Here is a 72,089-nt window from a genome sequence, read left to right on the forward strand (position 1 = left end):
CCCACTCGTACTATAATTTTCTATGTCCAGTGGACTGTGAAATTGGGGTAAATACTCTTATTTGGAAACATCATCATATCATAGGGAACATGTGTACTAAATTTCAAGTTGATTAGACTTCAACTTCATTAAAAACTACCTTGACCAAAAACTTGAACTTGAAGCAGGACTGGATGGATGGACAAACGAACGGAAGCACAGACCAGAAAACATAATGCCCCTCTACTATCGTAGGTGGGATATAAAAATAAAATGTTTTCAATTTTGAACTGAGGCATTGTATGTTCACATTGAAACCTAATTTAATAAATAAAAAAGGTTACAGAAACATAAACAATTACCAAAAGCCAGTTAAGAACTCAGTGCCAAAATATCAGAAACATCAACTGAGGAAAATAAACTATCAGATATTTTGTTAATGATGTTATATCCAAGGCCTATGAAAGGGGGGAGTATTTAAAAAATGGTAAAAATACAGTCAAACAAAAAGGGTCTAGTTTTGTTTTATGATCTCAAGCAAAAACGTGTAGGTAATTCTGTTTAAATGTGGGAATGAATGCCCTCAATGACGCCTCTTCTAAGTACCTCTATTGAAACTGATATATATTTATTGACATTTCATACAGACAAACATGGACATATATTTCTCTAACTCTTATCCGATTGATCCCTTTCATGACCTTTTGATTATATCTATTTAATCAATGTGTGGTTTGTACAAATCAGTTCTTCATTGGTCATAAATTACATGATGAAGTCAAATTTTCTTATTTCCTTAAATTCCTGCCTGATGACATCATGTTGAAAGAACACATCTTTTTGCAGGTCGTTTGAAAAGAATGATTTGGATGTCTGCATATCTTCTAGAAATCATTAGATAAAAATAGATTCCACCATGAAATCTTGTCCAATACGATATTTATCCACTGGCAACAATAAAGTTTTATTTAAATATATAAAACGCTAGGCAAATTGTGTTTTTTTTTATGGTGTACTAACATTGACAAGAAACAATAATATCACATCATTCTATTCAAAAAAACTTTGTATTGCCTTGCAACATGATCATAACTTAAAAATCCATATTTTATTTCAAAAGACTAAAAATGTCTTTAAGATCTTTTCTCTATCCTTCATGGCTAACATTTGATTAAATATTGTCACAGAAACACAAAACAACACAATACTAATGCATCTTAGAAGCCACCACAACTTTTTTCTGTGGTGTATACAGGGGGCTCCACCATAATGAGGTCAATATAATAAAATGGCTGGCGTGTAGTAATGAACTACTGAAGACTGTTGAGGGATAAGTGTTCCAGCTCAGTTCTATACAACCTAGTAACAAGATTCTGTAATGAAAATAATATTCGATATAATTCTTCATATTAAACAGTTAAAATAATCTTTTTTTTTAAGAATTTGCTAACAGGATTTTATGTTGCTTATTAATGTTAACACAGTTAATTGGTGTCAAAACTTGTCTTTCTTTTAAAATTTGAAGAAGTGTAATTCATGTTTGTTTTTAATTGTAGAGACTGTTATCATGGGCTACATGTATGTTGCATTTTCAAATATGTGAATTGGCACTTCATAAGTATTAACAAAGGTGTGCCATTGCTATTTCATAAATATCTGAAGAGTAAATTTGTAAATTTGGTGTACACTTGAATCTGGCTTGTTCCAATTGTTAGATGTAATATTGTAAGTTCTCTGTTGAAGCTTATCCAGGAGCTTCCAATGGAAACAAAACAGATGGTTGTTTCATTGATTGTTGAGTGTTTAATGTGTCAGCAGACTTCCCAACAGTATGGTGACCAGATCTCATTGGCAGAGGAAGCTGGACAACAAACAGCAAACTGCATATATATCGTTAGAAAAAATAACAATCCTAGGCACTAAAAGTTTGCGTATTTCACCTTGCTAAAGATAAGTGATGACATGTTAGTGATCACTGTAGAGAAACAACTTTGACCAACTGTCCATTGGAGATAATTGGTTCTGGACAAAAGCTTTAATTTACCAAGTCCCACATAGTAAGGTTTTTTCATGACTTGCATACCTTACAACTGATGGTTAAGCTGTACTCCACAAAATATAATGTAAGGTATGGAAGTACCACTAGGTAAGGGTTACCATAGAAAGATGACTCACCTTACAACAGAAGGTAAAGCTGTGCTCCACAAAATATAATGTAAGGTATGGAAGTACCACAAGGTAAGGGTTACCATAGAAAGATGACTCACCTTACAACAGAGGGTAAAGCTGTGCTCCAGAAAATATAATGTAAGATATGGAAGTACCACATGGTAAGGTTACAATAGACAGATGACTTACCTTACAACTGATGGTAAAGCTGTGCTCCACAAAATATAATGTATGGTATGGAAGTACCACATGGTAAGGGTTACCATAGGCAGATGACTTACCTTACAACTGGTGGTAAAGCTGTACTCCACAAAATATAATGTAAGGTATGGAAGTACCACATGGTAAGGGTTACCATAGACAGATGACTCACCTTACAACTGATGGTAAAGCTGTACTCCACAAAATATAATGTAAGGTATGGAAGTACCACAAGGTAAGGGTTACCATAGAAAGATGACTCACCTTACAACTGATGGTAAAGCTGTGCTCCACAAAATATAATGTAAGGTATGGAAGTACCACATGGTAAGGGTTACCATAGACAGATGACTCACCTTACAACTGATGGTAAAGCTGTGCTCCACAAAATATAATTTAAGGTATGGAAGTACCACATGGTAAGGGTTACCATAGACAGATGACTCACCTTACAACTGATGGTAAAGCTGTGCTCCACAAAATATAATGTAAGGTATGGAAGTACCACATGGTAAGGGTTACCATAGACAGATGACTCACCTTACAACTGATGGTAAAGCTGTGCTCCACAAAATATAATGTAAGGTATGGAAGTACCACATGGTAAGGGTTACCATAGACAGATGACTCACCTTACAACTGATGGTAAAGCTGTACTCCACAAAATATAATGTAAGGTATGGAAGTACCACATGGTAAGGGTTACCATAGATGGATGACTCACCTTACAACTGATGGTAAAGCTGTGCTCCACAAAATATAATGTAAGGTATGGAAGTACCACATGGTAAGGGTTACCATAGACAGATGACTTACCTTACAACTGATGGTAAAGCTGTGCTCCACAAAATATAATGTAAGGTATGGAAGTACCACATGGTAAGGGTTACCATAGACAGATGACTCACCTTACAACTGATGGTAAAGCTGTGCTCCACAAAATATAATGTAAGGTATGGAAGTACCACATGGTAAGGGTTACCATAGACAGATGACTCACCTTACAACTGATGGTAAAGCTGTGCTCCACAAAATATAATGTAAGGTATGGAAGTACCACATGGTAAGGGTTACCATAGACAGATGACTCACCTTACAACTGATGGTAAAGCTGTGCTCCACAAAATATAATGTAAGGTATGGAAGTACCACATGGTAAGGGTTACCATAGACAGATGACTCACCTTACAACTGATGGTAAAGCTGTGCTCCACAAAATATAATGTAAGGTATGGAAGTACCACATGGTAAGGGTTACCATAGACAGATGACTCACCTTACAACTGATGGTAAAGCTGTACTCCACAAAATATAATGTAAGGTATGGAAGTACCACATGGTAAGGGTTACCATAGATGGATGACTCACCTTACAACTGATGGTAAAGCTGTGCTCCACAAAATATAATGTAAGGTATGGAAGTACCACATGGTAAGGGTTACCATAGACAGATGACTCACCTTACAACTGATGGTAAAGCTGTGCTCCACAAAATATAATGTAAGGTATGGAAGTACCACATGGTAAGGGTTACCATAGACAGATGACTCACCTTACAACTGATGGTAAAGCTGTACTCCACAAAATATAATGTAAGGTATGGAAGTACCACATGGTAAGGGTTACCATAGACAGATGACTCACCTTACAACTGATGGTAAAGCTGTACTCCACAAAATATAATGTAAGGTATGGAAGTACCACATGGTAAGGGTTACCATAGACAGATGACTCACCTTACAACTGATGGTAAAGCTGTACTCCACAAAATATAATGTAAGGTATGGAAGTACCACATGGTAAGGGTTACCATAGATGGATGACTCACCTTACAACTGATGGTAAAGCTGTGCTCCACAAAATATAATGTAAGGTATGGAAGTACCACATGGTAAGGGTTACCATAGACAGATGACTTACCTTACAACTGATGGTAAAGCTGTGCTCCACAAAATATAATGTAAGGTATGGAAGTACCACATGGTAAGGGTTACCATAGACAGATGACTCACCTTACAACTGATGGTAAAGCTGTGCTCCACAAAATATAATGTAAGGTATGGAAGTACCACATGGTAAGGGTTACCATAGACAGATGACTCACCTTACAACTGATGGTAAAGCTGTACTCCACAAAATATAATGTAAGGTATGGAAGTACCACATGGTAAGGGTTACCATAGACAGATGACTCACCTTACAACTGATGGTAAAGCTGTACTCCACAAAATATAATGTAAGGTATGGAAGTACCACATGGTAAGGGTTACCATAGACAGATGACTCACCTTACAACTGATGGTAAAGCTGTACTCCACAAAATATAATGTAAGGTATGGAAGTACCACATGGTAAGGGTTACCATAGATGGATGACTCACCTTACAACTGATGGTAAAGCTGTACTCCACAAAATATAATGTAAGGTATGGAAGTACCACATGGTAAGGGTTACCATAGACAGATGACTCACCTTACAACTGATGGTAAAGCTGTGCTCCACAAAATATAATGTAAGGTATGGAAGTACCACATGGTAAGGGTTACCATAGACAGATGACTCACCTTACAACTGATGGTAAAGCTGTACTCCACAAAATATAATGTAAGGTATGGAAGTACCACACATAAAACTGATAGTGTAATGATCTACTAAAACACATTCCTATAAAGTTGGCTGTAAATAATGGCAATATAATCTGTGAGGTAGGTTAAGTCAAATATAAAATTTAATTAAGATAAGAAAAACATAAATATTTTTCCTGTTTGCAGGATTTGTGAATTCATGGAATCTAGAATGCTTGGTTAAAATTTGACATTGAGCAAATCAAATAGTAAGATAATTCGATTGATTATTAAGAAATAAACTGCTATGCTGAGTGCAGTTGGATACAACCTCAGAGGTCTAATCTTGAACAGTTGGGCAAAAATAGACATAATATTCAAGCTTGAAGTTGGACCCCCTCTTTTTTTTGGACAATCAATGCATTTGAAGTGGGACATGTAGTTGGAACCCCCCTTTGTCCTGGATTAGGACCCCCTTTTCAAAATGGCTGGATTTGCCCCTAAAGTTGAATAAACAACAATTTATTTGATGCTGTTGAAAAACATGGAACATTTACTGAACCTCAAAGACAAATGAATTCAACTTAAATATGATATTTATGGCTTGTTTTCTATCCAAGCCAATGGAAAACCTATATAAGTATAGTTGTCTTGGACTATTCTAAAATTTTAGAATTTGACAAAATGCAAACCGTACAACTCTATCAATTTACCACCTTCTGTTACAAGCATTTTCAGTAGTGGTACCAAAGTTGACAATGTAGCTTAATCATCTAAAGATACTTTTTGCCAACTATGTATGATGGCTGATCACTTTATCTTGAATTATACATAATGAATAAATATTTGAAACCCCCTTATTTTTTATTTTGATCAAGTAAAAATGGATATGCAGGTGTTTAAAGGAATGGAATTATTGTTCTTTAACCAAAAAAAAGGAAGATATGCAGTTTAAACACACAATAAAAACATTGCGTACGTCGATAAAAAATCTCCAGTAATGAGGCCCAAACTCCAGCTGAAAATTTCCAAATCTCCAGTTATGGCTTGACAACTCTATCACATGTCTGATACAGGATTGGATTTGAATTGTAATTAAATATTTGACACATAGGTTTCTGACACAGAATAAATGTAGTCAAAGAACTTGAAAACTTGTTTGATTTGTTTTACATTCGTGCTTTCAGTGCCTTTTATAGCTGACTGTGCAGTATGGTCTTTCCTCATTGTTGAAGGCTGTACAATAACCATTAACTGTTAATTTCTGTGTCATACCACATCTTTTTTATAAATATATAAGTAAATAGAATTGAGAGCATCAAAATACATATGCACACCTTAATATGATGGCAAGTACTTATGTCAAATTATCTCCCCTCGAAACATCAAATAACACAATAATTACGCTCAAAGTACTCATGCTGAGTTTAATTTAAAAATAAATGTTCATATAACATTGAATATACAAATATAACTTTGTGTTAGTGAATTATCTCCCCTTGTGCACAAAATATAACAAAAGTGATACTATCACTATGTTGATAGAAAGGATATGACTACTGGTAAGTGTGTGTGGTAAAGGTTTCATCCATACTCTAAATCTGACACATTGGTATAACCTGAAACATACAATAAACTTTTAATGAATGACTATTATTTGTTTTGAGTTTATTGAACTATAAAATATATTTTTGACTCTTCACATTGATTAATCTCCAAAGCAGATTACGTAAAATGTGAAGAGTCAAAATTATATTTTTGGTTCAATAAATTCAAAATAAATCATTGCCATTCATTATAAATAAATTTCTATAAAAAATAAGGCTCAAAGAACTTTTTATATTATTTACATTAACAAAAACAACGTACACACATCTTGGTGTATGAATATACAACGCTAGAGTGGGTGTGTCACCATAAAAATTGACAATATTGAAAATGAAAGTATTTTTTTTTTAACCAATCAGAAATCAGTAAATACACCAAATGTATTTATTAAAAAATAAAGTGACTTAGAAGTTAGTAGTCTCAATTCACTCTATTTTTTTGTTATTTATTTTTTTATGTATTTTTTGGTACAAATCATTTTCATATTAAATGAGGATGGTTACAGAGAAAAAAGGTGTCAATGACTAAATTATAATCTGTCCACAAGACTTTTTCAAAGTCATAAATTTAATGTGTAAAGTATTATGTTATAAATTTTAACCATGCTTGAACATCCTGCTGTAAAACAGGAAAAACTGGAAATCCTCTTAAGTCTTTTAGGTTATTAGACTGTTATCATAAAATATCTCAGAAATTGTAGAAGAATTCTTAAATATTTTTGAAACACAAACTATAACAGAGAATGTTTTTGTACTTTTAAAAGTAACACAGAAATAGTGCATCAAATAAAATTGATTTTGAAAATTCATAAATCCCAAGTCTGTTACAATCTAAGGGAGATAATTGGTCTGATTGTTTTCCTACCTTTTCCATTTAAAATGAAAGAATAATAATAAACAGACAGAATGACATGCTAATAATAACAACTGGAATTTCTTGTCTAAAAATAGATCTTCAGGAACGAGTCTCCAGTTCACTGTCCAAATATAAAAAAACTGGCGACCAAGATTGAATGACTGTATGATATATCCCCATGGATTCACAAGGAGGAAAGGAATTGCAAGGATTATCTGAAATACAAAACTATATACCATTAAAAATATACAATGTTACAAAACGTCTAGTGAACAAAATATATTTGTTAATCATATTTTCAAAATCTATCCTGCTATACTGCAAGGTTTTACTATTAATATTTACATAATGGATGATGGATGGATGTTCAACTTTAATACAGGGACAAATTAAATACATATTCAAGATATCTTAATATGATATGAATTTGCTTTGTATTAGACTAACACAACAAGCCATACTTTAAACATGTTAGCTCATTAAGTAACAGTTTTCAGAAAGACATGTGGACAAACTATTATGACTCTGGTCCTTCTATGTTTTGCTCTTACTGCTTAGAGCAAAAGTAGCAAATGCCAAATTTTAAATTCTTTGGTTTGACACAGAAGGGGATTTTCTGCACTCAAACACGTATAACCCCCACCACATTATATATGTATGTGCCTGTCCCAAGTCAGGGGCCTGTAATTCAGTGGTTGTCGTCTGTTTATATGTTACATATTTGATTTTCGTTCATTTTTTTATATAAATAAGGCCGTTAGTTTTCTTGTTTGAATTGTTTTACATTATCGTATTGGGGCCTTTTATAGCTGACTATGCGGTATGGGCTTTTCTCATTGTTGAAGGCCGTATGGTGACCTATAGTTGTCTGTGTCATTTTTGTCTCTTGTGGACAGTTGTCTCATTGGCAATCATACCACATCTTCTATTTTATATATTACAATGACAGTATGAGACCACCAAAGCAGTTAATCTTTTTGTACCAGAACTTATATATGAGACAAGGGGTATATACTACTACTTTTTATACCTTTTTTGCTGCATCTTCAGTGGATTTTTAAAAATTTTTGTTAAGTGTTGCTATTTTGTTGTTGTTGTTTTTCTGCTGATGGGTGAAACATTCAATCAATGCCCTGTGCAACATTATGAGTTGTCCATCTGAAAACAAAGTACCTTACCTGTGGGAGAGCACAAATAGTCAGATATTTAGCTGTTGCCATGGTACCATGTCTGACTAGTAACAACACCAGTAAGGCAGGAGCAAACAACAATACATTCATCTTTACTGAAACACCAAGACTGTAAAAAAAAACAAATATATTTGATAATAATAAAATGAAAAACATAATGAAAGAATGAAAATGCATTTCTAACTAGGTTGAATTTATGCATAAAAAACAGCAACTGTTACAAATATTGAGATTCTAACAAGGCATATTTAACCATCAATACTTTTAAAATCCTAAAAAAAATATATAAACTGATAAACTACACACCATCCCGATAGTCTGACTCGGTAAGGCAATAAAAATGGCACCTGTTTGTATACATTGTTTCTACATGTTATATAAAGGCTCTAGGATTGTTTTGCCATTGGCGATATAAAGTCTGCTCAAATTTGGCGATATAAATGCTGCTCAAAATGAATTGGTTGCATACATGTCTAACATTCACCATTTATAAATGATGCACTTTCATTGGAACTAAGGCTAAAATTTTGTCGAGATGTCTAGATTTTTCAAGTGAGTATATTCATTTTGTAACTTGTTTGTACATATTGGAAATTATTCTTTCAACAAATCAAAATAGGTTTTCCTGAATTTTACAGGTATCTAATATTGTTTTTTCTCTAATATATTGAGATTGGTATCATACAATGAATATTCCTTTTTTGTAGTCAAAGTAGAACTTTTCTGGTCCTAACAATAAAAAGGCATGGTAAGTTTTTAGTAAGTATTTGGTCCAATAAACAATTTAAACAACACAAAATCACATTTTACTAATCTTCTGCTACTGTCTTAAGAACCTTTGAATATAACATAGTTAGAAATGCAAGTTATATCTTAACTCAATTTATGGAAATACAATTACACAACTGACCTGAACATCAAACATCCAGTTGACCATTTATCTTGTAGAAATAAATTTACAGCTATATATAGAAATAACATGGCTATTGGGTCATTGAAGAGTCGTAGGATATAAATAGAATGGATTCTGTAGGAAGCACAGCACATGAAGATGTAGGCATATGGTGGAATCTGCAAAAACAATAAACATGATTAACATAAGCATTAAATCATGTAGATTGTGAGCATTTATATACAATGCACCTGTACTACATTTAACAATTCTATTGAGAGAAAAGACACACATTTTGTTTAGGGGCAAACTGAAGCCCACCTCCAGGTATTGAATTTTCTCACTGTGTTGAAGATCCATTCGTGGCCTTTTGTGAAGTTGTTGTCTCTTTGACATATTCCCCATTTCCATTCTCGATTCCACCATGTTAGCAATTAAAGCTCATTTAATTTGGCATGTTTTGACACTATCACATTACCCAACATGACTGTGACTGAAATACCCAAATTAATAGGTATTTTTAACCTAAACTGACAACTTATCTTGCCAGTACAAAACAAAATAGTCTTTTTAAGATATGATAAGATTTTTCTAGGACAAAGATTATCTTTTATCATTGAATACTTACCGTTTTACACCTTCTGTATATATCAAATATGACAACAAGAGATAGAATATATAATACTGCAAATATATACTGTCCTAGCTTGATGTTGGTACCATGATCAGTAATGTAATACAGAGCTGTATAGATATAGACAAATCCAGCAGGGTACCTGTAAAAAAAGAATTAGATATTCAAACAGTTTTAAGTGGTTGATGAACACATGTCTTAAGAGTGTATGCTTGCCAAATTCATGTTCATGCAATAAACTGTCATTCTTTAAATATGATTACAGTAAATATATGCAAATTTGAAATCTTATCACTTCCCAAAATGTTGTTTACTAAATGAAAAAATATTATGCAAGAAAATTGCTGATTTTTGCTTGCTAAACATTCTTGATCGATGATGAATACATTTTACTTTAATTAAACAATGATAATTATTTAAATAAAGATAAATAAAGAGCTGCTGGACCAACGCCTCTTATGTTTGTCAATGTTAGCGGTAAATGATAATTTTTGGTGCAACTTTTTTAAACATTTTATAAGGAGACCTTTTAAACATGTTCTACTGAAGGTTGCTTCCATTCCTAAAGAAGGAAAAAATATGTGGTTTGATTTGTTTGTATGATATGCATGTCCTCATTTTTATGTTAAAAGTTTGTTATTTAAACAATTTAACATTTAGTCCCATGACATTCACATATACATGGTATACATACACTAAAGGGCCAGTGTCTCCTTTTAGTTTCAGGTAATCATACGTTCCATTAACAACTCCTTCCACTTCCTGCATATAGGCTGTCCAATCAATCTCTGTATCTATAGAAAAATAGAAATGTATATCAATTTAATAGATGATGTGGTGTGAGTGCCAATGAGACAACTCTCCATCCAAATAACAATTTAAAAAAAAGTAAACCTTTATAGGTCAATGTACAGCCTTCAACACGGAGCCTTGGCTCACACTGAACAACAAGCTATAAAGCATGTATATAATCTATAAATTATATAGTAATTCATATACTGTGAAAGTACTTTAAATCGTGGGTATCAATTTTTGTGGTCTGAGCAAATTTTACATGTTCATGGATTTTAATTTTCCAAGAAAAAAAAATTGAGGGAAGAATTAGAGCCATTAGCATGATTAGAAACAAAGATTCTTTATAATAACCATATGTTGTTTTAACACGAGTATCATATCATTACTCACATGTATCTATTATAAAAATATTCATCAGTTGCAGATCCAGGGGAAGGATTCCGGTGGTTGAAACCCTTTTTTTTAAGGGTGATCAATGCATTATGAATGGGGACATATAGTTAGACCCCTCCCTTTTCTCCTTGTTTGGGGTTGTACAATATTGCATGTCTCTGTTTATATTCACTTTGAGGATTTGGTGACATATTTAAATCTGAATGAAAGCATTTCTTTGTTTACATTGAAAATGATGTCATAACTTTAACATGTTTAAAGATGTCACAACAAACATGACAAAATTCCCTAATCATTCTAATAAAGGGACCAAAATCAGAAACATTACGGTATTTCCATTTCTTTTTTTAACAAGTTTTTAAATTAAACATGTTAAAATATATTTGAATCAAAAAAATAATTCAGACTTCGTCCTCTTTCAGTTTCACAGGTATCATCAATGCTTGCAAGTTCGTGACATCTCTGGATTTCCAATTTAATCATGATGTCATGCATTAATATTTATCATTGGCAACGTGATAGCGCTACTTCAAAAAAACTTAGCCGCATATTTTTCATTTTATTTTCACTAGTATCGGCTTCAAAAAGAAAAGTTGAGAATGTTCTTGAGTATTATTTGTTTAAAAGTCTATTTCCACTATGCATTCTATGACTGTTTTGTTCCTCTCCTAAAATTTGGTTGAATTTTTGGTAAAATCCTTGTTATAGACAACAAAACAATGACTCTATTTTTTCGATTGTGTGGTGCTCTTTTTCCTTTTTAAGACCAAGAGTATTATTTTTTTTAAGTCTAGTTGTATTAAGCGCATTTTTTATGATCAGAAAATAATTTGATTTATTTCATTTGTATTTTGATAAAACAAAATCTGCCATGTATTTGCTCATAAAAGTAATTTAATTCTATACCATTAAATGAAAAGGGAATGAAAAATTACTTTGAAGCATTTATGACATTATGACATCGTTGTTGTTGTTTCAAATATAGAAACCAAAAAATAAACGCCATAATATACGCGTGTGCAATCAAAACCGATGAAATATGGATGATATGAAAACATATGACACGGCGATATGTTTGAATAAAAAAAAAATCATACAGATTTTACTAGATAACATTTTTGTTCGCTTTGGAGATTCCGTATATCGTTAGGTTATTGGAATTCCAATGGGGACTAACTGTGCACCACTTGTTGCGGACCTGTTTTTGTATTGCTATGAGTTACAATTTATGACAAAAATCAGCAAAGACCCATCGAAACAACATCTGATAAACAAATTTAATAATACTTTTAGATATTTGGAAGATATTTTGGCTCTCAATAATGACGACTTCAGTATGTATACTAAAGAAATTTATCCTGTTGAACTTACTTTAAATAAAGCTAATAATAACAATGACCACTGCTCTTTCCTCGATCTTGATATCTATATTAATAATGGAAAGCTGAATACTAAAATTTATGATAAAAGAGATGATTTTTCATTTCCTATCGTTAATTATCCATTTTTAGACGGTGACATTCCCTTGTCACCATCTTACGGTGTTTATATGTATCTCAACTTGTACGATTCGTTCGTGTATGTAACAATGTTTTAGATTTTAAGGAGAGAAATTTATGTATTACTGAAAAATTATTACACCAGGGTTTTCAATATCACAAACTAGTGAAAACATTTACTAAATTTTATCATCGGTATAAGGACATCATTCGTAAATACAGCTCAACATGCAGACTTCTTATACGATCCGGTATTTCACATCCAATTTTTTATGGAAAAAAAACCTTTAAATAGACTTATTAAGAAGGGATGTAGTTATGATACTGTTGTCAGGTCATTAAAGATTGCATATTTTGGCGTTAATATTGATTCACTTATAGGGTCTTTGCATCGGAACTAAACACATTTATTCAAAAACCAGTTGTTGGCATGACACGGGTTATGTTCTTCTCATATATGTTATGATGGTATGATACTAAACCCCTAACGTGAAGGATTGTGCCTGATATTCATATGATGAAATCATAATCTTTTCATCAGTTTAATTGAAGTCTGGAGCTGGCATGTCAGTTAACTGCTAGTAGTCTGTTGTTATTTATGTAATATTGTCATTTTGTTTATTTTCTTTGGTTACATCTACTGACATCAGACTCGGACTTCTCTTGAACTGAATTTTAAATGTGCGTATTGTAATGCGTTTACTTTTCTACATTGGCTAGAGGTATAGGGGGAGGGTTGAGATCTCATAAACATGTTTAACCCCGCGGCTTTTTTGCGCCTGTCCGAAGGCAGGAGCCTCTGGCCTTTGTCAGTCAGGGGACTTACTTAAATAAGTGATTTTCTAAATCACTGATTCAAGTAACATTATTTCCATAAAGGTTGGAAGTTAGAGTTGTCTTTCTTTAATAATCACCTATTTAAGTAGTGCAAATTAATCACTAGAAGAAGTGATTTAATTTTATTGTAGCTTTAAATATAGAATACTAATGATCCAGGGAATAATTATGTGTCTAAACTTATCAGAACCAACATCTGTGTTGTCTAGGATGACCAGGTCATTTCAGGTGATGACCTTGTACTAAATCTAGGATAATGACATACAAATCACTTGTTTAAGTATCAGACCTATATTTCCTTCCCAAAAATCACTTCTCTAAGACTAAGTCTAAGTATCATTCTTTTAATAACCCCCACTAATTTCAACAGTGAGATTTTTATCGCGAACAGTAGAATTTTATTACATAATCTGAAAGATGAAACCTTGAACTTCACAGGAAAAATACTCCAACTGCTGGGAAAAATCTTTTAAGAAAGTATCAGTTCATTATGTAAAGCCATTATTATAGCATTTTTTTTACTAAAATAGAATTTTCAGCTAAATGATAGCATCAAAGGCATAAACCTTGCTACTTAAAAGAAGCAAAAAGTTCATTCTTTTTTAATTTTACTAATTAAAAGATATTATTTAAACCTATGTGTTTAAAATTTTGAAAAAACTACAAAATCCAAATTTGTGACAAAACCTCGAATTTGCTACTCAAATAAGTGATTTAAAAATCACTTATTTCAGTAAGTCCCCTGACTGTTTGTTAGTCTTGTATTATTTTAATTTTAGTTTCTTGTGTACAAATTGGAAATTAGTATGGCATTCATTATCACTGAACTTATATTTGTTTAGGGGCCAGCTGAAGGACGCCTCCGGGTGTGGGAATTTCTCGCTACATTGAAGACCTGTTGGTGACCTTCTGCTGTTGTTTTTTCTATGGTCGGGTTGTTGTCTCTTTGACACATTCCCCATTTCCATTCTCAATTTTAGACTTCGTCCCCTTTCACTGGTAATGCTAGTCCAAATAGTTATGACGTCTTGAAAGGCTATTATATTTTTTTACTTACATCCTAAGGCATCAAAGAAAAAAAATATAATATGGGGACAAAGTCCCTAATTATGGTAGAAAAATTAAAAAAAAAAAAATTGGTGAAAATTTCCCGAAATTTTTCATTCTACAAATGAACTCAAAATCGTTAACTATTTTTTTCAGATCTACTTCCTTTTCTGGTCTTGTTTGCATGAAACTTTAGTAAAATATAAGATTGGAACTCAATACAAATTAATTTTTAATAATTGTTTGATAAGAAAAAAACATTACCTGATGAAAGCGTTTCTTTTGTTTTCATTGAATATGAACCTCACAGCTAAATCCCTAACAACAGAACCAAAATCGGGAACGTTACGGTATTTCCGTTTCTTTTATAAATATGTTTGAATGAAAAAAAAATAATGCATACAGACTTCGTTCCCATTCACAGGTTATGCCTTCCTCATATTAGCCTTTCAAGACGTTGTAATAGACGTACATGTATTTACACTTGTATGCAAATTTGTCCGCCATTACAAGGCATCACACAGGTTCCCGTAAACTTTGACTTCATAATTCAAAATATTTGACGTCACAACTAAAAAGTGATTGTTGCTTGACGTCAAAAGGTTATTCGGAGGTGATATAAGGTCATTTAGAGGCAACATACAGCTAAATACCAAAAGTGTAAATACGTTTATTATTCGGACTAATTAGGTAATGCCTGCCTCATGTTAGTCCCAGATATTGTATCTCTATTTTTATTCCCTTTAATTATTTTTTTTATATTGGCATACTTGCCAACTGTCACTATTTGCCACAGGCACTTGTTTCTATCCATACGAAGGTCGACTATCCATATAAATTTATATGGATAGTCGACCTTCGTATGGATAGAAACAAGTGCCATTTATATGGATAGTCGACCTTCGTATGGATAGAAACAAGTGCCTGTGCTATTTGCGGGGGATTTTCCCCATGAAGTGAAATTTTGAAAGCGCAATTTTGTCCACAATTTAAATATTACAATGACTTTAGGTTTATGAAAGTATGAAGAAGCCAAAAAACAACATTAAAATGTAATTGCAGGCCCCCTTGAAGGTTCTTTAGGACTATGACAGCAATCTTGCACGCAAAACCCCATGGGCATTTTGAAAAGTTGGCAGGTATGTATTGGGGACAAATCGACTTTAAACTGGGGCCGGATTGACTCGGAACGGATCGACTTTGGGCCGAATTGACATTAACAGCTGATGAAAGCTGCTGGCTAGTGATACACAAATGATGCATATTCGTACATTTTATTTTCTGGATTACAATCAAGTTGACAAAGATTTCAGCGACGATCAATAAAATCATTGCAGGTAAGCAATATTCGGGATGTAACGCATATTTCATATATAACTTTGGCGATAAACTTTCTTTCAATCTTTTCCATTTCGATTTCGTGGAGGCTGCCATTTTCTTTTCCTACATCCGGTTTTCGGAAACTTCTAGACTTACCTTCAAATAGATCTATGCGTCCAATGTTGCAGCTGCTGGATTCCCAGTGATGAAAAAACATGCATTCTGTTGTTTACATGATACTTTTCTCTTACTTAATGATTGTGACCACACAAGTTGAAGTAGAATATCAGGTGTTTGAACAAAAACCACAACAGCAATGCACATATTTTGGTAAATATTGTATAAAACCAGATTTTGACCATAAATAATAAAATATTGATTTTCAAGTCATCACATTACACCAATACACCTTGTCTCTAATCCCGACTGACCTGGCTGCTTTAACTTAAGACGCAAACAACAATCACTTTTCCATTGTGCCGTCAGATATATATTTTTTTATGACATCAAAAGTTTACGGGAACCTGTACACGTGATATCCAGTAATCATGGTAATGGCGGACAAATAGCGATAAGGTGTATTCTTTTTCTTAATATACAGAAAAACATCATTCGAGTGGCCTTATATGTTGTCCTAATATGAGGCAGGTATTACCTGGCTGTGAAAGTGATGAAGTCTGTATGAATTTTTTTTTTACATGTATTATTCGTTATTTGAGGGTGGTAATGCCCTTTACCGTCAGGCGTCAAACAGTAGTTTTCTGCTACCATTAGCGTCAAATTGGTTAAAATTTTACAGTGGTTCCTCAAAATATCCTTATTGTGATTCGTCAGATGTCTCAAATAATTATCGTTACTGTATTTTTTGGAAAAAAAATAGCGTGATTTGTCAAATTAGCTGGTTTTTGTATTGTGTACATTTTATCGTTATATACTTAAAATTACTGTTAACATCATTTTTACTGTTATATGTCATGAATGTTCCCCGATTACTACCCTCATATTTTAACTTCAAAATCTGTTAAAAAAGAAACAGAAATACATGTACCGTAATGTTTCTGATTTTGGTTCTGTTGTTAGGAATTTTAGTTGTGACGTTATTAAATTATGACGTCATATTTAATGTAAACAAAGAAACCTTCATTCAGGTAACTTTTTTTCATTCAAGTATCAAACAATTATTAAAAATAAATTGGTATTGAATTTCATCCTACATTTTACTAGACTTATAAATATATATTTAATTCAAAGTCTCATGCAAAAAAGGAAGTAGATTTCTGTGCAAATATGGGGAATTTAACATTTTAAAAAGTCTGAAAAAAAAAGTTTCCAGAAATTTTTGATTCTTTTTTAATTTTTTTATTGGGGCCTTGGTCCCCATATAATGCAAGACTGTGTATGTCCATATCGTTTGCATTCAATGTTTTTATCAGATTTTTATGCAGTTAAGCTGCATTATGCGAGCACCCTAGATTTGTGTTCTACCCAATTAATGCTGAAATACTTGCCATTGTTATTTTCTATTTAGTACTTACTATGTTATATATTTAGTACTTACTATGTTTCAATTTTATTAAATTGCAGTCCACTATAACATTAAATCATTTGACTGTACTTTTAAATAGCAGTCTACCAGTCATTATAAAAATCACCATAAAGTATATTAATGATTGTCTTTTATTAAGAACATCTGTATAACTTTTTTTAATATGCAACCTTATTTTTGTTTGTGTTCTTTTTTTTAATTGTTCATGAACATTAACAATGTGTTAACTGTTGATATTTATAGCCTTTTTCTTCTTCGCTGTGAATACCACTGTCACTCTAATATAATTATAATCAATTTAACTATTGTCAGTTTATTGTCTTAATTTTGTGTGCCATAACCATTTAAAGTAAATGTGTTTGTGCGAATAAAATATTGTCTATTGTCTATTGTCTATGTTATATATTTAGTACTTACTATGTTATATATTTAGTACTTACTATGTTATATATTTAGTACTTACTATGTTATATATAACTATAATTGAACACGTTTTAAAAACTTTTTATTCTGGATTACAAAAAATATTACCAGAAAAACCTTATATGATCGTCAAATCAGCCAAAAGTTTTGAAGTTACACATAGGAAGTAGTGCTCAATATGAATCATTGTGAAGTTTAGTATGACCTGTGCTTTTTGCTAAGATGTCAAAGAACAATTGTATGAAATATTTAATTGCCGAAAATCTCTACCGACAAGTTGTTTAGATTTCCCAAATGGCAAAAGTCGTAGGGATATTGTTTGTCATCAATACGTAGTACAGCTACGTCAGTAGTCTATTTATAAGTTCAACTGTTCATGCTGTTGGCTGCAATTTCAAATTAGAAGACGAAATTTTCGTATCTTTTCAATTTGGAGGCAGGGTGCAAATTAGCGGTGGTCCGAGATCCGCGACCTTCCAATTTTGCATGCGGAAATTTGACTTGGTTTCTAGCTACGCCCGACAGAGTCAACTTCCACTTGAAAGAAAATAGAAATAACTTTGCAAACCTTTTCACCAAAGTCTCCAAATAAACGATATAAAAACTTATTTTCATCATAATAATTCATGACAGCGATGTTCATTTTGTTCAACCGCTAGCTTTATCATGTTTATAAGGAAAATCGCAGACAAATAATGTGTAAATTCGAGTGAAATCGTATCTGATTGACAAAAACAACATTGTGAACACATTAACATTGGCTGCCGTGAAGATAAACATGATAAAATTTACAATATCGGATCTGGTTCCGGAAGCGGATAAGGGTAATTCCGGGTTTTGGCGATCAACTACAAAAAAATCCAGGCAGGTGACAAAGTACATCTATGCATTGTTAATGAATATAAACACTAGAATTGAAGACCAAAATATATGTACAATGTAATGCATGTAAGATGCTTTAAAGTGTAAACATATTACTGCAATTTTGAAGGGGTATTTTTTTCTCAATTTTGAAGGGTCAATTAAAGTAGCAGGAAGTTTCTTACTTTATTTTCACAAATAATGCAACTATATTATATATAATACCTGAATGTAAGAAAATCATATGATATATATAGGTGCACATGTCGCCCTTGAGGCTACTCTACCCCCTCCTGTTTGATAACTTGGAAACGGTCGAGATCCCCACCCCTAAACCATATATTCAAATATAGGACAATATAATAAATCAAATGAAATATAGGGGGAGTCCCTGGAGACACCCACCCCCTCCTGTTTGAGAACTTGGAAACGGTTGAGATCCCCACCCCTTAACCATATATATTCATGTTTGTGTACTTTGTGACAATATGAAAAATCAAATGAAATATAGGGATCTCGAGTCGCTGGGGGTCACCCCACCCCTCCTGTTTTAGAATTTGAAAACGGTTGAGATCCCCAGCCCTTAACCATTTACATGTATATTCATGTATAGGACAATATAACAAATCAAATGAAATTTAGGGGAGTCCCTGGGGTCACTGTACACCCTCCTGTTTGTGAACTTGACAATAGTCAAGATACTCACCCCTAAACCATTTATACTCATGTATGGGACACTATAACAAATCAAATAAAATGTAGGGAAAGTCCCTGTGGTCACCCCTACTCAACTGTTTGAGAACTTGGAAACAGTTGAGATCCCCACACCGAAACAATATACCGGTATATATAACCGGCCAATATAACTAATTAAATGAAATATAGTGGAGTTCCTTGGGGTCACTCTACCCCCTCCTGTTTGAGAACGTGGAAACCGATGAGATCCCCAGCCCTGAATCATATAAATTCATGTATGGGACAATATAAAAAATCAAATGAAATGTAGAGGAAGTCCATAGGGTCGCCCTACCCCTTCCTGTTTGAGAACTTGAAAACCATTGAGATCCTCACCTCTAAACCATATATATTCATGTATGGGACAAAATAATAAATCATTTGCATTAACTATGGGAAGGTCAGTCAGAACTCACCTTTGATCCCTGTAGTAGTGAACATTTGTCTGATTCGTGTCTCATAACTTTTGTACTATAGAACACAAACTCAGTTTTCTTTGCTGGGAAACCAGTCAATTCATACTATTACATGTTCGTACTAAAAGAACTTGTTCTACTAGCAGTCAACTGAAACCAATGTTTACTACCAAGTAGAACAACTGCAATCATTGCAAACGTGTACCACTGCAGACTCACAATGAAAAATATACATTGATATATGCATTGCTTTTGAAATCTTGATAACATATAAGTTATTTGCCTTAATAATTATTTCCTTCGATAAACATAAATGTACTATATATGAATGTTTAATGTTGAAGCAACATTGCTACAGTTTTCCTAATTACGTTTGCCTTGGTTTTTGGTTAACTGCCTTCAGCGCTTACAGCGCTTTTGATTTTTTCTATCAATGTGTTGTCTTATGATATGAGGCTAGCATCGATCCCTCTGAAAGGGGACAAAATCCTCACGTGGGTTTGTTACTATTTGTGGGTTTAAAACCCATCTTTTAGGTGTTCTAAGACATGGATATTAAACACGGCAAATAGTAATAAACCATTTAGATTAAAATGTATGTTATGAGGTCAAGAAAAATTCAACAGATGAGGTAAAAAAGATGTTTTTTGGCTACCATTTAATAGCGTTACATGTAAATTATTTAATAATTTTACCATGATTCGTCAAACTATTTTTATTGTGAATCGTCAGAGGTTTCAAATAATAGAAAACTTTCGAGTTTGATGCATTTCTGTCAAAAATTAAGTTTGGGGACATCATCACTTTTGTTCCCTTGTTGAAGTTTGGAAAACTATCATGCTATATTGCACGAATTATTCGCCAAATTGAATTCTCAGTTGGACCTCTGTGGCCGTATCAGGCTGTGCTCAGAGAAGCATTTTATTAGTTGTGACATCATTTTTAACAGTAGGGAGCTGAATAATTCAAAAAAAAAAAAAGTTAACGATTTTCAGGTCTTTAGTAGGTATTTTGATTGTCAGTCCTTTGCTGATGTCTTACTAATCATTTAAGTGAAAGTTCATTAGAAATTTTCATTTGTCTGTAACCTTCAAAACACTGCTCAATCATGTCAATACAGATTAACATTTTCAAACATACATTATCACTGAACTAGTATATGGGCAGGAATTCGCTAGTGAAATTTTAGGGTCAATAGTGTTTATCCAATTAAAAAATAAAGAAATCATGCAAATATGGAGAATAAATATTGTTTAAATATCAAAGTGGGTTAGTCTTTATTGCCAAATGCAAAAAAAATGGATCCAATTAAAAAAATCAACAAAAAATCAGCACTTGTTATGTGCTGGTAGTTGAAAACTGTAGACAAAAAGTGTGACATTTCTGCAGTGGCAAAACCCCTAGCCATATTTAGAATATGCCTGAAGAATTGTTCTACTATCATAGTTGAAAATCAACTGCAAAATGATCTGTCTATCATTTAGAAACCCCATTTTGTACAGAATCCGATTATTGCTGCAAATAAAATACGTTTGAAAATGGACAAGTGCATGTAACTTTTCCCGTCAACAAATGTTACATGCACCTTTTCATTAGCTGATTAGCTTTGGAAACAAGTTATTGGTCCACCATGACAAATTTTGAAAGGTGTCAACAATGGGTACAATTTGGATTTCATGATTTTTATCAATCAACTGAAGTTTGAAAAATATAGAAGGTAAGAAAATTTATTTCATTTTCGTGTCAATACTGCCCAATAATACTCATCTTTTTATAACAGTTGTATACTTTTTATAGTAAGCATTACCATAATTATTTTTTTCACATTTCAACCCACTGACAATTACATTAAAATGTGGCTTTGTCATCTTTCACACTAGGCATCTACCAGTGATCAAGCAGATGATAAGAGAGTGGGACCAGGTTAATTTGACCTCACAATGAAGTGTTACATGCACTTTCTGTGTAAATTAGGTTCTTTGATAATGATGTGTGACTTGCTTTGCAATTTTGTCAAAAAATATAAGTTTATCTTGTATTTAAACAGGTTTGACCCTTACGATATTCATTTTATTGCTGGAGAGATTTCTGTACATAACATTGACACGAAAATATTTACCAAGGAAAGGTGTCTATGATACATGCAAAAGCTTTTTTTTGTACGGTTTGCCTTATCAATCTAATTTTTTACATGAAATACCACAGATTAATTGCCAATTTGATTAACTAGTACTTGTATTCATTCTCAGCATTATAAAGATAACTGGCCACTTAATTTCAAAACATAAAATGTAACATTGACACCAGAATAAAAACAATATTACTTTATTACACTTAAAGCATAATTGGCCAGTGCATAATATTAAATCAAATGTAAATTTATGCTGAATTCTTAACAGAGAAGTTGTTGATCTTTCTTGATTTCTAGACTTTACAATATTTACTTATAATATTCTTATCGTTTAAAGGCATGTAACATTGACACATCTTCTGCGTCCAGGTTACATGCTACAACCTAATAAATGTGCATACAATTATTCAATCAATAAAATCTTGTTGAAATTTAAATTTGCTTCATTAAAATGATACATGTATTAAAGAAATAAATGAGTTTTAATTATTTGTGTTTATTTTTTCCCTGATTGACTAGCAATTTTTCCTCATCATTTGTTGGTGTTCCTGTCAATGTTACATACATAACCCAGAATTATAATGTTTTAAAAGCATTGATTTCCAAACCTCTGTTATGAGCTTTAAAATGAGTTTATCTGAGTTTATAAATGACTAACATCTGAAATATTGTCATCACACAATTTCTTTGATGCTCCTATGATAACTTCATGAGTAACATGGACTACGATTTTTGTATCAGGTCTTTTTTGTGTTACATGAGAAGATTTTACTGTGTTGAAATCAACAGTTAATCTAATTTTTAATATTCAAAGTTATTATTATGATACCTATTTTAAAAAATAATATATAAAGTAAACCCAAATTAAACTTTTTTTTCATAAAGAAATTGTGTATGTAACATTGACAGAGTCTATTATTTAGACTTTTACATGTTCAGGCCAGTGTTACATGCGTAAACAAAACCTACTGCCATATGGAGTTATTATCTTATTTTTATTTTACAAAATTAAAGCGTTTTCATGTTTTCCTGTTTAATTTGTCTTTTAACACTAGTTAGTAACATTGACAACAATATTTTGTGTCAAGATTTTTTTATGTTACATGCAAAGGTATTACTTCCTTAAAGTCAGACATTTATATAACATTTTATAACCTAAATGATTAATTAGATATTACTGGGCAGCAATTATATTATTTCTCCAAAGTTGACTATTAAGCACACCACTTTCATCTTCTGGTCTTCATGTATGTAACATTGACATACAACCTTTTACTTTTCAGTCAATGTTACACGCATGAACAGAACTGATAACATTTACTTACTCCTTTGCTCTATAAAGAGATTATTGATAATTTAACTTGTTTTACCACCATCAAACTTCATTTTTATTTCTAAATATAGATATTCTTTTTAGAAGTGTATTTTCTTCATTGACAACAAAATTAGTGTCGGTCTTGAAAATTTACATGCAATTTTTAATAAAAAAAAAAAGCAATATAAATCTAAGAAGAAAAAGATGATCAGCAATAAATGTGATGAAGAAAACTCTCAGGAAGATGCTGCAAAAAGATACTGTCCCTGTCTACCAGTCAGATGGTGATGTCCCTGGCAGCCAGACAGATGGTGATGTCCCTGTCAGCCTGGAAGATGGTGATGTACATATCAGTCAATCAGTTAGTTGGTGATGTTCCTGTCAGTCAGTCAGTCTGTGATGTTCTTGTAAGCCAGTCAGAGGGTAATGTCCCTGTCAGCCAACAGATGGTGATGTCCTAGTCAGCCTGGCAGATGGTGATGTTCATATTAGTCTGTCAGTTGGTGATGTTCCTGTCAGTCAGTCATATGGTGATGTTCCTGTCAGCCGGTCAGATGGGGATGTCCCTGTCACCCAGTCAGATGGTGATATCCCTTTCAGCCTGTCAGATGGTGATAACCCTATCAGCCTGGCAGATTATGATGTCTGTGTTAGCCAGTCTGATAAGGTCCCTATTAGTGAGTCAGGTGTTGACGGTCCTTTCAGTCAGTCAGATAGTAGTTCTGTGTCAGAAAACCAGATGATGGTGACTGTGTATGCAGACATACTAGTGATCTCCAATTTGACCATTCTACAGCAGTGTAGAAGATATTTATTTCAAAATCTTGTTTATTTATCACTTTTCATTCACCAGTCAACACATGTATCATGTGTATTTACTGATGCTCATTATAGAAATCATGAGGAATTCAATTTGTAACATTTTTTTTTTAATTGTTATGCCAATAATTGACATTCCAGAATATCTTTTGCATTATAAGAGGTTCAGGCTCCTTCTGATTTCAAAATAATAATAATAAACTCATCATGTATACCAGAATTAAATTTTGAAGGCCAGAAACGCTTTTCGTTTACAAAAGACTATTCAGTGACGCTAATGAAACAAAAAAGTAAAAGAAGGCCAAATAAAGTTGAAAACAGGACTATGGTCTAATGGGTGTTGGTTTTCTCTTCTGAATTGTTTTACACTGGTCATTATGGGGCCCTTTAAATTGTGACTTTCTGTAGTTTAGGTAACAAGTTTTCAAGATGAAATGGCATTGAAAAATCGAAACAAGATATTTGAGAGTTTCTATATTATTGTAAATTTTATAATTTATGCATGGATTTTGGTTCTGATTGAGGGTAGATTAATTGTTGTTTTGTTTTTTTTCCTTTTTTCAGATAGATAGTTGAAGATGTTGGAGACAGAAAACAAGAAACAAGAAACTTGTTTTGAATGTTTGAAATAAAATTTATTGTTTAAACCTTAAAAAGTTATCATAAATGTAAGATTAACCAGCAGAAATAAAACGAGATATAGGGTAATATGTCTATCAGACAACAACCTCAAAGATGAAACCCAAATTGTTCTTTATAGAAGTTATGTAAACAATTGAAAATAAGATTCTCAATAAATGCAGCTGTATCAACCTCTCATCATGCTCGTAGATTTGTCCATGTTTTGTCTTGGTTTTAAGTTTTAAGTGTAACTAACTGTGTCACATGAATGAGGGATACATGTAATCATTTTGTACCCTTACTTTGTCAGTATTAGTTATTGAGTGAGAAACTTCGTGGATGCTGATGGTTGTGTGGTTGTTGTCTTATCAATCTCATCCCTTTGCATAAAAAAACGGGTTGCTTACTTACTGATATAAAAATGTTTCATGTTGTGGAAATTTTGGATGACTCCTTCATCAATTGATCTATCTTTGGTCTTAATTTTATTTTTCTGGTTATTTTGACATTTGAATATCTTTTAATTTAGCCTTCCATAGTGTACCACCATGAACAAGCATAACTACTGGTATAGTTAAAAAAATATGTCTGCTGTCTGAAATTTAGGTGAATGGTTTTGGTATTAACTACTATTTAAATAATATCATATATGAGAAATGTGGCAGTATAATTGTATAATTTACATTCAGATGGTTGTTTGGAGGCTTTTTATATCTTTTAAGGTCAATTCTGGCATGGTTCATTATTCATATTTTTTGTGTCCACGTTACATGCAACATTTAAGTCACTATTTTATGACAGAAATGAGATAATTGCAAAAATATTAATACAATTTTTTAATGTGAGGGTAACACAATGAAAAAGAGCCTTTACATGTTCAGAAAGAAAATGATTCTTACTGTATTTATCTCTTAAACATTGCATGTAACATTGACAGAAAAGTAGAGGAAACTTGTTTTCACAAAATTTCTGAAAGAAATGAAAATATACATTTTAGATTTTTGATGATAGACAATGTTTTGTGATCAATATATATGATATTGAATGTTGAATAAGTTAAGGAATCATTAATCTCAATTTGGAAAAAGTGTCCATGTTACATGCTCCAAATTCATTATTTGCTTTGGTTCCAAACTGACGCAAGTTTAAACATGTTTTTTTTGGTTACAAATAGAAGGACACCATTTGTAGCAATAATTTGTAAAAAATTTAGAAGCTTATAATGATTTTTATTTTTTTCTTGCAATGTCACACTAAAGTAGCATTAGCGAATTCCTGCCCATATATTATTTGTTTAGGGGCCAGCTGAAGGACGCCTCAAGGTGCGGGAATTTCTCGCTACATTGAAGACTTGTTGGTGACCTTCTGCTGTTGTTTTTTCTGTGGTCGGGTTGTTGTCTCTTTGACACATTCCCCATTTCCATTCTCAATTTTATTTGTACATATGTCCATAGGCATGATAGATATATTTGTACATATGTCCATAGGCATGATAGATATATTTGTACATATGTCCATAGGCATGATAGATATATTTGTACATATGTCCATAGGCATGATAGATATATTTGTACATATGTCCATAGGCATGATAGATATATTTGTACATGTCATACACAAATCATTTCCAAATTCATGCATTTAAAGAGTTCAAAATCAAGTACATATATATTGAAGTTAAATGCAGTAAGCTAAAGCACAAAACATGGACTAAACTAAAGAAGTACAACTCACATGGATTAAACAATTTTGATATGCTGCTGCTTGAAATACCATGGTACATGTAGATGTTGCCAGATCAATTTAGATCACAAACATCAATTGGTCAGTCAAAAAAAAAAATAAGCTCATGGAAAGGCATATAAACTCATCATAGATACCAGGATTAAAATTTTATAATTACGCCCGACGCCTGTTTCAACTCCAAAAGACTCATCAGAGCCTCTGCAATGCTTAAATAAAGAGGTTTTTGTGCCAGTATGCAATGAAATTACAAAAAAAAAGTATCCAAGTTTACAGTCATGACAGAAACATTTTTATCCATTTAAAATCTTTTTCAGAAATTGATAGATATGCTACTCCAACACATGGACTGGTTAACTGTTCTTGGTATGCTCCCAAGGCGTGCTGTAAAACTACAGAAGTGATATCAGTATTTACCACAATGTTTCCTTTGTATGAAGCTTCACAGGCATGTCAGAATCAACTAAATTATATGATGTGCTTTTTCTGCGACCCAAATCAAAGAATTTGGTATAATCAGTAAGTCAAATATATATATTTTTTGTCAGTCTTTTTGTGTCTGGTGAGTTTGACTAGGATTGCCAGCTTTCTTGCAAAAGGTCGGTGGTTCTCTCCCTGCACTCCTGCTCTCTCCATTAATGAATAATATAATAAAAACTGACTGTCAGGTAATAGCCAATAATGATGAAGATACATTTAGCATTTAACACCAAATAGTCGAGCAATCAATGATCCTTTTTTTTATTCTGAGATAAGTTAGAAGAGCTTTTTTATTTAAAAAAGAAATACATAGATGAATACTATAAACATGATAAAGTTTGAAATTATTGTGATGTTTTATTATTGCCAAAAATGGGAAAGGGTTGTAATTACAATAATTTAAACATTGCATTTTGGATTTTTTTTTATATAAATCAAGGGCGATTTTTCTCAGTATCGCCAAAATGATAATTGTATTTAGTCTAAAATGACAAAATTGCAATAATAAATGCATTCAATAATTTCTTCATTAACAGTACATATATGTTTATCAGAAATCTTTTATTTAAGATTTGTTTTCTATATATTATGTATACATGGAATACTCATGCCAACTGTGAATGATATTATTCATTTTCCTATTTTATGTATTTTCCTTTGATCTCTTTTTTGTGATAATTTTCCATATTCTACTCAATTGTGTCTAGTCCACTTTTCATCTGACTGACCTCAGGGCTATATACCTTTGATGAGATTTAGCTAAAAAGCACCTAGCTAAGGTGCAGGTATCTTATAATGTTTTTGTTTTATTTTCCAGAGATACAGACCACAAAGTACATATATGTGCTGATTTTTGTAGAATGGTATATAAAAGTTGTAGATCAGCACAGTACAATGGAAATGAAATAGGTAAGATATTGCTTAATTACACTCAAGAAATCGCATTGGACTTGGCTTAAGTTATAAACAAACCCAAAATTAATATATATTCTTTAAAAAAAATAGATAGAGATGATGAAGTAATATGTATTCTACATGGTGATATTTTTTGCCTTTTAATGTGTATCCATTTAGTCTGATCAGTTTTCTTCTGAATACAGCATTGAACAAAGAAATTGACACCAATGGCATTTGGAATAAAACAGTATGAGCAAGTAATACTCTACACTTAAATTGTATTGGTGAATAAGAAACCTTTCACTGATGAAATCTGTTGTTTTCTTATAACCCAATGAAATCTGTTGTTTTCTCATAACCCAATGAAATCTGTTGTTTTCTCATAACCCAATGAAATCTGTTGTTTTCTCGTAACCCAATGAAATCAGTTGTTTTCTCATAACCCAATGAAATGTTTTCTTATAACCCAATAAAATCTTTTGTTTTCTCATAACCCAATGAAATCTGTTGTTTTTTTCATAACCCAATGAAATCTGTTGTTTTCTCATAACCCAATGACATCTGTTGTTTTCTTATAACCCAATGACATCTGTTGTTTTCTAGTGTTGACCCAATGAAAAACAAGTATTCATAAGTGATGAACAGAGTTCATTGGTGTCATCTTATGACTAATAATATGTATGCCAGTTGAAGGAAAACTATATGATGCATTATTCATTTATGTGAGAGAGAAAAATGTGCTCCTTTGCAGTCTTTTAATAGTATTATCAGCTTTTTCTTCTTTTTTTTTGTTCCAGGTGAAAGCTATCTCAACGAAACATCATTTTGTGAAGCACAGAATTTCAGACTTGTAGAAGGAAAGAAAAATTGCTTTAACTTTGACCCAACAGTGTTTGGAAGAACATCGCTACTTGAAGTTAACATAACTATCATGTTTGGAGTAGCCATCATTTTAATGAGTTTACAAGATATTCTCAGCTAATATAGTGAAACCTAATTCTTTTCTGTTCACACAAGCTGCTACACTCTAAGAGGTGTGATCAGACTCTAGGGTACTGTGAAATCAAAAGTCTTATAACTTATCACTTATTTTAAATCATTGAACTCAGAATCTTTATATACCAGTTTTGGCAATCAATCCCCTTACTGACTTAATATCTATATCTTCCAAGGTTTATCACTATTATTGGTAGTTCACACAAAATAATGCAGTGAATCAATGATGCAATTTTTTTATGCCCCACCTACGATAGTAGAGGGGCATTATGTTTTCTGGTCTGTGCGTCCGTTTGTCCGTCCGTCTGTTTGTCCGTCCGTTCGTTCGTCCGTTCGTTCGTCCGTCTGTCCCGCTTCAGGTTAAAGTTTTTGGTCGAGGTAGTTTTTGATGAAGTTGAAGTCCAATCGACTTCAAACTTGGTACACATGTTCCCTATGATATGATCTTTCTAATTTTAATGCCAAATTAGAGATTTTACCCCAATTTCACGGTCCACTGAACATAGAAAATGATAGTGCGAGTGGGGCATTCGTGTACTGAGGACACATTCTTGTTTAATAATATACTATACATAGATATTCAAGGAACAATATAATGTGAATTAGAATTACCTAAATTTATCAAAAATTACACAAGTAATGCATAGTGTATAAATCTGTTATAAAACTAAAGTTTAACTGCAAATGTACAATCATCAAATCTTTAATTTGCCATTTAAATATAATTCAATGGTTTATAATAGATTCTCACAATTGCAAAGTTAAAGTAATCTTTACCCTTTAGTACTACACCATTGACCAGAGTGATGGAGAGGAACCCAAGGGATTATACCATTTAAAGTTAATGAATTCTTGAAAATTAAGGAAATAATATAATAGATTTACATGTACGTGTATAGTATTGTATAATGTTTGAAAATAATTGTTTTCCCTAGGAGTATATAATAAAACAATTACCGTCTTTTGTATTGATAAATATATGGTTTCATTGACTTTTGAAAAACTTATATTCACTTGGACTGTCTGCTTGAGTGAATATCAGTATTTCAATTTTTTTCAATACTGACTTATTATGGAACTTCTATTATATTAAAGATTCGGTTTAACAAAACAAAGGTGTCATTTTCAAAATTTATTAAGTTGCTTTGTAAAAAATAAAAAAATGTTCACTGCATTATTAACTAAACATGACTAACACCATAAATTTCCATAAACGCATGTCACATGATGTGTTAAGAGTTAGAAATTTGGGAAAATTGATTATATTACTGAAAAGGTCATTACCATCCATTTACTTTTGTTCTTCATTTTGTGAAAGTAAGGGAAAGACTCCATCAAAACAATTTCTTTGATCATTACCGCTACTCATCATTATTTGATAACAAGGACTACATGATTTATTGTAAAATCTGTTTCATATTTTTTATTAAGATGGCTCGCGGGTCTAAATCAAAATTTTATTTTAATTTAGGATTTCACTATATTTTTCTACAAATGAACTTTATCTTCTACATAATAGAAAAATAAAATAAAAAGATGGGGTCACCGTTCATTTACGCTCACAATTTGCCTTTCGAAAGAAGCATACATTTTTGTAAAGTTACTTTTTTTCTGTTGAACTAATAGGAGAAAAAAAGGTAATATCGAAATAAAAAAAGAACTTAATTACAAAAATCGCTTAAATTTTACAAAAGTTTAGTTTAAGTAAAGCTTATTTGAAAATAATAATAAAAAATATAGGTCACAGATGAGCTAAAAAAGATATTTAAATTTTAATGCCAAAAAATGGCATTTTTGCACCAAAGGGAGATAATTTGGAGCTTTTTCAATGATATATACATTTCAAAAGTCATCTGGGGCCACAACAAATTGATTTTTTAAAATTATTTTCGTACCATATGATAAAATAACAACTAATAATGGTAATAAATAAAATTTGTAATGAAAAATAACTAACTTTTTTCCGAAATTTTTATACCCTCGAGCCTCCTCAAACTTGACACATTCATCTGAACAATATTGGTTACTAATGTTTATAAAGATTATGATACACATTTTACATTTCTATACATTGTTTTAATGGGTTTTGTGTAAAGTTGTAGTTTTGATTTTTGTGATATCTAGTCAGTATTTATAGACAAATATGTGTAAATATGTTGTTTAAAAATGACCCAATTTTTTTGTAAAATTGAAGATTACATTATCTCTCACCTTAATATTTTTAAGTTAACCATTGTTAGAATTATATTATTTATTTTTATTATTTATTGATTTTTTATGAATTCATAAATATTTTATGTAGATTGTGTGTTTTTACAATTTTAGTATATGTTTTACAAAATATAAAATGTTTTATATAAAAACTTATTTTTGTTGTCTTCATAAACATAAAAATGCCAGCAACTACAAAATGTAGTTTTGAAGATTTGTCTTTTTATTGTCTAACATAGCTTATTAGTCACCTACCGACAAAGCCGAAGCAGACTTTAGGTTTGCGCTCCGTTTGTCTGTCCATCTGTCAGTCCGGCAAATCAGGTTTCCAAACTTTTTTTCTTCATGCTTAAAGTTATTGATTTGATAATTATTAAATAGTTTTACCCTGACAAGTTACAGTTCAAGTTTGAATTTTGTTCCAGTCTGATGATTTGGGGCAGAGTTATGGTACTTGGACTTAAAAAATTATCTCAAATAAAAAATCATTTTTTTCACACTTTTTTTCGTCATCCTTGAAGATATTGATTTGAAAATTGGTAAATAGTTTAATCATGACAAATTACAGATCATCTTTGAATTTTGTTCCATCAAAGGATTTTTTGCAGAATTCACTTAAATAATCAGTTTTCAACACCTTTTTTCGTCATGCATGGACCATAGCTAGGGACAAGATAGCTTTATTAACTTGTGGTGGACAGTAGCTAGGGACAAGATAGCTTTATTAACTTGTGGTGGACAAGGCAGCTTTATTAATTTGTGGTGGACAAGGTAGCTTTATTAATTTGTGGTTGACGAGATAGCTTTATTGACTTGAGGTGGACAATAGGTAAGGAGATAGCTTTATTACTGTGTGGCGGACAAGATAGCTCTATTAACTTGTGGTTGACCATAGCTAGGGACAAGATAGCTTTATTACTGTGACAAGATAGCTCTATTAACTTGTGGTGGACCATAGCTAGGGACAAGATAGCTTTATTACTATGTGGCGGACAAGATAGCTTTATTAACTTGTGGTGGACCATAGCTAGGGACAAGATAGCTTTATTAACTTGAGGTGGACAATAGGTAGAGACAAGCTAGCTTTATTAACTTGGGGTTGACAATAGCTAGGGACAAGATAGCTTTATTAACTTGTGTTGGACAATAGGTAGGGACATAATAGCTTTATTAACTTGTGGTGGACAATATAGCTTTATTAACTTGTGGTGGACAAGATAGCTTTATTAACTTGTGGTGGACAAGATAGCTTTATTAACTTGTGATGGACAATAGCTAGGAACAAGATAGTTTTATTAACTTGTGGTGGACAATAGCTAGGGACAAGATAGCTTAATCAGCATGTGATTGTGATGGATTTCATGTGTGTTCATTTCTTTTTTGATTGTTTGATTTTTTTAACATTTGGAAATTGTGTGATAAATATGGAAAATGTTACATTGTTGAGAGTTATTGAGGGGATGTAAAGGGTAATATCAAGATCTTGTTGTTTTATTATTATCCATTTTGGCAGCTGGAATATCAGGGAAAATTGAAATAAAAAAAAAAACAGGTAGGTTTATATTAAATATTAAACAGGTAGGCTTATATTAAACATAAAAAACAGGTAGGCTTATATTAAACATAAAAAAAACCAGGTAGGGTTATATTAAACATTGAACATGTGACAACAGGTAGGTTTTTATTCACCAAAAATACAGGTAGGCTTGTATTAAAGTCATATGGAACGACTGACTGGTGAAAAATAATGTTAATTCAATTCTTGAACCAATGCATGCATATATCATAAACTTAGTCTTCTGTGCACGATTTTAAATATGTCCTGTACCAAGTCAGGAATATGGCCATTGTTATATTATTGTTCGTTTCTCTGTGTGTTACATTTTAACGTTGCGTCGTTTGTTTTCTCTTATTTTTGAGTGTAATTTCACATTGCGAAAAGACGTGTCACGGTACTTGTCTATCCCAAATTCATGTATTTGGTTTTGATGTTATATTTGTTATTCTCGTGGGATTTTGTCTGATCCTTGGTCCGTTTCTGTGTGTGTTACATTTTAGTGTTGTGTCGTTGTTCTCCTCTTATATTTAATGCGTTTCCCTCGGTTTTAGTTTGTTACCCCGATTTTGTTTTTTGTCCATGGATTTATGAGTTTTGAACAGCGGTATACTACTGTTGCCTTTATTTATCATTTTTTACGAATCCATATCGTATAATCGTCAAAAAAATATTTCACTCAGTCAGCGTTGATGTGAAAATATGGCAGCTAATTAATGGTCGTGTTTTGAAGCTAACGTTTACCGATTGTCACCTTTGTAAACAATCAACAAAGAAGCATGAATATTAAGTATATAACATATACAATAAGATATAGTTTATTTCGATGACGGAGCGATGTTTACGTTTGTTGACCCTCTCTGCCAATTTGGTTTTCCCCTTCGCACTTGTGTAGTGCGATCAACGGATTTTTTAGAAAGGTCACCTGAGGTAACTGCATATGGAAAACTTGTCAGCCAATTATTGTCTGGGAATCCAATAATTAAAAAAAAGTAAATTTCTTCTTAATTTGGACAAATTAAAGAATTTTTATAAAAAAAGAGTATATGCACATAAGTTTTATAATAAAGTATGGCCATTTAGTTATAAGAACATATGTTTTTTTTCAATTTAAAGTTTCATATGACTTTAAACAAAACGGGTACGCTTATATTAAACATAAAAACACTTAGGCTTATTTTAACACAAAAAACAGGTAGGCTTACTCTGTGTAGTATTTCTATTTTTATCCATCTGATGAGTTAAGCCTTTTTCAACTGCTTTTTATAGCTCGTTCTTATGTTGTAATGTTGTAATGTTACACCACTGTCCCAAAATAGGGGGAGGGTTGGGATCCCGCTTACATGTTTAACCCCGCCACATTCTGTATGTATATGCCTGTCCCAATTAATTCAGTGGTTGTCGTTTATTGATGTGTTACATATTTGTTTTTCGTTCATTTTTTGTACATAAATTAGGCCGTTAGTTTTCTCGTTTGAATTGTTTTACATTTGTCATTTCGGGGCCTTTAATAGCTAACTATGCGGTATGGGCTTTGCTCATTGTTGAAAGCCGTACGGTGACCTATAGTTGTTATTTTCTGTGTCATTTGATCTCTTGTGGAGAGTTGTCTCATTGGTAATTATACTACATCTTCTTTTTTTATATTATGTTAAATAAAGGCAACAGTAGTATACCGCTGTTCGAAAGTCATTAATCGATTGAGAGAAAACAAATCCGGCTCACAAACTAAAACTGAGGGAAACACACCAACATGATCAACTATAAGAAGAAAACAACGAAAGAACGGAAACACTGAAGTGCAACAAAAAACAAACGACCATGCAATACACACAGAAACGAACTATAAGATAACAACTGCCATTTTCCTGACTTGGTTTAACATAAAAACGAGTAGGGTTGTATTAAACATTAAAACAGATAGTCTTATATTCAATATAAAAACAGGTACGTAGGCTTATATTAAACAAAACGGGTAGGCTTATATTAAATATAAAAACATTTAGGCTTATTTTTCAATATTCTAGTTATTTTCTTACTCATATCAAACAGGAAATTATGAAAACATCAAAACCATAAATGTATGACTCCCCTACCCACCCACCCCACCCCCTTTCAGATGTGACCATGGTTGACGATTTGGTACGACTACCCTTGGCTTCCTCAGATAATAATGACCAATTTTCATTACACCACAGATATTTGCATTAGGGACTATTTTTCATCAATTTATTATTCTCTGAAGAAAATATACAATTTAATCCTAAAAAGATCACAGCGAGTATTTACCATACATAGATATATATAGATATATATAAAGTTTAAATACCTGTGACGAGGTCTTGTTAGAGCTTTACACATGTCAAAACTAGTAGATTTAAATACCTGTGATGAGGTCATTTTAGAGCTTAACACATGTCAGAACAATAGTTTTAGTAGATATTTATATATATATATATATATACAACTCGTCTAACCATCAACCCAACAATGTTAGATCTGTAAATTTGCTTTCGCAAATTTTTGGTTCTTCCCTCGCCGGGATTCGAACCCATGCTACTGTGATATCGTGACACCAAATTGCCTGCACTGCAGCCGTCCCGCTAGACCACATAGATATATAGATAAGGAGACAAGGAAGTTATAAAGTCAGACATCTTTAAATTTTGATATGGCGTTTGCAAGTTCAATACAAAAAGGTCAAATTCCAGTTGGATGTCAGTTATGTGAAGATGGAAATAAGATTCAATGGAAATGTATTACATGTGACTTGCTTATGTGTGACAAGTGTAAGGACGGGGTCCATCTAAAAATTGCGAAGGACCATAAAATACTTAACATAAATGACATAGGAAAACAAGAGGTGTCAAAGGACACCATCATATTCAGAGAAGTCAAATGTGAGGAACATTCTAAACAAGCTTGCTGTCTGTACTGTAATACTTGTCATAAACTTATTTGTCCAAAGTGTATCACTAAAGTTCATAATGGACATGAGTTGATTGAAGAAGAAGACTATAATACAAATGATACAGTCGAAAAGGAAATGATGCCAAAACAGAAGAGTAAGATTAAGTTTGAAATATCCAAAGTTTATACAACAGATCTAACTGATATTCACCATATAGCAGTATCACGGCCGACACTCGGCTAACCGAGAGATAGGTCGGTTAATCTATATTGAGTATGCGGCTATATCGGCGGTTGGTCTGTTAATCGGGTTGGTTATACGTCTGTTAAGAGTAAAACGCACAATTTTAATATTAAAATCTATTTAATATACAGATTTTAGGTACATTATAAGAATCAAATCAAAAAAAGAAAAGTGTCTGACAAAATGATATATATCATAGAACATTTTCCAACTGTAAAAACATTTCATAGTCTGCGCAGTTTTCAGTAAAACTAAAAGGCGTCGCGCAAGTATGTAGTATTTATGCTTATACGCATAGCAATTTTTGTAATGAAAGGCGAAAAAAACAATTTTAGATATCATTTAAAGGACACAAAATCGTACTTTGGTTCTAAAATATAAATTGAAATTAGTAAATATTTCATAATTGTAATATAACGTGAGTAATACCACGTTTTAGTGAACATTATGGGAATAAAGTCTGTTAATGTGTTGGACAATTGAAATTGTGTCAGTTAAGAGTTATTTAGCCACGACAATAGTCGTGCTACCTTAAAGTTTATATTTTCCCTTTGAAAAAGTTAAGAATGAAATGCTCTTGAGTAAAAAACAAATGACAATACGCTGCAACAGTATCCTTCTAGTAATAACATTTTTATTTTGACTTCCTTTGCATTTTATTAAGGGGTGTGTTACTTCAATATATGGATATGGATTGCCTGCTGGAATATGCATGAATCTCTTATTAACGTTTTCTTCAGCCTTAATTTTTGTGTCTGTTCAAAGTAGCACGTTCTCAAATCCGTCCGAAAGTGTCTTTCTAATACAACACAGGGTACATATAACGTGTTGTCGTTCTCATATGCACATGATATTTGTCACTGGACGTTAAACTCTAAATCGTTAACATCATCCGATTGGTTCTTTTCTTCTATTACTGAATCAACTGTTGTTTACAAATCAGTCTAAAGAAGTAAATGGAAAGGAGCGAATGCAGCTACATTTGTTTATCTTAAGTTTTAATTCATTTTATTCCGTTTAGTTCCTTTCTACATAAGTGCAGAGGAGAACTGCAGTTGTTCGCATGTAAACTTTTAGCATTTATTACCAATATGAGTACATAGCAATCCGTTACTGTTTCAACACCCAGGGGTGTTTCATGTCTTTATTCTCAAACAGTTATTATTTTTTTCTATCTTTTTTTTATTAATGCATCACTTCCTACTGTCCTTATCTATTATTCTATATATTCTGTTTTTCCATCCAGATTCTCGTGTATACAATGAGGGTCCGGATTGGGGGTGTTGTTTGTTTCTATATTCTTTAAATTGTCTGTTACTTTTCTCTACATTTTATTTTATCTTACTCATTATTATTTCTTTATTCTTTATATATTCTAGCATGCCCAATATATTTTACTTACTGATGTTTAGTTACATTACGATGTTTATCTCTGATTTATATACGGGTTAATACCAATTTAGATACAAATTAGTGTCATTCATGACAACCTAAACAGAATCCACATGATATACTAGTATGCGACCATTCTTGGATGAAATCAATATGTATAGATTATAACATGCCCTTTTCTATATTAGCCTTGGTATCATCCCGAGACTCCCATATCGGCCTCGAGGCTTTAGCCGAGGGCCGATATGGGTCGAGGGATGATACCAGGGAAAATATGGAAAAACATGTTATAATCTTTAAGCTATTTATCACATATTTAAGTGTTGCAGAAAAGAGGGAAAAAAAGTTCAATTATAACAATTTAATGAAACATAACAGGTAAATCTTAAAAATGTATCCGTATCCGTAACAAATATGTGATAAGATATAAATAACACATAGCTGAGCGGGTGATAGAGCAGATTGGGTCCCGAAAAAACATTGTCAACCGCGGCGAAGCCAAGGTTGACAATGTTTTTCCGAGGGATACCGATCTGCTCTATCACCCTCTCAGCTATGTGATATTTGATTTATTATAATGAATGACCTATAATCATTTTCGAGGGATATAATTAATGAATGACCTATAATCATTTTCGAGGGATACCGATCTGCTCTATCACCCTCTCAGCTATGTGATATTTGATTTATTATATATGACCTATAATCATTTTCTTTAACAGATGAGTTTTATCATAAAGTATTTTCTATGCAGTAACGTACTTGACAGCGTAACGGGTATTTGAAAAATCATCAGAAGTGAAGTAAATAGACAATAGTAGTGCATTGACTTGACATATAAACGATACAAGGATTAGGCCCGAAACGGGAAAAAAGCTCTGCTATCAAGAAAAAAATATTTTCAATTGTTGTTATTTTGTTATTGTTATTTATTTTATTTAAATTTTGGGTAAATACCCCTTTCAAAAGGCCTCATATCTGGCCGAGAAATATACATCACAATGAACATGATGAAATGTACATCACCAGTTGAAACCCATCGATGGTGAACGAATGCGTTTAATATCAACAATAAGCATAACACACAATGATTTATAGGTTTTAAAGTAAAAATATTAACAAGTGAAATACGTTTTTCCAACAATTGTAAAAGAAATAAGTTTGAGTCTTTCCACGCTTCGTTGTATAGTAAATTAGAACTTTAAGCATTGTCTATAAAATAACTTGATGTAGATTCAATTCATTGTCGTTTAAACTGCCGATTTTTGATTGGTCTAGCCGAGAGGGTGACATTCCAAAAAATTGTCACCCGCTCAGACATGTGATAGAGTAAATTAACACCTTCGTATGGTGTCATCCTGGTTTGCCCACTTTTAATTACATGTATATGTAAACATAGAGGGAATTGTTGTTTTAACAATTATAGTTTATTTCTGAATTATAGTCATATGTTTTACCTTTTATTTTTGTAATTTTTTTAAAGAATATCATATTCTGCTATTAAATCAAGGAAAATCTGCAAAACTTTTCTATATTTTATATATCTTTGGCAGGAAAATGTATTTTTATTTATAAAAAAATAGGAAAAAATGTGCACTTAAAATAAATTAGTATTCCAATTTATCAACAAACAGTTTTAATTATTGGTACATTCTGATAAAAAAGTAAAAAGTAAAAGAATGAAACTAAAGATTTATTAGAATACATCTCATTTGAATATCTTTGACTTAATTCAACTTATTTTTTTTGTAATTAAATAAAATACGCTGTTCTGAAATTTAATATAAAAAATATCCAATTAATTCTAACAACTAGAATATAAATGCAACTGTTCAGTAGCCAAACTATAGATATGACGCAATTTGAGCAAGCTAGCATTTTCTTAAAAAAAACCAACAACAATAAAAATCTTTCAATTAATAATCATGATTGCTTACAACACCAATTAGAACTTCAACTAGAAAGACTATTTTTGACTATGAGATAGCAACCAACAACGCAGCACGAACAGTGTGGCCAGGGGTAAATGTGAAAGGCTGCTTCTTTCACTTCAACCAGTGTATTTGGCAATAGGCACAGACATGTGTACTGCAGTCCTATTATAAGGAAAATGAAGAAATTACTCATCTGATACGAGGAGCAGCAGTACTACCTCTTGTTCCAACCCACCTTGTTGATGATGTTTGGCTAAACACTTAAGAAGACATTGGAGAAGCTGAAAACATACCCGCTACAATTTCATTCACATTATACATGACAGAGTTCTGGGTTGAAAGCTACCGCTATCTATGGAATCACTATTACACAGGAGGACCCTGCACCAACAATCACCAGGAATGATGGCACAACAAACTTAAGAAGAGACTCAAACATGCCCACCCAAACATCTACGAGATCATTGAGCTACTGAAGAAAGATAAACTTTAAGGCACTAACAGAATGCAACATTATCCAGTATGTAGCAGGAGCCTTCCACCAAAAAAAAAAACGACGATACAGAGTAATAGACACCAGACTCCAACTCCTGAAAGACCGATACCAACACAGACTCATCAACGTGGTAGATTACTCTGACGCAGCCGATGATCCTATCTTCTCCATTTGAACTGAACAATGAAGTGAATTAGTGAAATATTGTAAATTGTGACTTTGTAAATATAATGCTTTGTGACTTTTGATGTTTATATATAAGATTGTATTTCTTCTCATTTTATATATTTCCATATGCAATGCATTTATAAAATTGATAAATTTATTAAATTATGTTTGCAATAAAAAAAAAAAGAGATCTTGTATTAATGTATTTATATCATGAAAATTATTCAGAAACTAGTGAACACTTTAATTTTGTAACTGAATATCATTTTTTTTGTTATTTGTTGTGTACATGTATGTATGTTGAATGAATTGAATGAATTTATATTATTGAGAAAAAAACATTTAATTTTGGAATAATTTTCTATACAAAAAACCAACCTGAATATATAGAAAACACTTACAAACTATATACTATATAACTATATAAGTTGGAACAGACTATACAATTGTATGCTCATTAAACCTTTTGTCTTTTTTGTTTTCTTTACTGATAGATAATTGGTAGAATTAAAAGTGGGCAAACCAGGAGTAAACCCTTCGTATTAGGCAATCAAAATATGGCATTTTAACATGATGTATAATAATACTTTAATATTACACTTTTTTATATCAGTTTTCAATATTCATGGCCTAAATTCATTGTTCATGTCAGTGTTTCCGTATATATTATGTTTCATTGCTCATGTGTTGTTTCCGTATATTTTAGCCACTCGTCTTGAGCCTACCCATTTGATCCGATAACATCCCATACAGCAATAAAATTATACTTTTATTGCCATTCATAACTCTTAACAGACCAATTAACAGACCGTGTTTTATACATCCGACCCATTAACAGACCAGGTTTTAAATAAAGATTGATTTATGTCACCAAAATACAGATTTTTGTGTAGATTTTTCACACAATGATATCAATTTGGTTGACAAACATAATGCCTGTCTTTGTTCGATGTTCAAAATATCGCATGCAAGTAAATTCAACCAACGTGTCTTTTTGTGTACATTTTGTGTGTGTAAAATGTGTATAAATTTATTGATGAGTAACACGCCTTTTCATTTTATAGATCGTACATCGAAGCTAGAAAAATAATAATTACACCACTGGATTCAGTACATTGAATTGTTTTGTTAGACATGAATAATTTTTATGATAACCATATATTTAAAAAGTTATACAATGAAACATGCAGAATTTCCAATGATTTCCTCGATAACACCTGATTAACAGACTTTAGCCAACCCGACTAACAGACCCACCGCCGATATAGCCACATACTCAATATAGATTAACCGACCAATCTCTCGGTTAGCCGAGTGTCGGCCGTGAGTATGTTCTGATGGTTCTATGTGGATGGCAGATAATGCCAGATTAAAGTTACAACATGTCAAATTTATGGAGAATAGAACTAAAGTAATAACAAGTCTAAACACTAAGATTTATGAAATGGCAAAAACTTCTTCCAATACCATTCTTGTAACAACAGACGAGACTAAACTCAAATTAATTAACACCGTGACAGGGAAGATGACAGATTCTAGGTATGATGTAAAACCATTGCATCCAAGAGCTATCCATTTGACCCGTGATCACAGAGTCATCGTAGGAGCCAGGTCTCCAGGAGAACCATTCCCTGCCACAGGAAGACGTGTAGTTATTGTGATGGATCAGGAAGGGAAAAAACTACAGGAATATGAACATGACAAACATAACAAACGTGTATTTACTGTACCTAGATTTATAACAAGTACCAGTCATGGTAATATTTGTGTGGTGGATTGGCTAGATAGTTATCACAGAGGTAGAGTGGTAGCGTTAGCACCAGGAGGAGACATACTAGGGATCTACTCTGGTCACCCTGAGGTCAACACTTATAACAATCCATTTAAATCTCGTGGAATACTCACAACACCATCAGATATTATTGTTGTTATTGATTTGGACAATCGTTCATTGCATATACTGACTGACCAGGTACACATTATGAACTACTACAACTTTGGTGACATGGGAATCATATTTCCATACTCTCTTGCTCTGTCTACGACAGGAACTATCTTTATAGGATGTGTTAGTGTTGCAGGAAGTTCAGACACTAGAAAGGCTAAACTTTATGAGTTAAACTATTCTGGATTCTAATGATTTCCCTAGCTCTGTCTTCATCAGGAACTATTTATATTGGATGTGTTAGTGAAGAAGAAACTAAAAACTTTTAAGACAAACCTTTAATAAAATTAACGGTATCCATTTTCTTGCACCAGATGCGCATTTCGACAATACATGTCTCTTCATTGATGCTCGTGACCAAAATATTTGAAATCCAAAGCTTATATAAAAGATGAAGAGCTATAATCCAAAAGGTCCAAAAAGTATAGCCAAATCCGTGAAAGGAATCAGAGCTTTGCATGAGGGAGATATATTCCTTAATTTATAATAATTTCTATCATTTTGTAACAGCAAATTTAAATAACACAAAAAAATCCGTATTTTCATGCCAGTACCGAAGTACTGGCTACTGGGCTGGTGATACCCTCGGGGACTAATAGTCCAACAGCAGAGGCATCGACCCAGTGATAGTAATAAAATGAACGGTATCCATTTTCTTGCACCAGATGCGCATTTCGACAATACATGTCTCTTCAGTGATGCTCGTGACCAAAATATTTGAAATCCAAAGCTTATATAAAAGATGAAGAGCTATAATCCAAAAGGTCCAAAAAGTATAGCCAAATCCGTGAAAGGAATCAGAGCTTTGCATGAGGGAGATACATTCCTTAATTTATAAAAATTTCTATCATTTTGTAACAGCAAATTTAAATAACACAAAAAAATCCGTATTTTCATGCCAGTACCGAAGTACTGGCTACTGGGCTGGTGATACCCTCGGGGACTAATAGTCCAACAGCAGAGGCATCGACCCAGTGATAGTAATAAAATGAACGGTATCCATTTTCTTGCACCAGATGCGCATTTCGACAATACATGTCTCTTCAGTGATGCTCGTGACCAAAATATTTGAAATCCAAAGCTTATATAAAAGATGAAGAGCTATAATCCAAAAGGTCCAAAAAGTATAGCCAAATCCGTGAAAGGAATCAGAGCTTTGCATGAGGGAGATACATTCCTTAATTTATAATAATATCTATCATTTTGTAACAGCAAATTTAAATAACACAAAAAAATCCGTATTTTCATGCCAGTACCGAAGTACTGGCTACTGGGCTGGTGATACCCTCGGGGACTAATAGTCCAACAGCAGAGGCATCGACCCAGTGATAGTAATAAAATTAACGGTATCCATTTTCTTGCACCAGATGCACATTTCGACAATACATGTCTCTTCAGTGATGCTCGTGACCAAAATATTTGAAAGAGGGACGAAAGATTTGAAGTCAATTCTGGATTCTGGTGAATTTCCTTGTAAATAAGGACCTATCAATATTGGATGCATTAATGATAGCATGAGTTTGACTAGGCTGGACTCTAATAATTTATTAGAATTAAAAAAATAATTTAACAATGAATATTTTGAAACAATAGATAGAATAATACACAATTTCTATTGGAAAAGTAGTAAATTTCGGTTTTAAAAACATATATTCTGATTTTACCAAGACAACAGCTACGTATTAGGCCTGATTTAATCATATCATTTAATAACGCTGGATGTCATATCATGTATATACAGATATATATTTTTTAAAAAACCAATAAGGCTGCAAATGCCCTTAGAGGTGTCTCGTAAATGGGAAAATTCTTCCTTTGATATAAAATGACCGTCGATTATTAACTGATGTTGAATTTAGTTTCTGTTTCACCAACATATTTCAGCTTGCAAGTTCCGCAAGGAAGAATGTAAATACTATTTTCCGTTTAACAATAAGATGTAACATAGATGTTGTATCGCTGCTTTGTTACTGTGCTTGTGACAGAGTGGTCAGTGTTGGCGACTTTACAGCGCTTACACATTGCTTCTTCCGCATTGTTTGTAACACCCAATTTTAGAGGTCTTGTGTTTTATTACTTTAGATGTAACAAGTATGTCTTTGAGATTTTGGGTCTGCGAAAGGCAATTATAGGAGGTGTTGGAAAAATTTCTTTTAAGAAAGAGTCAGTTTCAATACGAGACCAGTGCTTGCGGACAGTAGATGGAATATTTGTCAGATCAGGATGGAAGGTGACAAAAAATAGCATTCTATTTGCGCGGGTCGTCTTAACTTTGTATTTCATGAGGATCTTTCGATCTTTTCTTTGGCTTTATTAAGACCGGAAACTACATTCAAAATCAGAATTAATAATCACCGGTCATTTTATACAAAAGGAAGAAACTTCTCAATCATGAGACCTCTTAAGCACAGGACATACTTTTAAAAATATCACTATTCAAATAATAGAGGTCAACTAAAATTGGGACACAAAAAGTAGAAAACAGAGAGAGAGATTTTGGATGCATCAGCTACATATCTTGAACCTGATGAAACAGTTTATTGTACGTATTGTTATGCGTTTACTTTTCTACATTGGTTAGAGGTATAGGGGAGGGTTGAGGGTAAGCCGACCCTGTTCCAGATGTGCAACCCGTCGTGTTGCTCATGTAAGTACAAAAGAAGGTCCAAAAGATTTCAGAGGGACAGTCAAACTCATAGATAGAAAATAGACTGACAACGCCATGGCTAACAAATAAAAAGACAAACAGACAAATAACATTGAAAACTAAAGACATAGAAAACTACAAACTAGTAACAAGTATAATTCTGTTGGTCGCATTCGAGGAAAAGGAAGTGAATGGGGTCTACCTCAGGCATAGATTACCTTAGCTGTATTTGGCAAAACTTTTAGGAAATTTTGTCCTCAATGCTCTTCAACTTCGTACTTTATTTGGACCTTTTAAACTTTTTCGGATTCGAGCGTCACTGATGAGTCTGGCGTATAAACAAAATGTAGCCCTGGTATCTATGATTAGTTTATTTATGACTATTGACACATATCTGTCTTCATCTGATAATCAGATATCCATTTATGATAAAACAACTAGTGGTTTCGAATAGATGATAACCAGTTGTAACTATATAAGTCTAATAAATTCCTTGTGAAATGCAATCCTCTATCATGGAAAACAAGACCGGATATGCAGGCTCTGGAATATCTGGAAGACATCTGAAATATAAACTGGGTATATGTATACTCCATATGCCGGCACAGCTGAATGTTGCTACGTAGATGGCCAAACGACCAATAGGCGTTATGCTTTAAATTATCGCACAATATTTGTAAACATAACATGGTTGTTTCATTATAATTAAACTCATCATAGATACCAGGATTAAAAATCTATATTTACGCCAGACGCGCGTTTCGTCTACAAAAGACTCATCAGTGACGCTCGAATCAAAAAATGTATATGATATTATATAGCTAAAATGTGTAACATTTAAGAATTGAATGCTTGTTTTACTTATTTTATAGGGTTGTAAAATCGTTGACCGTGAGCAAATTGTTAGGATGAAGCGCTTCTGCGTTCATACACCATGTACTTTCAACGCTTTTAAACATCAAATTATTAAATGATAAAAAAATTTGAGCTATACAATTGTGATAGTGCTATTTTTCAAAGGTATCAGTTTTGCAGACTTCATACATTGTACACAAAGGATAGAACAATTATTAATGAAAAAATCCTGGATAATTCCCTAGTATTGATAAAATTATTTATATTGAAATAAAATTTGCCAAAACACACATAATCATATATGTGAATACTCTCTATGTATTTGCTTACAGTATATAATTTATTTACATAAACATGATAAGGTATCGATGAAACAGAACATTTAACCCTGAACGTTAACTTAAAGGCCATTTGTACTGAGTAGGAAATGCGCAATAAATGTCATATCTTTAAATGATAGATTTGTAATCTATTTTTACACCAGACATTCAATGACACATATAAAACTATCGACCCGATGATAATATTGTACTCAGGAAAAGTTTATACTTTTAGTCATATTTTGACATTGTATAAGGAGTCATTTTATATTTCCATGAAGGAAGTTAATAAATTGGTAAGTAGGAAATTTTAGCCTTTAATGGAGTTCAAGTTCAACTACTTATTTTGCATGCTTGTGTATATATCAATAATGCGTTCAACGAAATATCAGGCACCATAACAAAACTAGCTGATTGTGAAATATCATTTTATTAAGTGCCTCAAAATCACTGGTAAAAAAAACGTTTTTGTTTTGTTTTTAATTAACTAATGAAGTATATCTAAATACTGGCTGTCATGCCTTAAATTAATGTCACTACTCAAAATAATGCAGTGGGTTTGAACTGAATATGGCTGGAATACTTTGATGGTTCATCAGCGTAAAGTAAAGGTGAAGGCATTCTAAGTTCTGTTTCTGTTTTTCGTACGTTGCATAAATGTTTACAAAAAAGAGATTTCAGATATTTAGTATTTTAATTTCACACATCGTTGTCACTATAATAACATTTTTAGCGACTGTGAGAGGTTTCGCTAGCTATAAAACCAGGTGAAATCTACCATAGTCTACATAGGAAAATGCCTGTACCAAGTTCAGAATATGACAGTTGTTATCCATATTTAGATGTGTTTGAGCTTTCGATTTTACCATTTGACTACGGACTTTCCGTATTGAACATTCCTTGGATTTCGGATTTCGGTATTTTGGTAATTTTACTGTTCAATGATATGAAAAAAAGTTATTTATCTCATATTTCAGATACAACGGATTTAAACTTAAACTGATCCAACGAAGAATGTTTACAGAAGGAGAAGAACATTTTGTTCGAATATTCATGTTGTTGGTAGATGTATGCCCACGGGCAATACGTAATCAATTCAACAAAGATTTCCACCCAGGGGCTTTGAAAGGAGTCATACGGAAGAGTCACACTTTACTTAGTGACCTGCACAAAAGAAGAATTATAAGTCAACCTCAATGGCAAACTTTAAATCAAAACAACCGTAAGAAATAATTAAAAACAAAATGAGTTTATAGTTCACGGATCCCCTAATCGCAGTATTATTTTCTTTGTTCAGTGTACCGTGATATGGTGTCAATACCAAACTCAGTAAAGACACGTCATTGTAACATTTGGTTGATACAACATATAATACCTACCGTTATCTGGATTATAATTGTTCGTTGATACTCCAGAGTTCTCTAAATTAACTACCGAAAATGTACCAAAAAGAATTTACTTTTACTAAATCTAACTTAAACAGCAGTAGTTGTCCTTTTCTAGATTTAGACATTTCAATTTCTAAAGGGAGACTCCATACTAAATTTTACGACAAAAGAGACATTTTTTCATTTCCTATTCTTATTTTTTCTTTTTTTGACGACGATGTACCTTTGGCTCCGTCATACGCTGTTTATATATCCCAACGTGGACGTTATGCCTATGTGTGTAATTAGGTCATAGATTTTAATGAACGTAATCAATGCATCACTTACAAATTATTAAGTCAGGGATTTCGTTACCATAAATTACTTAACACTTCTACTAAATTCTTTCATAGATACAAAGATTTAATTATTTAGTAAATTTGGCTGTACCTGTAGAAAACTTATTAAAAACGGTATTTCACATCATAAATTTTACGGTAATATTGTAATTAAAGCGCGGAAATTACTTTGTCGATCTTCAACACGGAGCCTTGGCTCACACCTAACAGCAAGCTATAGAGGGGCCCGAAGATGACATGTGTAAAACCATTCCAACGGGAAAACGGTCTAATCTGTATAAACAAAACCGAGAAACGAGAAACACTAATGAACCACATTAAAAAACGACAATTACTCAATATCAGATTCCTGACTTAGGACAGGTGCAAACATGTGTAGTGGGTTTAAACGTTTTCATAGGTACCAACCTTCCCCTTTATCTAGTGTAACATCACAATATAAAACAGACACACTATAACATATCAATTGAAATGGCTTGACTCAATCAAAAGACATCTTAACACTAGTAAACATACATTGAACGAATGTTTATATGTATCGCGTAACGTTTTCAACTTCAATTTGTATATTTTTGTTTTGTTTAATATATAATATAACGTTCAATACATGCACTTTAGTCTCTTTGTGGGGTACCTTTGATGTTTTTAGGATATTATGTCATAAAATGGTTTTTTATGTGGAGTGTGAGGGTTTATGAATAGATAAAATTTTGCAAGTTTTAACATTTAATGTGAGAGAAGACGGGAGCAAATTTAAAATAAAAACATGAAAAAATCAACATTCTTTCAAATCTATACTATGTATAATTTTAAGACATGTACTAATTCATTTTGTTACGAAAATTCGTTATTACATATAAGAAGATGTGGTATAAGTTAATGTTATGAGACAACTCTCTATCCAGGTCATAATTTGTAAACAAAGTAAACAATTTTTCAAGTAAAAAAATATTTTGTATGATCTAACGCATTAATTTATAATGTTCGTTTCATTGCAGGTAAAAACAAGTTATATTTACAAATTTCACTCCTGACCTTGGGAGGGGTTATGTGGAACGTTTCATGTTTGCTAGACATTTCAAGCAATGAAACAAACATAAGAGACTTAAGTTTAATTGTAAAAACATTTTCAAAATTTTCTTTAATATACTATTAGGAGATATAAATTCTAAACTACAACTCTACAGTGTTTTTCATGGAAAATCGATAAGTTGTTCAGGTAGTATTACAGATATCATATATCATACAATATTTCTTTTTATAGTTAATCCATCATCAGAATCGTTTGATATTTCTCTAATGACACTTCTTCTTCACCATCTTGCTGGATTTAATATATCAGAAAGATTACCTTTGAAAACAGACACAAGTGTAGAAGCTGATATTAGTAGGATTAAAATTTACAGAAATACGTATTTCCATTCTGCATGGATTGAGATCGGCCGAGATGAATACACTACTGCATGGAGCGACCTCTGCGAGGTGATTTTCGTTGAATTTCGATTCAATACTATAAATCAGAAGCACCCGTAGTCACGGCAGACACTCGGCTAACCGAGAGATTGGTCGGTTAATCTATATTGAGTATGCGGCTATATGCGCGATTGGTCTGTTAATCGGGTTGGTTATACGTCTGTTAAGAGTAAAACGCTTAATTCAATGTTAAACTCTATTAAATATACAGATTTTTGGCATGTTATAAGAACCAAATCAAAAAAAGAAAAGTGTCTGACAAAATGATATCTATCATAGTACGTTTTGCACTTGTAAAAACATGTCTTAATCTGCGCTGTTTTCAGTAAAACTAAAAGGCGTCGCGCAAGTATGTAGTATTTATGCTTATACGCATAGCAATTTTTTTAATAAAAGGCGAAACAAACAAATTTATATATCATTTAAAGGACAACAAATAGTACTGTGTTTCTAAAATATAAATTGACATTAGTAAATATTTCATAATTGTAAAATAACGTGAATAATACCACGTTTTAGTGAAAATTATGGGAATAAAGTCGGTTAATGGGTTGGACAATTAAAATTGTGTCAGTTAAGAGTTATTTAGCCACGACAATAATTTTGCTACCTTTATATTTTCCCCTTGAAAAATTTAAGAATGAGATGATCCTAAGTAAACAAAAATGACAATACGGTGCCACAGTATCCTAGAATGAGCATTGTTATTTTGAATTTCTTTGCATTTTATTGAAGGGTGTGTCACTTCAATATAGCGTGATATCGATTGGTCTCTGGAATATGCATGAATTTTTTATTGACGTTTTCAATCAGCAATAATTTTTGTGTCTGTTCGAAGTATCACGTTATCAATTCCGAATGAAAGTGTTTTTCTAATACAACACAGGATACATATAACGTGTTCCTTGTTCACATATGAACATGATATTTTTCACTGGACGTTAAACCCTAATTCGTCAGTATCATCCAATTTGTTCTTTTCTTCTATTACTTAATCATATGTTGTTTACAAATCACTCTAAAGAAGTAAACGGAAAGGAGCGAATGCAGCTACATTTGGTTATTTTAAGTTTCAATTCATTTTGTTCCGTTTAGTTCCTTTCTACATAAGTGCAGAGGAGAACTACAGTTGTCTATGGTGGCCGGTGAAGTCCATTTCGCGTTTTCGCGATTTCGCCTTTCATATTCTATTGGGCGAAAACGCGAAATCGCGAAAAGGCGAAATCGCGAAGTCGAAAACGAGAAATCGGTTTCGCGTTTTCGCGTTTTCGACTTCGCAATTTCGCGTTTTAGCCCTATAGAATATGTAAGGCGAAAACGCTAAAGTGCTAAAACGCAAAATGGCATTAACCTGCCACCATAGTTGTCCGCATGTAAACTTCTAGAATTTGTCACCAATATAAGTACATCGCAATCCGTTACTGTTTCAACAGCCATCGGTGTTTCATGTGTGTATTCTTAAACAAGTATTATTTTTCTCTCGTTTTTAGCAATTTATCACTCTCTACTGTCCTTATATTATTCTATATTCTGCGTTTCCATCCGGATTCTCGTGTATACCCTGAGGGTCCGGATTGGGGGTATTGTTTATTTCTGTATTCTTTAAATTGTTATGCCATTTTTTGCTACATTTTATTTATCTTACTTATTATTCTTTCTTTATTTTTCATATTTTGTCATCCCAATATATTTTACTTACTGATGTTAAGTTACATTACGACGTTTATCTCTAATTTATATACTGGTTACCAATTTAGATGACAAATTTGTGTCATTCATGACAATTAAACAGAATCAACATGATATATGCGATCATTCTTCGATGAAATTAATGTTACTTTAATATTACACTTTTTTAAAACCATTTTTATCAATTTTCAATTACATGTGTTGTTTCCGTATATGTTATGTTTCATTGCTCATGAGTTGTTTTTGTATATTTTAGCCGCTCGTCTTGAGCCTTTTCATTTGATACGATTACACCCCATATAGCAATAAAGTTATTCTTTTATTGCCATTCATAACTCTTAACAGACCAATTAACAGACCGGGTTTTATACATCCGACCCATTAACAGACCAGGTTTTAAATAAAGATTGATTTATGTCACCAAAATACAGATTTTAGTGTAGATTTTTCACTCAATGATATCAATAGGGTGAACAAACATAATGCCTTTCTTTTTTCGATGTTCAAAATATTGAATGCAAGTAAATTTAACCAATGTGTCATTTTGTGTACATTTTATGTGTGTAAAATGTGCATAAATTTATTGATGAGTAACCCGCCTTTTCATTTTATAGATCGTACATCGAAGCTAGAAAAATAATAATTACACCACTGAATTCAGTACATTGAATTGTTTTGTTAGACATGACTACTTTTTATGATGAAAATATATTTAAAAAGTTATACAATGAAACATGCTGAACTTTCAATGACCAATCTCTCGGTTAGCCGAGTGTCGGTCGTGGTAGTTTACCGATGTAAAAATTCATTAATACTTTAAGTAGATACAAATTGAGGTTAAAAAACTTGTACTTCTAGCTGTTATGTTAAGTCCTAATTCTTATTTCTATTTTATGTATTTGGATTCCAAAAGTTAAATGGTCTGGCATAACTGGATCAAGTAAATTAAAACCAGACGCCATGTACACTTAAATCGACAATAAGTTTATATTTATATTTTACTCAATGAAATCAACACTTTAAAAATATCTTTACTAGAAATGAAATACTATTTTAGTAATTTGACAAACAGTTTTGAGATTGACTAGGTAAAGTAAACGTTCATAGTGGAAAAGTAGTTCATTCATTGACGAAAAACAACAAATTTCAAAAACACCAAACTCCAAACGCCAAGAAAAATTTAAAACAGAAAGACACGTTTCAAATGGTAAATGACAAAATAAAAAGCAGAACCACATCAAACGACAGAAAAATGACTGTCATATTCCTGAATCGGGACAGGCATTTCCCTATGTAGAGAATGGTGGATTAAACTTAATTTAATTGCTAGATTAAGATCTCGTTTGTTAGACAGTAGCATATTATTTATTTGTTATATCTTCGATTGATATTATTTGTGTTTTCATAAGTCCATCATGATGATTAAACTGCAGTTATGAATATTAACTTTACAGTCAAAATATCAGAATGTCTTCTCTTAACTGCTACAGTATCCAAATGGAATATTATATATAATAAGATCCCAAACAAATGCTATACAATCACATGATGTTGTAGAATTTATCAACTCCAGAGATCTTTTGCTTATACTTGTATATGTATATCTGACATTAAGATTCATCTAAGTATACATAAAGTTACCATAAAATAGAAATTTTATAGAATACTTACAATCTCATAAAAAATTATCTTAAGATAGTATGGTTGTATTTCGTCATCTTGGATTGTAAGTAACAAAGAGCATTAGGTCGAGATTTTCAATAAAATTAGCAAAATTGGTACAGGAACAATGAGGAACGCAGATAACTAATGTGAATTTTCATTAAAAAAAAACAAATATTTTTTACTAAGAAATATTAATATTTTTACTAGCTTGATTTATATTTTCTTGATTTGTAATGTTTTTAAATTGTCATTTTAAGTGGAGGTAACTCTAAAACAGAACATTTTCTGAAAGAATCTACATGATATTTTGCTTTTTTATATTCTAGCTGGAATACAAGTACGGTGACCCTATCTTTTCTTTTGATGTTCTCAAAGCAATTTCTCAAAGCATTTTAATTTACAGTTCTATTATTTAGTTTAGCTTCTTGATTGTTTTTTTTTACCGGTATAATCCATACAAAATGTGTCATTTTGTCACAACTTGTAGTTTGAGAAAATACTCAGTTCCATCACTTTTTATTATATTTTTGAACATATCACAATATTTACTACATTTTGACAAAATATGAACAACTTCTATCATTTTTATACTACCATACCACCTTGAATCGTTTAAATAACTCAAATAATAATACAATGTTCACTTGATATTGCGTTTTTTATAGGCCATAACAAGACTAGGAGGGGAAAACCTACAAAACGATTGTGAAAAATGGGAATTTGCATCGCTTGATAACTCTCTAAAGAATTCAATATTAGAAATATTGCGAGAGGATGTCAAAAGACTTCAACATGCGCAATCAGAATTATATCGATTGAATCCTAATATACGAGGCAGACAAAGTAAGCTTCATTTAAGGTTATAATTGAATTGTATTCTAGTAAGATAATGAATTCGCATTACAGTAAAACAAAACTATAGTCATCTGTATCTTGACCTATATTTTCAATGTATATCTTGACCTATATTTTCAATGTATATCTTGACCTATATTTTCAATGTATATCTTGACCTATATTTTCAATGTATATCTTGACCTATATTTTCAAAGTATACTTATGGCTATTGACAATGTATATTGAAATGATAATTCCATAGTTCGAATAGCGAAGAATGATAAGAAATTGGTATTTTTCAGACGTATTACCAGAGACAAAACGGATAACAACTGAAAAGAACAACGAGTTATTTATCAAAACGAATGTTATTTCAGATGGAATACGTGTTTTAGAAGAAAATGGTTTGGTACTATTAACTGGGAAGGTAGGCATAGGTAAAAGCACAAATGCCTTAGAAATAATACGAGATTACTGTCATCGTCATCAAGAATACGATATTCAAAGATTGCCTTATACTTTTGAAGAATGCAAACTCAATATTTGGGAAAATGAAATGTCATTTGTAAATCCTCGTATGCCATTGGACGTTATAAAAGGGGCAAACAAAGTTGTTCTATTGGTTGATGATGTATTACACACTGACGCTGCATTACCTGTCAATGTTGTTATTCAGATTTTAGAATTTATTCAGCGTTTGGTTCAGAACGGTTGTACTAAAGCCGTTTGTGTCATTACAGAATTAGACAAAAGAAATACTATATTCAACAACATGTCCATACTAGATTTAGATTCAAATAAATACAAACTTAAACAAAGTGAAAAAGAAAAACTTTTGCGAACATACATAGATGCTATGTCTACTCCATCTAATGAACGTTTAAATGACACACAAATAAAAGACATAGCAGCGATTGACGACAACAGCACTATGGGTTTTCCTGAGCTCTGCATTCTCTTTACTAACGTTTCAACTCTGTATTCAAATGGCTCAGATTTCTTCCATTCGCCATGCAAATTCATACTTGAAGATCTTCGTAATATGAAGAGACAGTCAGAGAAATTTTCCAAAATTCACTACTTGTTGTTCTTATTTCTCATGATGGAAAGAAGACTAGTAAGTAAATCAGATATAAAAAAACATGTCTTTTCAACTTCAGATACTAATGAACTTTATAAAGAAGTTAACGTTATTGAAGTTCTAAATGAATTTAAGAAAATGAAAAAAAGAAATGCATATCTTAGAGAGCGATCGGTTGTCGACTTTTCGTCTGCTTGTCCTTTTAAAATGTATGGAATAAGAAATTCTGTAATATTCGATCTTTTTGTTCACGCTTTTTTCGAATCAGATGTATTATCAAGTATCGATTCTCTTGATATCGGATTCATAGCTACTGAACTTAAACCTTTTGCAGTACCACACTCCTTCGCAAAACCTGGATTAGTGGTCAATAGTGATTTATACGACCAATTGGCAGTAAGAATTATAACATGTCTCCAAAACACTCTTCCTGAAGAAAAAGCAATATACATTCGAATGCACATGATTGCGTACTCTAACCTTCTAGACGATGTAGATTTTCTTAATAATTTGTTGGATAAAAGCCGTACATTTTATATGTGCAGTGATGTTTTCATCCCATTAACGGGGCGAAGCGTACTTTTCTTTTTACCAGCGACTTTGTTACAGTTTATCAGTAATAAACCCAACGAAAAGACCTTAGTGTGCACTTTGCTAAGGCATATTGATTTCTCTCTCAGCCAGACTACCATAAGCGACAAAATAAAAGAGGCGTGTCACAAAACTATAGTGTATACTCTCTGTAAGAGATGCGCATGGGATGACAAAGACGTACTTGATGGACTACTAACTGTAATTGAAAAACACCAAATTCAAGTCGAGTATGATGATTACGAATGTTTATTTCAAACTGCTTTTCAAAATAAGAATGAAAAGACAATGAAATGGGTGATAGCAAAGTTTGGCGATAGGATAAAAAAATATGTACACCTATTTGTAATCAACAAAATCTTTGGAAAGCTTGGAATACATAGAAACAGATTTGAATGGCTGGTAAATGTAATTGGTATACAATATTTCAACATATATGGCATCATGGAATATCTTGCGGGTAATAAGGCAGACAAATACGCAGATGAATTAATATATGTATGGCAAAAACAAGAAAACGAGGAAAGTATCATCAGAGATCAATCAGAGATTGAAAACGTGATCAACAGTCTCATGAAAGTTGCATGTGATAGCGGTTCGAAAAGGGTTGTATCACGGTTGTATGAGTACTTTAAGGATAGAGTGGTGCGTTTTGATAACGAAAGGAAGATATTTGAACTTCTTTAAATATGAGTAATATGACAAACTCGAGGCTCTAAAGAGCCTGTGTCGCTCATCTTGGTCTATGTGAATATTAAAGGAAGCAGATGGATTCATGACAAAATTGTATTTTGGTGATAGTGATGTGTTTGTACATCTTACTTTACTGATCATTCTTGCTGCTTAAAATTATCTCTATCTATAATGAACTTGGCCCATTAGTTTCAGTGGAAAATGTTAGTAAAAATTTACAAATTTTATGAAAATTGTTAAAAATTGACTATAAAGAACAATAACTCCTAAGGGGGTCAATTGACCATTTCGGTCATGTTGACCTATTTGTAAATCTTACTTTGATGAACATTATTGTTGTTTACAGTTTATCTCTATCAATAATAATATTCAAGATAATGACAAAAAACAGCAAAATTTCCTTAACACTAACAATTCAGGGTCAGCAACCCAACAACGGGTTGTCCGATTCATCTAAAAATTTCAGAGCAGATAAATGTTGACCTGATAAACAATTTTACCCCATGTCAGATTTGCTCTAAATGCTTTGGGTTTTGAGTTATAGGCCAAAAACTGCATTTTACCCCATGTTCTATTTTTAGCCATGGCGGCCATCTTGGTTTGATGGCCGGGTCACCGGACACAGTTTTCAAACTACTAACCCAAAAGATGATTGTGGCCCAGTTTGGATTAATTTGGCCCAGTAGTTTCAGAGGAGAAAATTTTTGTAAAATATTACTAAGATTTACGGAAAATGGTTAAAAATTTACTATAAAGGGCAATAACTCCTAAAGGGTCAACTGACCATTTCAGTTATTTGACTTATTTGTAAATCTTACCTGGCTGAACATTATTGCTGTTTACTGTTTATCTCTATCTATAATAATATTCAAGATAATGACAAAAAACAGCAAAATTTCCTTAACACTTACAATTCAGGGTCAGCAACCCAACAACGGGTTGTCCGATTCATCTAACAATTTCAGAGCAGATAAATGTTGACCTGATAAACAATTTTACCCCATGCCAGATTTGCTCTAAATGCTTTGGGTTTTGAGTTATAGGCCAAAAACTGCATTTTACCCCATGTTCTATTTTTAGCCATGGCGGCCATCTTGGTTTGATGGCCGGGTCACTGGACACAGTTTTCAAACTACTAACCCAAAAGATGATTGTGGCCAAGTTTGGATTAATTTGGCCCAGTAGTTTCAGAGGAGAAGATTTTTGTAAAATATTACTAAGATTTACGAAAAATGGTTAAAAATTGACTATAAAGGGCAATAACTCCTAAAGGGGTCAACTGACCATTTCAGTCATGTTGACTTATTTGTAAATCTTACTTTGTTGAACATTTTTGCTGTTTACTGTTTATCTCTATCTATAATAATATTCAAGATAATAACCAAAAACAGCAAAATTTCCTTAAAATTACTAATTCAGGGGCAGCAACCCAACAACGGATTATCCGATTCATCTGAAAATTTCAGAGCATTGATCTTCACCTGTTTAACAATTCAACCCCATGTCAGATATGCTCTAAATGCTTTGGTTTTTGAGTTATAAGCCAAAAACTGCATTTTACCCCTATGTTATATTTTTAGCCATGGCGGCCATCTTGGATGGTTGGCCGGGTCACCGGACACATTTTTTAAACTAAATACTATCCCAATGATGATTGTGGCCAAGTTTGGTTCAATTTGGCCCAGTAGTTTCAGAGGAGAAGATTTTTGTAAAAGTTAACGACGACGACGGACGACGGACGACGGACGCCAAGTGATGAGAAAAGCTCACTTGGCCTTTTAGGCCAGGTGAGCTAAAAACATCTTATCAAATGTTATCGTGATCACTATCACCAGTTCAGGCACACGTGGTGTAAATAAACTCCAAGAGCATAGTCGTCAGATTACATGTGTCGTTGATAACATGTCATAAGTGTCCAAGAAGTTGATTATATCCTCGGGAACTAATAACTTACCTGCCAAATTTAACTTATAACACCGTGTTTATACTTTCATGAGCAGCACGACGGGTGTCATCTGTTGAGTAGGATCTGCCTACGATCCCGGCCACAAAAATCACCACAAGTCTTGGGTGGGGTCATTGTTGCTAAGTCTTATCTTATGTTGTTATGCCTTCTGTTGTTCGTCTGTTCATCTTTTTAAATGGTGCTGTCAGTTTATTTTCGACTTTGAATGTCTCTTTGGTATCATTTGCCTCTTTTGTTCTTTCCTTACATGTGGCTGTCCTTCAGTTGTATCAAGCTTGTGCTCGACAAGTAATAGGCTACACTTTTTGGGAGAACTTTAACAGCATGGCAGGGATATAAAATATGGAAAAAAGTAAAATCACAAAAAAACTGCACTCTGGGGGAAATCTAATCGGAAAGTCACTAATCACATGGCAAACTCAAATGACAAAACACATAAAAAACGAATGAACAACTACTGTCATATTCCTGACTTGGTACAGGCATTATCAAATGTAGAAAATGGTGATTTAAACCTGGTTTTATAGCGCTAAACCTCTCACTTAATTTGTACGACAGTGTCATCAAATTCTGTTATATTTACAATGATGCGTGAACTAAACAAACATAATAAATAAAATAGTCAAAATATGGTACAGCATTCATCATCGTGTTACAATTCTAAAAGAAACAATTTTGCGTGTCTGACGTCAGAAAATGTATACGTCACATTTTTTTGTCGTTCAATGTTTATACAAACAACTCTAAAATTTCACATGGGCAATGTTAGCATACAGGGTTAAACAATCCAAAGTATGTAAGAATTAGTTTCAGAATTAGACCGAGATTTAAAATAGTCCAAAAGTTCTATAGAATTTATAAGAATCAACAAACAGTTCATTCCGCTACTCGATTAAATAATTTTGACGTTTGTGGTTCAACGTATTTTGTAATTTATAATAGAAATATAACATAATGACATGTAATTGAACAATAACATACTGACAGAATATTTTAAAGTACAGAGTCACGTTATAAGAACCAACGAAACACAAAAAGTAGCATATACAAAACACATCAGCAAAAATGAAAGATAATACAAAGTCAGTGACGGGATGTACAAGTACCAAGCCACGTTAAATGGATATCACAGAAAACAATCCAACAGTAAAAGTAATATTGATAAGAGAACAAAGACGAATGAAAAAAAAACAATTTAACACGTAAAGATGATAAACAACGTCAGTACGCAGAATCTAAACATCAAGACCATCCTGTATTATTTGTGAAGTTGATACGGAATATTTATCATCAAGGTCTTGGTACCTTCCGATAAACTGTTTTAGAAAAAGGACGAGACGTTCTTGGAAGACTCCTACTACTGCTGAGAGAATAAGTTATATTGTGGTTACCTTTACCATCAAATAATAAGTCTGTATGCATATTAATACCAAACTCAATAACTCTATAATCGCTTTACTAGTTAAAAAGTGATAATAATACAAATGTTTTGTTTTTAACAATTACACGATTCAAAGCATTTCAAGGCAATCTGCTAATGAATTAGTTGCAGAGCATTGTTTGTAAGCACTTTATCAGGGATTTGCTATTCTACAATGCCACACACTGTCATAGGATTCAATTTCTAAATGTTCAATGATATTTTTTGAACATTTAGAGTACATGTTCAAAACTTTATCTTCACATCGATAATTTATGTTGCCTTTTGTCAATGTCATAAAAATGGAAATATAGTATCGTACTTATGATGCATACTCGTGTCTATACTTTCAATTGGCATGTCAATCACATATTATGATTAATATAAATTTTCACGTACGTCATTCCAGGTGACCATCTGATAAAAAAATATGTTATGCAGACGATAAATATATCAATAAGCGTCTTTTCTATTGATTGTAATTAAATGACAATTAATGTTAGGTAGTATTAATTGACGGCTTACAATTTACAACATGGCAAACAAAATAAAATATTTGATTATAGTACACGAGTGAAATAAACACAATACATACGAAATATATTACAAATGCTTCTGTAAAGAATGATATCTTATAATTAAAAGTAACAACTGTAATACTCAAAACCATAAATAATATCAAAACAATTAGTTCTGATGTTTCCACGATTGTTCAACTTCACAACAATAATTAAATGTGTGAGCTTAAGGATATAATTACAAATAAAACATAAGTTTCAAAATCATAGCTAGTTATCTAAGGTAATTTTTATATTTTCATCAACTATTTCATATGAAAAAATAATTCTTAAGGGGGCTCCTGGGTATAAATGTATTTTATTTCGTTTGAAATAGGGTTTTTCCCGTTTGCTATTTGTAGTTAATATTTACAAATGGGAACTAGTATAACTAGTTCGGATACTGGTTTTGTAACAGTATGTACTATTTATAAGTTTGATGTTAGGTGCAGGAGGCACGAGGAAAGTTTTGGCGGTTTTTATGGGTGGGGTTTAAAGGTACTATATAAAGTTTGGGATTTAAATGTATTAGTATCGAAGGTGCTCGCAGTTACGTCGGATTGAAGTTGGTCACATAGGTATATGTGCAGTTGCTGCTATGTTTATTGTACGTACAGGCGTTGGAGGCATTAGCCGGGGGAAAAGAAACGATGCGAAAGAGGAACATGTTTTCACATGATGGAGTTGAGTATAATGTTGACTTTATTTACATTCTGAAATCATGCCTGGAACGAATTATTAAGTTAGAAGCGAAAATCAATATATTTGTGTTCTTGTTTTTTTTTAAACCGTTTTACAGGTTTATGATTTTATTTTAAAATACTACAGAATTTGGTTATATATTTCCATTCAATACTGAACCATGTGAACCATGTTGAGTTCATTAATATGAAAAACAAATCAGCTTTTAAGCATGCAACTTTTATTTAAAAGTTGATAGATGAAATGCTCACTAAATATTACAGTGTCAACCTTTTGTATAAATTTGATTACAGTTTCAGTACAAACTTCAGGTAAAGAATTTGTAAGACTTGTACTAGATTTGAGACATGGAAACAACATATGTTTAAATCTTCTCGAAGTGAGATGATTTTGTCACGGAGAGCGATACGAGTTACAGATGAGTTTGAAATGATATGTATGAAATTTATTTTATTAGATCGCTGGGAGCGATGTGATTGGTTGCACAGTGTAGTGCACCATGGAATGTTGTCGCTGGGAGCGATGTGATTGGTTGCACAGTGTAGTGCACCATGGAATGTTGTCGCTGGGAGCGATGTGATTGGTTGCACAGTGTAGTGCACCAGGGAATGTTGTCGCTGGGAGCGATGTGATTGGTTGCACAATGCACCATGGGATGTTGTATAGTTTAATTAATATACAGAAAACAAAAAATTAAATATGAAGGCATTAACTTTTTGTACATTATTAAATATATGTATACAATTGATTTTAAGATGAGACTTGTAATAATCATCATGTGAACCATGTTGAGTTCATTAATATGAAAAACAAATCAGCTTTTAAGCATGCAACTTTAAAAGTTGATAGATGAAATGCTCACTAAATATTACAATGTCCACCTTTTGTATAAAATCTGATTACTGTTTCAGTACAAAGTTTAGGTAAAGAATTTGTAAGACTTGTACTAGATTTGAGACATGGAAACAACATATGTTTAAATCTTCTCGAAGTGAGATGATTTTGTCACGGAGAGCGATACGAGTTACAGATGAGTTTGAAATGATATGTATGAAATTTATTTTATTAGATCGCTGGGAGCGATGTGATTGGTTGCACAGTGTAGTGCACCATGGAATGTTGTCGCTGGGAGCGATGTGATTGGTTGCACAGTGTAGTGCACCATGGAATGTTGTCGCTGGGAGCGATGTGATTGGTTGCACAGTGTAGTGTACCATGGAATGTTGTCGCTGGGAGCGATGTGATTGGTTGCACAGTGTAGTGCACCATGGAATGTTGTCGCTGGGAGCGATGTGATTGGTTGCACAATGCACCATGGGATGTTGTATAGTTTAATTAATATACAGAAAACAAAAGATTAAATATGAAGGCATTAACTTTTTGTACATTATTAAATATATGTATACAATTGATTTTAAGATGAGACTTGTAATAATCATCATGTGAACCATGTTGAGTTCATTAATATGAAAAACAAATCAGCTTTTAAGCATGCAACTTTTATTTAAAAGTTGATAGATGAAATGCTCACTAAATATTACAATGTCCACCTTTTGTATAAAATCTGATTACTGTTTCAGTACAAAGTTCAGGTAAAGAATTTGTAAGACTTGTACTAGATTTGAGACATGGAAACAACATATGTTTAAATCTTCTCGCAGTGAGATGATTTTGTCACGAAGAGTGATACGAGTTACAGATGAGTTTGAAATGGTATGTATGAAATTTATTTTATTAGATCGCTGGGAGCGATGTGATTGGTTGCACAGTGTAGTGCACCATGGAATATTGTCGCTGGGAGCGATGTGATTGGTTGCACAGTGTAGTGCACCATGGAATGTAGTCGCTGGGAGCGACGTGATTGGTCGCACAGTGTAGTGCACCATGGAATGTTGTCGCTGGGAGCGATGTGATTGGTTGCACAATGCACCATGGGATGTTGTATAGTTAAATTAATATACAGAAAACAAAAGATTAAATATGCAGGCATTAACTTTTGTACATAATTAAATATATGTATACAATTGATTTGAAGATGAGATTTGTAATAATCATCAATTTTATATGTTTTTTCATTAAATACCACAATTTTGATTTTATTTTATCAGCAGGTCGCATTTACTATAAAACGATCAGAGTTTTAGTACCATATTGGAGACCTTATGTATGTGCTAATTATTTCCCGGATGCCACAAATATGCAGGTGTAGGTATAAAAAGTAGCCCGTTTTTATGTGAGATAAATCGGACAGTACCAAGAGTTCAACTTGGAGAGATTTTAAAACGGTAAGCAGTAATATTTTACAGTCCGTACACATGGTACATAACATATTGAGTGGAAAACTTTTTTAATTTAAAATCGATAATAAAAATGTAACAAAGATAATAAGAAACCTTGTACAAAGTCAGAGCTTCAGACATAGCTGTAGACTTTGTTTTTTTGTTGTTGTTGATATAATAGATATATATATATATATGTTTAGATTTTTATGAATGTAACAAAAGGATCACACAGTGTGATATGAAGTTGGTGTATGTAGATCTGAGATGCATATATGTTTAGACTTTCATGAGCTATGTTGCGCAGTGTGACATAAAGGATCACAGTGTGATTAGAAGTTGATGTATGTAGATCTGAGATGCATATATGTTTAGACTTTCATGAGCTATGTATTGCAGTGTGTAACATAAAGAATCACATAGTATGATTAGAAGTTGATGTATATAGATATGAAATATGTATATATCTATAGAGTTTAATGTTTATCTGATTAAGATACAAGTACATGTATGTATGAAGTTTTGATTGTGTTCTTCTATTTACAGAATCAAGGAAAACAGTTTGAGAAATTATCCATCGATTCAAGATTTGCAAAACATATGTCTGCATAACCATCTATTGCGGAAGCTTCCGGTTCAATATGTCGTATTTGACGTTCCGATTATGGACTTGAAACTGATATTGGTCCAGTTTAGTGGTTGAAGATTTATCTTCAATTAGCAATATCTCAAAAGACTTTTTATTTCAGCATCTTATTCTGAACTGTTTCATTTCCTTTGTTTCGATGTTACTGCGAGCAACTAATCCTATATCTGTGTTTGTCTTGTTTATAGCCTATTGAATTAGAAATTAAATGCTTTAAATTCGGACGAGCAGGGCGAGGGAGAATTTAAATGTATTTTATTTCGTTTGAAATAGGGTTTTTCCCGTTTGCTATTTGTAGTTAATATTTACAAATGGGAACTAGTATAACTAGTTCGGATACTGGTTTTGTAACAGTATGTACTATTTATAAGTTTGATGTTAGGTGCAGGAGGCACGAGGAAAGTTTTGGCGGTTTTTATGGGTGGGGTTTAAAGGTACTATATAAAGTTTGGGATTTAAATGTATTAGTATCGAAGGTGCTCGCAGTTACGTCGGATTGAAGTTGGTCACATAGGTATATGTGCAGTTGCTGCTATGTTTATTGTACGTACAGGCGTTGGAGGCATTAGCCGGGGGAAAAGAAACGATGCGAAAGAGGAACAATGTTATATGTCATGTGTTTATATAATGTTTCGATTGAAGAAATATGTACAATTCAGTAAAATAAAATATTGTATCGCAAGAGAAAATAAGATGTTACTGCGAGCAACTAATCCTATATCTGTGTTTGTCTTGTTTATAGCCTATTGAATTAGAAATTAAATGCTTTAAATTCGGACGAGCAGGGCGAGGGAGAATTTAAATGAATTTTTTTTTTTCTAATATAGGATGTCGCTATATTTTTTCATAAGTGAACTTTATCATATACTTAAAAGAAAAATGAAATAAAAAAATGGGGTCACCGTTCATTTAAGCTAAAATCTGCCTCTGGAAGAAGCATACATTTTTGTTAATGATCTTTTTTTCTGTTGAACTAATAGGAGAAAAAGAGGAAATATCGAAATAAAAAAATAACCTAATATAAGAAATCACTTAAATTTTACAATTATTTAGTTTATGTACAGCTTATTTGAAAATAATAATAAAAAATATAGGTCACCGATGAGTTAAAAAAGATATTTCAAATTTAAGGCAAAAAAAATGGCATGTTTGCACCAAAGGGAGATAATTTGGAGCTTTTACAATTTTTAAAGTCATTTGGGGCCAAACCAAATCAATTTTTTGGGTTGTTTTTTGTACCATATCATAAAGTTACAACTAATAGTGTAATAAATAAAATTTGTAATGAAAAAATAAAGGTTTAATTTTTTGCTAAAATTTTTGTACCCATGAGCCACCTTAAGCATATTTGTCTTCTTGGTACAAAAGTTTTTAAAATTTATATTTTGTAGTCCTCAATAAAAGTTTAGAAATATCAACATTCCAATTTTTAGATTTTTTTTAGAAAGTTTCACAAAAGAATTAAATTTTCAAAATATATAAGCAGGAGTTGGTTTTTTTTTCTTCAATTTTTAAAATAATAATAATTATATTTTAACGTTAAACTGCTGCACGAATGTGGGGCAGAAAGTGAGCGTATCTGTTGAAATATTGCAAGTAATATTACTTTACACAAAAAAACATTGAGAATGGTATATGGGGATTTTTAAAAAGAGATAACAGTCCGACCGAAGGACAAAAAACAAGTATCTAATATTACGAGCATACACACACCTACTCATAGAATATGATATTTTGTTTGATTTACTTCTCACAAATGACAAGACATTGCAGGTCTAATCTTAGTTTGAAAACATCATTCCACTGATACAGGTTAGCATTCTCCCTTTTTGTCATTATTAGATAATGTTCATCATTTTTGTTGGCTGGCTGTCCAATATCCCATAGAAAATAATTCATCTGTGAGCCGTCATCAAACCGAAACTGGAAATCAGTATTGTCTTTATTCCCCTGTATGCATATCCTAACCGAAGTAGCTGAAAAAAACACAGAACATTTTAATAAATCATATGCAATTCTTGTAATAGTTACAGCATATCTTTCTCGAGAGAGCACTACGTTTTTGCGGGATTTTCTCTTACTTTAAAAAAATCTAAGTGACTTATCAATGTTATCTTTCTTTAATGTTAATGGAAATCTTTGAAACATGAGGGAACAGTTTTTACTGTCAAACGCATAACATTTTATTGCCTGTTGTGGGTGAACTAATGGATATTCTATGTTTTCACGCAGATTCATCTTTGTTAAACTAAATAAGGAAGTGGTGGCTCATATTTTAGCAAACGATATTGCTCAGTATACCGTATCAATAAAGGAATCTAGAGGACAATACTTCGAAATGGGTGATAAAAGAATCACCCATATCATACATATTTATGCCTGTTTTAAGAAAGAATAAAATCATCTTTTAATCATCTAAATATTTGTCTTGACATAAAAAGAGAATGTAGAATATCAGACGAACATTCAAACGTATAGTCGAACATTAACTTACAACGCCATGACATAAAAAGAAATATCAGAACACAAGGCACAACATAGAAAGCAAAGGACGGAACAATATGAAACTCACTAAAAACAGGTACGACACAGTTGACCTTCAAGAGTAAACAGATCATAGTCCATATGCAACTCCCGTCGTTTTTCTAATATAAGTCAAAATCTGATTATAAGTCTTATTTGATAGGTCGCATTCTGGAACAGGAAAACGGGAGCCTGTTTAGTAGAATTATAGAATTTGCATCTTCTTGATGAAACAGATAATCCATAACTGACAACCAAATCGTAAATGTTTTAAAAGGGGAAATTTCAACTTCAGCATTTTTAACTCTCGGCTTAATAGCCTTCTCTACCATAGGAAATACAAGCCCTGGAATATTGTTTCAACTGGAAAAGATATACTCCAAACGGAAGTGATAATTTGTAGATGTTCACATAATTGGAATGTGACTTCTTGTTATTGGTCAGTATAGAATTCACTTGAAAATTTCTTAGATAAGTAAATAATCACTCTCTATTAGACTTACATAATAATTCCAAATTGATCATTATTTACGACGCGTTACTTAAACTTCTAGAGTGGGGTGCTCATTTTCGCCATATCTTTCCATGTTTCCAGCTGTTTATGTTCAGGTCATTATGTTTTTAAAGTATACTGATATTTCTATATGAAGATATCTTCAAATCCATTTATTTTTGAGCTTGAAGACGTCTTTGTTTGAAAAGAATCATCTGAAAAGTTAGATTAAAGGGTGTTTGAAATTTCCTGATGTTTTGTCAAAGGGAAACAGATTTTCGCCGTTTTACACATCTATTTAAAAAACAATTAACTGGAGCTTTAAACAATGATTTTCAAATCAATTTCATTATAGACGAAAAGCAGACAATTCAAAGGTGTAAAGAACTAAAATTTGGAGCAACCAGTCAAATAATCACTGAGAAATACCTCTTTGAAATCGTGTTTTTCATCCTGAAAATTGGCCGTAAATCGTTCACCCCCTCTACCGTGTTAAAAGTAGCTTTAACTGACAAAATACAGACATCGAGTTGGACTTAATCAGAAGTACATAAGAGTTCAACGAAGATCTCTGGAGTTGTTTGTTTGTGAAATCAATCTGTTTTTCACTTTTGATTTCGTTAGCAACATCTTGATCATATAATGATGATGATGATAATAATAATAATAATAATAATAATAATAATAATAATAATAATAATAATAATAATAATAATAATAATAATAATAATAATAATAATAATAATAATAATAAAAATGAATAATAATAATAATAATAAAAATGAATAATAATAATACTACTACTAATAATAATAATAATAATAATAATAATAATAATAATAATAATAATAATAATAATAATAATAATAATAATAATAATAATAATAATAATGATAATACTTATTATTTTTAAAATAATAATAATAATAATAATATTAACATTGAAAGTGAAACAAAGGTAAATCATTTGATTGATTCGATCCACAAAAAAATCTTTCTTATACAGGAAAAAACAATGATTTGCCTATAATTTTAATTTTTAATATAAAATTAAACTAACCAAGAAACATATGTTTATATTGCTTATATGACCATCGGAGGTATTCGGAGGTCAACTCGATATATAATTAGATGGCGTCAGGAAGAAAATACACATTAAACGAAGCTACATATTATCGGGCCATGCCCTGTAAATGGTTTATTTTAGACTTTTTATAACTTTGATAAACGTTTTACATAGTTATAAATCAAACAGGAGATTATGAGTTAAATCTATGTACATGAATTTGACAACTTGTGCCCCTTTAATAGGAATAACAGCGATGTAATAATCGAATTCTAGTTATTGAATATTAAGGATCGTTTATCAATTTTAGAATATATTGTTACCTGCTATTTCTTGAGCAAACACATGCTTCTCATAGGAATCGATCCTAATGAGTTCACTACCAATAGACGGACAGAATGCATTGATGTATGTAAAATTTATGGCAATTTCTGGACCAATATGATAGCAAACATTTGCCGTTGTACTAAAGATGAAGCCAACACTATCTATACACTCTTGTTCACGAGATGATTTTTCTAATACAATAAAGAAACAACCGATTATGTAATTTAATTGCATTTAAAACATTACGTTTTTCATGATATTTTTACAGAATATATATAGTTTCAAGTTATGTGAAAAAATATTTCAAGAACAAACGGGTTTGTTCTATGTGAAAAAATGTCATCCCTCTCATAAACTCCATTGGTGTTTTTTTAATACTTTGTGAGATTCATTTTAAATTGGGCTCTATTATTTAATTTCTGATATTTTCAAACATTTGCTCTGATCGAGAAATGAATAATTAATATAAAAGCCTATTACACCTCAAAATAACGTAGACACCTTATTCATGACAGTATTGCAAGAATGAATAGCAATACTTCTTTCGTTTAACAATACTAAGACGTAGTTTATATATTGTATCGTTGCTTTGCTCCTTTGCTGACACAATTGTAAAAGGAGTTTTCGGTATTACTGGCTTTACAGCCTTTACAAAATATTATATCCCGCATATGTAATTATTTATTTTACTTTATACGCGCCTGGGATAACTTTGAGATTTTGTAGCCTGTAATGAACATTACAAAAGCTTTAAGGTCATTCTGATGAATTGGTTGACCGATACTATGTGAATGGGAACTTAATTGCGAAAATGTGTTGCATTCTTATAATGTGGATAGTAAGAGAGTATATATATATTATTTGGAGATTTTGAATATTTATGATTGTGACATTTTACTTAGTACAATTTTGCTTAGCAGGTGATCATGTGATGCGTGAGGCATCCGGTTTTCTCCTTAGGAAGTCCACGTTATTCCCTAAGTATTTGTTTGTAACCTAATACGTAATATATGTATTAGATTGGAACATCGGTAAACTATTATTGCTTAAACTTACGATTATTCTGATCGAACAAATTACTCTTACATTGTACATAAACACTTATTGAATATAATCCTGCCTAAAAGTAATTTGTTTTGCCCCACAAATTTAAAAGTAAATGACAAATAGTGGTCTATTCTACAATGCAAGCATTTCAGACGTATTCCATTTCACAAATATGGTACATAGCTGTCACGTGAGATGAACAGCCTCGTCATGATGTCAGAACATGCTCGTCAATTATATTGTTAACATGTGATGAATTTTGTCTTTAGAACTCTTGGATTTTATATAGTGCCAGGATTTAAACTTATCCAAACTTTTATCAATTTCGAAGTTTTGGCGTTTCTGAAATTAAATTAACGTGAAATCACGGTTTTCAGTACGTAACCACGTAAGTGCAAGTTATATAACTTGTTGAACAATGGCATCTCAGGTTGATGATGATCCAAAAAGTGGGACACTAGACTTATCTGATGATGACCATAACCCTAACACTAGCCAGCAATCTGGAAAGGGTGTAGATGATAATAGAATACCCAAAGACTTTAGGGATTCTCAAACCCATGAATCTGAATCTGATGATGACGACGATATGTCATCGATGTCGATTGACACTTTAATACGTTTACAATACAAGCAGATGAAATATATGCAAAAACTAACAGAACATTTAGGTTCTAAATCCGATGATGTGTCGGACAGTGCAAATAAATACACAATAGCACCACACGATAGTGCAAGTAGAACAAAAAGATCCCATTGTGATGACGGGGAATCTAACATTTCAAATAAACACTTAAAAGTTGCAGATGATTCCCAGCATGACACAGAGTCTGTTGATGACCTAGATAAACTTATGTGTAGTTTTGAAAATGCTGAGACCGACAACCTTGATAAATCAGATAACGTCACTGATGACGAGGATCTTAACGAGGTCAATGAATTAATGGATGAAATGAGCGAATTTTATAATGATTCTGAGGAAACTAGTGCGGCTATTGAAGAAAGCTTAGCAAAATCAGTCAATACTTCTCTAAGATCTAAAATCCCAGATTCTAAATTCAAAGAAATTAAATCGAAGTACAAAAGACCAGAAAACTGTCAAAACCTTATGATCCCTTCAGTAAATGAAGAAGTTTGGGGAGAAAAACACTCTATGATCAACGCAATAAGATCACGTGATCTAAAATTACAAAAAATCATGGGGTATGTCATTAAGGGAATGATTCCGGCAATAGAAACGACAAATGACATCTTGAAAGCTGCTTTGAAGAAGAATACATTTGAGCCAACAAAAAACCTTAGAAAAATGACAGATGGCATCCGAATGTTCGCGGCTTCTTATACTCAACTAAACCAATATAGGAAAGAAAATTTCAAACCAATCATGATTGGAAAGTTTAAGAAACTTACTTATACAAACAATTCCGTATCTGATAAATTGTTTGGGGATGATTTGCAGAAGAAAATTGAAGATATTCAAAAATCAAAGAAAATATCTGTAACGGGATTTAATACCGGATTTACCGAGAAACCATCAACAAGTGGATATAACTATCATCGTAATTCTTCTGAAGGGTATAATAACAATAAAACTGGGAATGGCAAAAGTCGTTTTTTAGACCAGCGAAACTCCTTCCCGAACAAACGAGGAAGAGGGGGGAGACAGTTCAACAAACCAAACAATCGATAAGTCCACAGGTTAGTCAGATTAAACAATTAGATAACAAAAGTAAATGTGAATTTTCAAATCTTGTTAATACTCCTGAAAACTTTAGAGCTGGGAAAGTAAAAAACAATCTTGAAAGTTGGAGATCAATAACAAGTGATACATCAATTCTAGAAATGTTGACTGGTTATCGGTTACAATTTCACACTTTACCGCCCAGTCGTAACAGTTGTAATAATCCTTCGTTTAATGAAGATGAAAAAACTTCCATAACTTTAGAAGTGAGCACTTTTTTAAAGAAAGGCATTATCCAAAAAGCTATACCATGCAAGAATCAGTTTGTGACACATATTTTCACACGACCTAAAAAAGATGGAACACATCGAGTGATTTTAAATTTAAAATCTTTAAATGAATATATAGAGAATTATCATTTTAAGATGGATAGTTTAGGCACTGCAATTAATTTAATGAACCGTAATTGTTATTTTGGTAGTATAGACTTGAAGGATGCATTTTTTAGTATTTCAGTCAGAGAGTCTGATCGAAAATTTCTCCGATTCACATGGAATGGGGAATTATATCAATTTACATGTTTAGCTCAAGGTCTAAGTACTTGCCCACGTGTTTTTACAAAGATAATGAAATGTGTGTTTTCTGAATTACGGAAGAAAGGTCATTGCAATTCAGCCTATATCGATGATTCTCTTTTAATTGGACAATCTTATGAGGATTGCATTAATAACATTAATGACACAGTTACTTTATTCGATAAACTAGGTCTTACAATTCATCCAAATAAATCCGTTTTCGTTCCGACACAAGAAATTCAACATCTTGGGTTTGTGTTGAATTCACGAGAAATGTCAGTGCGTCTTACTCAAGAAAAATCTCAAAAATTCAAGGAATTATGTAAACAAATTTTACGCAAGGAATATGTTTCTATCAGAGAATTTTCTGAACTAATAGGTAAAATGGTAGCAAGCGAATACGGCGTTCCGTATGCAAAATTATTTCACAAAAGACTGCATATAACTAAAAACGAACAGTTACGGAAACAACGAGGCAATTATGACGCAAAATTCGGTCTTAATGAAATGTGTAAGCAAGATATAAATTGGTGGATCGATAATATAGAGATTTGCAAGAAATATGTGTGTATTGGAAATCCCGAAATTATAATTAGATCAGATGCGTCTTTAACGGGATGGAGCGGAGTTTATGAGAGCCAATCTACAGGTGGTAGATGGTCGGCTGAAGAAAATTCTTATCACATTAATCAACTAGAATTGTTAGCTGTGTATTTAACACTGAAGTCATTTTGTAGCAACGCGTCATGTGTACATATACACGCGCAGATAGATAACACAACTGCTGTGACGTATATAAATAAAATGGGCGGTATGAAAGAAAATCTCAATGACTTGACAAGGGAGATTTTGTTATGGTGTATAAATAGAAACATCTGGTTAACTGCTGCACATTTACCGGGGAGTGAAAATTGCGAAGCTGACTATGAATCGCGTAATAGCAATGATGACACTGAATGGGAATTAGATAGTGAAGTTTATATAAAAATTGAACAATTATTTGGAAGCCCTGATATTGATTTATTTGCTTCACGGTTAAATTACAAAGTTACGCCATACTGTTCTTATAGACCAGATCCAAATGCAAAACTTGTTGATGCATTTACTTTTAATTGGGGAACAAACTTTAATTATATTTTCCCTCCTTTCAGCATACTAGGAGCAGTATTGAGGAAGATTGTACAGGATCAGGCAGATGCAATCGTAATAGCCCCGTTATGGCCAACTCAACCTTGGTTTCCAAAAATTCTACAGTTGCTTGTGGATTGTCCCAGAATTTTACCAGTGAAGAAATCACTTGTGACACTTTCGTTCAACAAAGCAAAAGTTCATCCGCTCCTCAACAAACTTCACCTGACAGCGTTCAAATTGTCCGGGGATCATTTGAAAGTCAAGGTTTATCAAAATCA

The 72,089-nt window shown here is 32.4% G+C and overlaps 5 protein-coding genes across 7 annotated transcripts in view; 4 read left to right on the forward strand and 1 right to left on the reverse strand.

The window, feature by feature from the left end:
- Positions 1-1,024: 1,024 nt before the first annotated feature.
- On the reverse strand, positions 1,025-16,246 carry LOC139501331 (dol-P-Man:Man(5)GlcNAc(2)-PP-Dol alpha-1,3-mannosyltransferase-like). Of its 2 annotated transcripts, none has more exons than XM_071290365.1 (9): positions 16,140-16,246; positions 10,787-10,886; positions 10,087-10,234; positions 9,477-9,637; positions 8,555-8,675; positions 7,386-7,591; positions 6,467-6,532; positions 4,914-5,048; positions 1,025-1,352 (listed from the first exon to the last, which is right to left on the reverse strand). In XM_071290365.1, the coding sequence occupies exons 1-9, from the start codon at positions 16,198-16,200 to the stop codon at positions 1,187-1,189; spliced, it is 1,164 nt and encodes a 387-aa protein (XP_071146466.1). In that variant the 5' UTR covers positions 16,201-16,246; the 3' UTR covers positions 1,025-1,186. The 2 variants fall into 2 exon arrangements, with proteins under 2 accessions (XP_071146466.1, XP_071146465.1); XM_071290364.1 differs by lacking the exon at positions 16,140-16,246 and adding an exon at positions 15,935-16,117.
- On the forward strand, positions 16,174-31,370 carry LOC139501332 (uncharacterized). The gene is made up of 4 exons (XM_071290366.1): positions 16,174-16,313; positions 26,911-27,112; positions 27,891-27,982; positions 28,768-31,370. Exons 1-4 carry the CDS (start codon positions 16,199-16,201, stop codon positions 28,950-28,952), a joined length of 594 nt encoding a protein of 197 aa, XP_071146467.1. The 5' UTR covers positions 16,174-16,198; the 3' UTR covers positions 28,953-31,370.
- Positions 31,371-41,227: 9,857 nt separating this feature from the next.
- On the forward strand, positions 41,228-42,013 carry LOC139500517 (uncharacterized). The gene has a single exon (XM_071289262.1). It carries the CDS (start codon positions 41,228-41,230, stop codon positions 42,011-42,013), a length of 786 nt encoding a protein of 261 aa, XP_071145363.1.
- A 3,707-nt stretch (positions 42,014-45,720) lies between these two features.
- LOC139501340 (uncharacterized) lies at positions 45,721-57,556 on the forward strand. 2 transcript variants are annotated; one of them, XM_071290384.1, is made up of 6 exons: positions 45,721-45,939; positions 46,621-46,865; positions 48,634-48,851; positions 52,862-53,039; positions 53,336-55,398; positions 57,186-57,556. In XM_071290384.1, the coding sequence occupies exons 2-5, from the start codon at positions 46,658-46,660 to the stop codon at positions 55,390-55,392; spliced, it is 2,661 nt and encodes an 886-aa protein (XP_071146485.1). In that variant the 5' UTR covers positions 45,721-45,939; positions 46,621-46,657; the 3' UTR covers positions 55,393-55,398; positions 57,186-57,556. The 2 variants fall into 2 exon arrangements, with proteins under 2 accessions (XP_071146485.1, XP_071146486.1); XM_071290385.1 differs by lacking the exon at positions 57,186-57,556 and having other exon boundaries at positions 53,336-55,625.
- An 11,032-nt stretch (positions 57,557-68,588) lies between these two features.
- LOC139501342 (putative leucine-rich repeat-containing protein DDB_G0290503) overlaps positions 68,589-72,089 on the forward strand; it is a 4,458-nt gene continuing 957 nt past the window's right edge. The window contains exons 1-2 of the mRNA XM_071290387.1: positions 68,589-70,122; positions 71,832-72,089. The exon at positions 71,832-72,089 is cut by the window's right edge and continues 957 nt beyond it. Of these exons, the coding sequence (XP_071146488.1) occupies positions 68,843-70,114 (1,272 nt within the window). The 5' untranslated portion in view covers positions 68,589-68,842 and the 3' untranslated portion in view covers positions 70,115-70,122; positions 71,832-72,089. The remainder of the gene's footprint in view (positions 70,123-71,831) is intronic.

Source organism: Mytilus edulis, chromosome 13 (genome assembly GCF_963676685.1).
Source record: "Mytilus edulis chromosome 13, xbMytEdul2.2, whole genome shotgun sequence".
NCBI classification, from domain to species: Eukaryota; Metazoa; Mollusca; class Bivalvia; order Mytilida; family Mytilidae; genus Mytilus; species Mytilus edulis.

Bases quoted from the DNA above. Each gene is read 5' to 3' on its own strand.
- LOC139501340 (XM_071290384.1), top strand. From the start codon at position 46,658: ATGTTTACAGAAGGAGAAGAACATTTTGTTCGAATATTCATGTTGTTG. The intron at 48,852-52,861 runs GTGATTTTCGTT...CGTTTTTTATAG, and splicing joins CATGGAGCGACCTCTGCGAG to GCCATAACAAGACTAGGAGG. The intron at 53,040-53,335 runs GTAAGCTTCATT...GGTATTTTTCAG, and splicing joins TAATATACGAGGCAGACAAA to ACGTATTACCAGAGACAAAA.
- LOC139501332 (XM_071290366.1), top strand. From the start codon at position 16,199: ATGCATTCTGTTGTTTACATGATACTTTTCTCTTACTTAATGATTGTG. The intron at 16,314-26,910 runs GTAAATATTGTA...AATCTTTTTCAG, and splicing joins ACAGCAATGCACATATTTTG to AAATTGATAGATATGCTACT. The intron at 27,113-27,890 runs GTAAGTCAAATA...TTTATTTTCCAG, and splicing joins CAAAGAATTTGGTATAATCA to AGATACAGACCACAAAGTAC.
- LOC139500517 (XM_071289262.1), top strand. From the start codon at position 41,228: ATGGCAGATAATGCCAGATTAAAGTTACAACATGTCAAATTTATGGAG.
- LOC139501331 (XM_071290364.1), bottom strand. From the start codon at position 16,097: ATGGCAGCCTCCACGAAATCGAAATGGAAAAGATTGAAAGAAAGTTTA. The intron at 10,235-10,786 runs GTATGTATACCA...CTTTTTTTACAG, and splicing joins GGAGACACTGGCCCTTTAGT to GTACCCTGCTGGATTTGTCT. The intron at 1,353-4,913 runs GTGAGTCATCTG...TTTTCATTACAG, and splicing joins GCTTTACCATCAGTTGTAAG to AATCTTGTTACTAGGTTGTA.